Source organism: Canis aureus, chromosome 35 (assembly GCF_053574225.1).
Source record: "Canis aureus isolate CA01 chromosome 35, VMU_Caureus_v.1.0, whole genome shotgun sequence".
NCBI lineage: Eukaryota > Metazoa > Chordata > Mammalia > Carnivora > Canidae > Canis > Canis aureus.
In genome coordinates, this window is record NC_135645.1 from 22,950,991 (window position 1) to 23,023,079 (window position 72,089).

General features: G+C 38.6%; 1 long non-coding RNA gene and 1 pseudogene across 2 annotated transcripts; one reads left to right on the forward strand and one right to left on the reverse strand.

The window, feature by feature from the left end:
• Positions 1 to 3,929: 3,929 nt before the first annotated feature.
• On the reverse strand, positions 3,930 to 55,179 carry LOC144305201 (uncharacterized). Of its 2 annotated transcripts, none has more exons than XR_013372264.1 (3): positions 55,124 to 55,179; positions 23,916 to 24,067; positions 3,930 to 4,066 (listed from the first exon to the last, which is right to left on the reverse strand). It is a non-coding gene; the product is annotated as an uncharacterized LOC144305201 (long non-coding RNA). The 2 variants fall into 2 exon arrangements; XR_013372263.1 differs by lacking the exon at positions 55,124 to 55,179 and adding an exon at positions 25,839 to 26,001.
• LOC144305069 (glyceraldehyde-3-phosphate dehydrogenase pseudogene) lies at positions 36,852 to 37,974 on the forward strand (annotated as a pseudogene).
• Positions 55,180 to 72,089: the final 16,910 nt, after the last annotated feature.

Genomic DNA, 72,089 nt, shown 5'->3' on the forward strand with positions numbered 1-72,089 from the left:
CAATAGTTCATTTTTGCTTTTGTTTCCCTTACCTGTGGTAATGTGTCTAGTAAGAAGTTGCTATGGCCAAGGTCAAAGAGGTTTCTGCTTTCATTCTCCTCTAGGATTTTGATGGTTTGCCACCTCATATTAAGGTCTTTCATTCACTTTGAATTTATTTTTGTGTATGGTGTAAGAAAGCAGTCCAGTTTCATTCTTTTGCATGTTGCTTTCCAGTTTTCCCAATACCATTCATTGAATTACTGACTACCCTACCATCCAGCAATTGTACTACTATAGTACTCACCCAAAAGATACAAAAATAGTGATTCAAAGGTATGCATGCACACCAATGTTTATAGTAGCATTATCAGTAATAGCCAAACTATGGAGAGAATCCAAATGTCCATCGACATTTAGGCTATTTCCACATTTAGGCTAATGTGAATAGTGCTACAACTGGGAGTGTTAGTATTTTTGAAATGATGATTTCCATTATTTTGGATAAATACCCAAAATCAGTATTGCTGGATCAAATGGTAATACTGTTTTCCATAGTAGCTGTACCATTTTGCATTCCCACCAACAGTGTCAAGGGTTCCCATTTCTCTACACCCTTGGAGCCAAAACCTGTCTTTGTTTTTTTTGACAATAGCCAACCTGACAGATGTGAGGTGATAGCTCATCATGGTTTTGATTTGCATTAAGTTCCAATGGCTTTTTTATAAAAATAGGAAAAAATAAAAAATTCATGCATAATCACCAAAGACCACCAACAACCAAATCAATCTTTAAAAAGAAGAACAAAGCTGGAGATGCTATATTTCCTGATTTCAAAATATATTGTAACACTACAGCAACAATATGAAAAACAGTATGTTAGTGGCATAAAGACAGATATATAGACCTAGGGCACAGAATAGAGTCCAGAAATAAATCCAAGCATATAGCAACATCACAAGGGTACCAAGAATACACAATGGGGAAAGAAAAGTCTCTTCAACAGGTGGTGTTAAGAGAACTGGACATGATATCCACATGTGAAAGAATGAAATTGAAATCTGACATCATATACCAAAAAATCAACTCAAAATGAATTAAAGACTTAAACTTAAGATTTGAAACTATAACACCCCTAGAAGGAAATAGGGGAAATCTCCAGGATATTGGTCTTAGCCATGATTTCATGAATATGAAATCAAAAGCATAGACAACAAAAGAAAAATAAGCAAGTGAGACTATATCCAACTAAAAAGCTTCTGTGCAGCAAAGGAAGCCATCAACAGAGTGAAAAGGCAACTTACGGGATCGGAGAAAATATTTTCTAACCATATAATCTGATAAGGGGTTAATATCCAAAATATAAAAGAACCCAAGAGCAAAAACAAACAAAAACTCAGAAGTGGAAAAACCTGAATAGACATTTATCAAAAGGAGACAAGCTCTTCTTGCTCCACCTTTCATGTTACATTTAGAGGAGTTGTCTGTAGGGTGAAACATTAAGTGATATTTTAATGTCTGGAGAATCTCTTAGACTTTAAAGATTATCAGCTTTTTTGGGATAGGACTTTGTCTATCTTTCTCATGCCCAGGCTTACCACAGCACCTGACACACAGGGAGAAAATAATTATTTGATGAATTTACTGGATTCAAAAATAACACCCATCTGGCCTATGACCTCACTCAGCCAGAGGAAAAGCTTGCTGGGGTATAAGGATTCAGTACAGTACATCATAGGGAGGATGTTAGTAATTAACAAATCAGAATTACATACTTCTTACTCTAAAGACAAGAGAAATTATTTTCAAAAAACCTTAGAAAACAGAAAACAAATAATTAAACTAGCTATGCATCTGCCAGGAGAAGGTTAAGAGTTGAGGTCCTTGCTGCTGCCCATGGTTCCTGTACATGGTCAACAGATAGAATGTCATTACCAATGTTTTTCAGAATTGGTCCAAATAGAAATCAACAAAATCTCTGAAATCTAGAAAACTTGTGTGTTCTGCCTTCAGGAGTAAATCTAGTCTTTTTATGTTATTTCATTCTTAATTTTAAAGAATGCAATTTTTATCACTCTACGCTTAATGACACTGACAGCTAAAGCATGTAACAGTCCTGAGGAAGAAGAGGGACAGATTTCCCTCCAAAAGCCTCCTATTTTGAGGAAGATATCTTTTGTTGAGACACAAGCATACATGTTCGGCGTACTTTTCTTCAACCTAAAATTTAGAATATATGGGAATTCTCCCTCAATTATTCAAACAAAAATAAAACCAATTAATTCTCCCTTCATGTTTGGCTTTCCTCCCCACTGCCACTGCTACTTTGCAAAACCAGTCCTCATTACCTCAAGGATGATTCTGGCAAGAAGACTCCTGGTTACCTCATTCTTCCCTCCAGGCTTCTCCCTTAAACTATGTCTGCATAGATGAAAATTCCTTAAGGGTAAGCGATGTGTTTATTCATTTGTATTCCAAGCACCTTGTGCAACCTCTAACACACAGTGAGGCTCCTTTAATGTCTGATGATTAAACGAGTGAATAACTGAGTTTCCTAAATATTTCTTACTGTGGCATTCCTCTGCTCAGATCTCGTTAATGGCTGGCTACAGTTCACCTCATCAAAGTGTATTTGATTGTCGTCATTCACAGATTTCATATCTGTGAATTTGCCTACTCACTAAAATGTATTTGTAACTCCAAAGTCAATACTCAGGCACTTTACAGATCATTCATGGACATACACAGAACAACAAAATTTTGAGGAATCCATCACATTATGTTCCCAGCTGAGTTTGAACAAAGTGACACTCTACCTTCTTATTTCAGCTCTCAGACTGTGAACAAGTGTCCTTTTTGTGCTCTCTAGGATGCCATGTTTTTCACAATTTTATGCTATTTGTTGATGATTTTGTTGTTTAAAATGGGTCACAAGTATAGCACTAAAGGGCCATCTAGTGTTCCCAAGCACACGAACCCTTCACATGTACCATATGAAGAGGAGCTATGTGTTTGATGATCCCTGTTCAGGATGAGCTGTTGGCCATGTGTTCAATGTTAATGAATCAACAAGATATATTAAATATATCTATCTTTAAGCAGAAATATACAAAACACAAGCTTATGTATTTATTGATCAGCTGAAGAAAATGTGACCAGACACCTACAGAACCTTAACATATTTCCCCTATGAACAACACTATTGCTAATTCAGTGCCTGTGTCAGAGAACACATTTACCATCAATAACTAACTATACATTATCTCTAATTGCTTCTCAGAGACCTCAATTATCTGTGTGCACTCTGCCTGTTACCTCAGCCCCTCTTCCCTTCAGTGGACAGTATACACCCCCAGTCCCCTTGCCACCACCAGAATATGCTTCTGTGATCTATGGTTCCTCTGTGCCTTCTCTCATGTTGTTACACCACCTGGACCACCAAAGTCACCTTCAAAATGCATCTTCTCCATGAAGTCCCTACAGAGCTCAGTGCCATGAAGAGACTTGTCTTGAATCTTTAATGCAACTGCCTGTGTCTGTAATCACAACACTTAACATTTAAACACATGCAATCTAATCCCTATTTTATTAGTGTTATTTGGTAACACTAGTTTGATTATAATCACCTTGAAAGCAAGGCTTACTTCATACTTCCATCACTTCCATTTATTGATACTTCTTTATACATATATTTCTACCTAATAATGTAATAATGCCTAAGTGGTTTTAATCTGCCTTTTTTTCATATTATTAAAGAATGATAGAGCTCTAAAGAGCCTTAAAACTCCTCTAGGCCACCCCCCCCCCACCCAATCTATAGATAAACCAAGAATTAGCAAGTGATTTGTCCAAAACCATGTTATTTGTATGTCAGAAACAGAAGTAGGTGTCCTGATTGCTAACAGTGTGCATTTCCCACTGCTCCAGCCAGCTGTCATGGCATTCCTGCTATTGCCATTTTTTAATATAAACAAAACTTCCTAATACTTACATTTATGAAAATGAAAAACAGACATTAAATGAATGATGAACTCTATCTCGTTCCAGAAAATGATCATGATCATCTATACATAGACACATGAAGCAACTGGGGGAAAAAAAATAATAGCAGTTATCCAGCTTCATGAAAATGCATTGCTAACAAGATTTGATTTTTATATCAAATGATTATGTTTCAAAGGATTTCTGTTTTAGTCATTTGTATGCTGCTTATTTGTTGTATTTAAGTCTTATAGTCATGAAGCACCTGGATGGTTCAGTTGGTTGAGTGCTGGACTCTTGATTTGGGCTCAGCTCATGATCTCAGGGTTCTGGGATTGGATCCCACATTGGGCTCTGTGCTTGTCCCTCTTCCTCCCCCTCTTCCTCTCTCTCTCTCTCTCTCAAATAATCTTTTTTTTTTCAAATAAATGATCTTTTAAAAAATATTTAGTCTTATAGTCACATTTTAAAAAATAATTTATGTTCCAATATATATTTGTGATAGAAAATTGTGATAAAGTAATTAAATTTCCAAAAATAAGAAAATATGTTAGGATAAAATTAGGAAGGAAGAGTAGAATAGAAATGTAAGTTCACGGAGCAAACAAATTGACATCAGACAGAGGGAGGAACCAAGATGGTGAGTAGGAAGCTCCTAAATTTCCTTTCTCCCATGGACACACCAAGAGTACAACTGCAGAGGAAACAGTTCCTTCCGATAGAAATTCAGAAACTGGATAAGTGGTGGCCACAAATGGATTGAATGAGAAAATACCCACAAGGAAACAGGTGGCAAAAGCTGAGACATACTCTTGCCCTAACCCTACCCCCAGCACCATGCTGTACAACCGGAGGGAACCCCTAACTTCCAGCTTTTCCCTGAAAAATGAAGGGTTTGATTCACACAACAGGACTTGAGTCCACAAGACCCACAGAATCCACAGGACTATAACAAAGAACCAGTTCTTCATGGGTGCAAGCGCTCACATTGCCCATCCTCCAGGGCTCAGCGTGAAAGGGACAAGCAAAAATGCACATCTCCCAGTCTTTCCCTGGAAAGGATCTGACTGCATACTTTATAACCTGCTGCCTCAAGGTCAGACTTCTAATTAGCCATGCATCTGAGGGCTCAGATCCTCCACGGAGTGCCTGAGGCCCACTTGTCCTCCCTTCTCCCTCTAGCTCTTTCCAACAATAAAACCAGGTCACCTCTGGAAGGGGTTTGTACACATGTCTGGTGCCCCAGCTTTTTCAGCTGCCACCAGAGGAACAGGCCTCCAGATTGCCTGTTTCTGATAGTCAAAGAGTCTTGCATTCATGAGGCCCCAAAGACTATGGCAAACAAAGAAGCAATTCTTAACGGGCATGTGAGGACTCACTATAGGCCTTAGTGCAAAAGAAACAGGCAAAAGTGCCCATTTCCCCGTATTTTACGGGAAAGGGTTTGATGGCGTATTTCACAAGCCATGGCTTGAAGGTCCAGCTTTTAGTTAGCACACATCCAGGTACTGACGGCAATCCTCCCTGGAGCCTGAATGAGCTGGTGAACACTTTCTCCACATTCTCCCTCCTGTTCATTCCAAAAAAAAAACAAAGTCACTAGTATGTCCCTAGAAAAAAGCTTGTGCACACATCTAGCACTCCAGCTTTCCCAGCTGCCACTGCAGGGGCCAGCCCCCAAATCACCTACCTCTGATAGCCAACAAGCCACGTGTTGGTGAATCCCACGGGATAATAGAAAACAAAACAGCTTTTGAACAGGCATGTCTGAGCAGCTATACACTCAGGCTCAGTGCAGAGGGAGCCCATCTCCCAGCTTTCCAGCTGCTGTCCAATTTGGCACCTAATCAGCCTGCATCCAGGTGCTGACTACAACCCTAATGGGTCTTAGTGCCTTCTTCATCTGCTGGGAGCCACAAGAACAAAGAGGGCAGCTTGGACCATCAGGAAGTTTTGGGAGACAACAGGAGCTCAGTCTGGCTAATTGACAAGGTTCATCTTACACAAGACGGGTCTGTCAAGGCTGGAAAGGGGTAGCTGTTTTATCTAGTGTCCAGAAACCAACACAGAGACTCAAGGCCAATGAAGAAACATAAAATGTGGGGAGGGAATGTAAAAATGCAGAGCTTTTGCATGCATTAAAAGTTTTAGCAGCTTAAAATAGACCGTGATAACTAATACAATTTCAAATCTCATTATGTACAACACACTAGAAATTAGGTTTGCAACTCCTGAAACATATGAAAAATTGTAGGTGTCAACTTCAAAGTGTATAAGGAGGTTGTGGTACCTAAGTAAGCAGTACACAAGCAAAAAATATTTGACCCTCATTGCTCTAAGCTGCCTGCAATAGTAGCTTGGCTAAAGACTCCCAAATTATTTGTTGGGTGTGGCTAGTTTGATGCTACTTGATGCTTCTGCCCCAGCAGCACAACCTCCCACTTGCCTCCGCGGATTTGCCGTCTATAGAGCAGCTCACGTGAATTCCCCTAGACTTCAGTAGTAATAGCAGAGAAAAACAAAACCACCATAAAACTCAGCATGGTAATTCAGTAACCCAGAACCTAGAGAGACATGAGAAGGTCAGTGGGGAGAGTTGAGAGGAAGTGTGAAATCTGAGCATCTCATGTCCAGCAAGTAGGCCAGAGTGGTTACAATAATAAATCCCACCTTTAAAGACCATTTTACAAAAGCTGCCTCGTACCCAGCTGAGCAGGACTTGTGAGATCAGGCGTTAGGATGGAAGACTGAGCTCTGCCCTGAGGGAAGACCACAGGGTAATGAAGGGATTTAAAGTCTCCCAAGGCAGGTAGCACCCAACTTTGGTGCAAACTTAGGTCGTCCCTTCCCAGGCCTAGAAATGGACACTTGGCTATGTGAGGATTCCAGCCCGAATGCTATCTTTAAAATACAAAATTATGCATTTCCCCAACTTAAAACCTTTCCATGATTTCCTATAACTTTGAAACATTCAGACTCTAACTTAGCACCCAAGTGCTTTAGGGTCTGGCCCCTGCCTTTCTCTCTAAACTCATCTCTTAACCACCTTGGGAAGCACTCACTCTGCATTCACTCCAGCCTTCCCCCATGACCGGCAGATCTCAGCTGTGTCTGACTCTTGGCCCAACTCAATGACTATACAAACACTAGTGTGACTGCCTAGAAGGCTCTTCCTACTTCCTCACCTGTCCAACCTCTGTTCCTTCAAGACATACTCAAACACCATCTCCCAGGTCTCAAATTTTGATTTTTTCCCCCATCTTTGTGCCCTCAGAGCAACCTTAATCCAACATTTATCATATTGTACTATATTCATTCATTCATTCATTCACTTGCTAGCTTTCCTAATTTTCTAGCAGGCAAAGCTGGCACTCTAGAAGTAAATCATGAGTGAAAGAGGAAATAATTTATAAACTTTAAAAATTAGTTATAAACAGGAACAAGGAGATAGAAGATTCAGAATAAGAAATAACAAGAAGCAAGAAAACAGGATGATCTGGGTGGAAATTGAAGAGACAGAGGGTAGCAATGGGCTCTTCCAGTCTGTTTCTCATCACAACACACAGGCTTCCATCCCTGCTCAGGGGCTTTGGCCTGCTGTAATGGATTAGCAGGGCTCAAAAACCAGCCCTACCACTTATTAGCTATGTGACCCGGTGTAAATTATTACTCATCTCTAAGCCCCAGTTCCTCACCTATGAGATGGAAATAATTGTATCAACCTCCACATAGAGTTGTTATAAAGATTAAATCAGATAATGTTATAAGGATAAATCATGAGAGCCATGATAGACTTGACACCGTGCTGTGTACATAATGAACATATGATACATGTTAGCTGAGAATATCTTTCTAGCTGATGTTCAAGAATTCTTTTAAAAGGGCTTTTCCGCAGGCCATATAAAGCAAATGGCCTGGGCTAGGACACTGGACAATGTGATACGAAGTCATTGTTTGATCTAGGACACTTTAGTTCAGTGCTAAAAGCAGCAAACCAAACCCAAATCAGCAATGTTGCCATCATTTGAATCTATTCCTTTTTTTTTTTTTTACGGTTTTGTTTATTTATTCATGAGAGACACAGAAAGAGAGAGAGGCAGAGACATAGCAGAGGCAGAAGCAGGCTCCCCGCAAGGAGCCCCATGCAGGACTCGATCCCGGGATCCCAGGATCAAGCCCTGAGCTGAAGGCAGATGCTCAACTACGGAGCCACCCAGGCATCCCCATTTGAACCTATTCTTTAGCTCATAGATAATAGCAATTGTAAGTTGGGTTGGGGTCAAGAAGACTTTAATATGTAAACTATGTTAATGACATAGTTTTGATGTTTTGCCTTAGAAAGAAAGCAAAAAAAAAAAAAAAAGAAAAGAAAAGAAAAAAACCATATGAGGTTGTCATTTGAAAGATCTAAAGGAAGATCCAGCCCCATAGCAAAAGAAACTTCACTTGATAAAGCCTCAACTTCTCAAGCCTCCTGAAGTTGCCAAGTTCTGCTCTAATGAACAGTAGGATTGTTTGCCTATTGACCCAACCACTAGTTTAGATTAGGAGGTAAAATATTATCTAGAAGGATTAATTATTATATCACATTGTACCAGATGCCTCTATCATGCATCAGTTCTCTTGGTTGGTCACATATTAACAATCACTGTCTTGACATTCTAAACACACTGCCTGATTATTGGTTCCTGGCAGCAGTGGTTGAGAGCAGTTACTGGAATCTCTGCTTGCTGGGTGATTACATAACCTCTGCACCTAGCCGCACAGCTAGTCATAATATTCCATGATGTTTGGCCTGAAGTGTATCATATTCACCACATTGATCTCCTCATTATTTACTTGATGTGTTTCGGTTTCCCTTCCTTTGTGTCTTTGCTTACTCTCTTTCCTCCACCCAAAATCACTTTTCTTCCTGTCCAATTATTCAAATTCTAGAAGTATTTCAAGGTTCAAGTCAAATGCTCTTTTTGTTTGTCAACAACCCGAGCAAAAACTGGTTTGCTTCTGGGTTTTCACAGCACTTCATTTTCTCTACAGTGCTTTTGCTTGAATCTTGTATTTTCTTGACTAGTACAATGCTTCACACACAACTGGCACTAAAGATTTATTGAAGGCAGGAACTAATGACCTACTACAACTAAGGCTACTTATAGATCACTTGATAATATAAACAGACATGTCATCTTAATGAGAAGAAAACACTTTTCTCCTTATGAGGAAATCTTCATAACCAATAGCTAAGTCCATTTCCTGCTCATGTGCCTCCCAAGGGGCTTGGGAAGGATACTCTAGGCAGAATGTATTACTGAATTTCATCTTTGGCTTATTACTCTCATTTCTTGGCTATTGAAACACTGCCCTAAGTAGTAGTAACAAAATTCAGAATCAGGGAAACTGGAAAATGAGGGATTTAAGTTGTTGCTCTGGACTGAAAAAAAGAACAAAGATGTTCTCCGTCGTCCCCTTCTTGAGTGATTACTCATTCACAGAAGTGAGTCAAGGGCAGGCGAGAGATGATCTAGCACTAGGTCAGGGTAAAAATTGGGAGGATAATAAAGAATATTTATATGGACTCAGTATTAAATGATATTAAGGAATTGTTTTCGATTTAGTCAGATTGAGTAATGGCATAGCTTGTTATGGAGTAAAAAAAAAGCCTTATCAGAAATGCATGCCGCAAAATGACATGATTTCTGGGATCTGCTTTGAAATAACTCAAGAGCAAAAAGGAGGAATGGAAAGAAAATACTAAGATTGGCAAAAATACTAAGATTGCTCCACATTTCTGTGTGCTAAAACATTTCTACACTAAAACTTCTAAAAGAAAATTCTTTTAAGACAATAGTTATCTTATGTAGCTGATTTCCAAACAAGATATTGACCTGAAATGACAAATAAGAAGGGAAAAGGGAATTTCTATTATCTAGGTCACCAGTCTGTGCCATTTAATTCAGATTACTCCAAGTCACTGCTGTTATGTTCTCTGCTAAGTTGGAAAGCTGTACATGTACAGTATAACCTGGAGACAATATCTGGGGCTTTAACTTCAAACAAACTAAAATGATTTATGTTTTTTTTTACTTTTTTTTAAATTTATTTATTTATGATAGTCACAGAGAGAGAAAGAGAGGCAGAGACACAAGCAGAGGGAGAAGCAGGCTCCATGCACTGGGAGCCCGATGTGGGATTCGATCCCAGGTCTCCAGGATCACGCCCTGGGCCAAAGGCAGGCGCCAAACCGCTGCGCCACCCAGGGATCCCTATATTATGTTCTTAATAAAGATTTCAGCTTCATCCCAGACCAGTTCTTTGGTGTTTGTTGTTCTTATGGCTTTTTTTTTTTTAATTATGCTTTTTTACAAAAGAAGGGGAAAAGGAGATTAGAAGTAGTCTTTGGGTTAATAAATCTCCTGGCAAGATATCCTGGTAATAATCTAGGTAAGCACTTAATTATATAGCATATCTGGCCCTAATTTAAGTTTAGCTTTGAACCATAGTGTCTTTTACAGAAGTTAATTAATAACCCTGTCCTCTGCTCTTTTTTTTTTTCACCAGGCAAAGATCAACATCAGAACTTTTTTCCCAATAGTTTTAATCTAAATAGCCCCAAATTTCTCTTCACTGAGTGATTTATGGCACCAGAAGGATTTGTCATATGAAATGTTGCTTGTTGTCTTTTGCAAATACTGCCAAAGATTGGAATTCTTAGATACCTGAGAAACACTTTTTGTATCTATCTTTTTCTGAGATGAGCATATGTCTCTAGAAAAAAAAAAGCTGTATATTTTTGGTCCTAACTTCACCATGTATGAAATGGTAAATGGTAGAAGTAACTTTATTGATTTTCTTGATAGAACTGACTAGACAACTTCAGGAAAAGGAATATTCCAGTTACAATAAAAACATACAAAGACCAAAACAAAACAAAACAAAAAAAAGGCCTTAGCAAGCCGCTTTGTTATCTGCTACCTGCATAGAAAGAATTTTATATTCTGGTGGCCTTAAAGTACCTCAGCAGATCAAGGCTTTGAGAAATGGAATTGACTAAGATAAACTTTTTTTTAAGATTTTATTTATTCATGAGAGACACAGAAAGAGGCAGAGACATAGGCAGAGGGAGAAACAGGCTCCCTGTGGGGAGCCCGATGCGGGACTTGATCCCAGGACTCCAGGATCACACCCTGAGCCGAAGGCAGATAGATGCTCAACCTCTGAGCCACCCAGGTATCCCAATTAAACTTTAAAAAGCCAGCAAAAACTTTGAAACTGGCATCAGCCAGTTTCCAGAGGCCGTCCTCTGGATGGCCTCTCCAGCCATCCAGGCAGAAAATTCCAGAGGAATTTTCAAATTCCCCTGTACACCTCTGTACATTAGGCCATTATAGGCATCCAAATCCTTCAGAAAATATCATCTAATTCAGTATTTCCCAAACATTTATAGAACTAAGATATTATTAATTGTTACCTAAAAAAAAACACTTCATGGTCAAATGATGTTGGAGAATATCTGGGCCACACAAAGTTCAAATATCTCTTTACTTTGGGACTTTCTAGAGACTTCTCTAGGTATATATATACTATAATAATAGGTATTATAAATCTCCAAGAAAGGAAATGTCATAAAGCCAGTGTGACGTTTGGAAATCATCTTGCAGTACTAGTGCTCCGAAAATATGTTGATGACTGTGATCTGAAAATATACCCAGGCATACACATACACAGAGATACGAACATACTAGGAGATACGAATGAACCATTTTTTAATTGGTCTAAACAAGTATTATGTCTAGTTCCAGAATATAATAAAGGTAATCTCACTACCATTTGAATGGGAGTCTAACTGTTTTTTTTTTTTTTAAGATTTTATTTATTTATTCATGAGAGACACAGAGAGAGAGGCAGAGACAGAGGCAGAGGGAGAGACAGGCTCCTCGAGGGGACCCTGATGTGGGACTTGATTCCCGGGACTCTGGGATCACGCCCTGAGCCAAAGGCAGATGTTCATCCACTGAGCCACCCAGGCGTTCCTAACTGGTTTAATTAAATAGTGAGTTAATCTCCTGAAAATAGAATCTGCAAGTCAGAAATGCTAACAAGTAATTTCAAATATCACAATCCCTTTAAAGATCCTTAATTGGTGGTGAGAACTGCCTAGGAAAAAGGCATACTCAGCTAACACCTGTGGCCTTTGATGGGAAAATTTTGTCTCTTGATGCTGAGCTGCATAGTCACTGGTAACCAGTCCAGCTCTTCACAAGCATGAGCCTTTGTCTTCTATTGAAGACAAAACTAAGTATGTATAAGGACATTTACTGATGAATTTTCATGTTTTTCATTTCTTTTCCTTACAGTTTTACCTCTTCTCCACATAGCCTAATCCAGCTTCTACCTGGATCTCCCCTTTGTACTCTGGGTGCCAGCCTCAGCTCTACTTATATGATCACCGAAACAGAGTCTAAAAGAGAACTAGGTTAATGATGGTTGCCAAGCCAACTGTAGCAGCAACTAGGACAAGAATTGAGAGTCAAATCTAAGCCTGTGAAACCCAGACAAGCAAAAAGTTAGGTGCAATCCTACAGGATGGGGGAACAGAGCTAAGGTTGAAAAATGAAGGGTGAATTTCAATAGAGCAGAAACAAGGTCCAACCCTGACAACAATGTGGTACATTTGGAGGGATAGAGACTGGGAAGGAGGGCAAAAACAAGCAGAAGCCTCAAAGACCACCATCAGACAGGATTTATTATAACAAATGGAAGACTTTAATCATGGCAGACCAATGCAAACAGCTGGTTATCTGTAAGCGTTGTCAAAGCATTGTTATGCTATTGTCCATGTGCTATTCTTCTAAGCAGAATGTATCTACAAATAACCCCTTCTGAGGTTTTCTAGAATCATCCATGTTGAGAGAGAAAATACCTGGAGGCCATAATAAGAATGATATGAATTGAATCTTTGTCTTTCCAGAACAAACATCCTGATATGGGTGAACTGGAAATGATTAATGTTTCTCTTTCCTTGCCAAAAGACAGGCATTTGCTTAATTGAATAGAGACAGAAAAGTCTATTCTCCATATATGGAATGAAATCCAAGCTACCTTTTTATAGCCAGGAAAAATTAAATTCCCATCAGATTATGGAAGTAGGCCAATGTTGGAATAACAACACTATCCTAGTGGTTTTCCATGGAACTTGTTACATGCCAAATACAAAACCGGTTCAAGTGAATTCTCTGTACCAGAACTCCATGGATACCACAGATATATGAGGATGGAACAAAGAATAAATGTGGTAAAAAGAAAAAAAAAAGTAACAAAGAAGAAAAAAATGAAAAAATTTAATAGGAGATGTAGATCCAAGGAAGATTTTCCATTTATTTTTTGGTAGACTATTGAAATACTGGCTGAGTCTGACCATGCTATTATGAAGGCACAGGCTCTGTTCTCTTTCTGCTTTGGCTTTGTGATCACACTTTATTCTTAAACCCATGAAAATTTAACCCAACCTTCTTTGCACACAACCTTTGTTTACTTAGTATAGATTATGTTAAAAATCTGTATTAAAAGAATGTCATCAAATTAAAGTGTAGTTTGAATATTATTTATCCTTTTTACTTTTCCACTGCCTTCCTTAGTTATCCTTTTTATGTTTAATGTTTTAACATTCATTTTTGCACTTTGCAGATTCTATGTGGCCAACTCTATTTTGATGCGGTTAAAAAAACAAAATTCAACTGAGGACATTTTAAAGATCTTATTGGCTTATATTCAAAATAAAATTGGGCAGCATCCCATCTAGCAGATAGAAAAGAACTCTGAGAAGCTGCGCAAAATGAAGATTTTCATAGAACAGAGCAAGACAAGAAAGTTATACTTGCAAAAGGGGGATTGGTTGTGGTAAACTCACTTTCCTTTATGGGGTGGCAGGGGTCTATCAAGCAGATTACCTTACACATGCTCACTAGATGGTTTCTGACTAACTGGTTTAAGATTCCATTTCCGGGAGAAGCCAAGACTATAATGAAGTTTAGGGTTTGGTGACATGGAGCTTAGCATAAGTGACTCCATTTGGGGCCTGTTGTCTTGTTTTTAACAGTACATAGTGAGAGAGTTTTTAATTATATGTATCCTGTGCAGTCTAGATTTTTTGAATTTTTTTCTGTCTTCCACATTCAATGAAAACCCAAAAAATGTATAGGTCATTTTATCACTACATTTGTTAATGAAATACAACAAAATATTTTTTTATAAATCCCTTTTCCCCACTTTGCATGAGTTTCTAAGCCATAGTAATGTCAATGTTGTTTTAACTTTAAATCTTTATCTTAAGTATTTTATTTATTTATTCATGAGAGACACAGAGAGAGAGGGGCAGAGACATAGGCAGAGGGAGAAGCAGGCTCCATGCAGGGAGCCCGACATGGGTCTCGATCCCGGAACCCCGGGATCACACCCTGAGCCAAAGGCAGATGCTCAATCACTGAACCACCCAGGCATCCCTAACTTTAACTCTTAATTGAAAAAAGCCATAACATATTTTTCATGAATGTATATTCCTGTTTTTTTGTAAGCAATTAAAATAGTACAGAAAAAATATAAAAAGGAGGATGAATATCACCTGAGGTCTAGCACCCAGAGATTTCCAGTGTTAACATTTTGCTGAACATACATCCCAAAGCACCTCTGTGCCTATAGACATGTATGGAAATAAACATACAGTTTTATATGAAGGGGATCTTTCTGCTCTTTTTGTATGAAACAAAATGTTTTTACTCAACCACATCTTAGGCAATGCTCCATGTCAATAAATATAGAATTCCTGCAGGGCTAAGCATAATCTGGCCCTGCCTACCTCTCCAAGCTCATTTGAAGGGTTTTCCCCGTTTACTCATCCCAGTTCACTGGTCTCCTTGTTATCCCTCAAGCGCACAATGCCTCTTCCTACCTGAGGGCCTTTCTATTTTCTGTTCCCATATTCTTGCCATGGTCTTCTCCTGGTTCTTTCTTTGACAGGCCACCTCACGTTTGTTACTCGTGTCTGAGTTTTAATGGCCCCACTCAGAGAGCTCTTCCACAATAACTGTAAGTTGGGGCCACCCATTCACTCTGCATCTCATCACACAGAGTTATTTTCATTATAACTGTATCTCTGTCAGAAATTAACTGATTAGTCTATCAAATGACCAGGGCATTTTTTAATGACTGCCTTAAACAGCTATTAGGAGACCAACTAGCAATACTTCAAGAAAATCAAAACATCAGAACCTAAGACTTCAAGGACAATAAGCATTACTGTGGAATAACGTATAGATCATCAACTTGTGTTTCCTAACAGAAAAAAGCAATGGAACTTCCTCCAGAGCATAGCAAGAAGCCTCATAGTTGTTGCTTCTAAGTTAAAGACTAAAACCAGCCTGACGTAGCTTTTCTTATTATAATATTTATAAACTGTAAGAGAGTTGCTAAAAATCTAAATTTTAGGGCATCATAAACTTCCAATCAGTTAACTTTATGTTATCTGAAAGATTTAAAGCTCATCTTAAATGATGAGGTCCCTGAGATATAAAAATAGAAATAAACTGATTTATTTCAAAAGTCTATTGACCAGTAAATATTCTGGCAATGAAATCTGTAGCCAAACTTTCTACGCATAGTTATAAATCGAAATAATATTATCATTTGAGAAGAAATGTTCATCTCTTCTATGAAGAGTAATTTTTTTGTTGAAGAGTAATTTTTTTAGAAACAGTTGGGTATGGTGATTTGGTTCAGTTAAAATCATGAATACCTTGGAAATTAGATGAAAAAGAAACTAATGATTCTAAACCATTCAATAAAAAGCAATTCATTTACTTTAAAACAAAAATTAAGATCACTATTTTGAGAAGTTTTTTTTTTTATTGTTTCTCACTCATAAACCTCTGGAGCTCTAAGACTTTCACCTTGAAGTATTCATTACTACAGCTTGAAAAATGTGAACATTAGGTACTAATGCTTGAAAATAACTACTGTAAGAAATAATTAGATAAAATATTGCTGTTGGATTCACCATAAAGTGCTTATAGTTCATTTAACTGAAAAATGTACATTCCAGTTTAAAAGATACTTGAAAATTAAACGTTTCTTCCCTCCTGCTGAACTGTAATTTTTGTAGGCCAATTTTGATCTTTAGTTGGCCCTGTTAACTATTAAATATGGACTTGTTACCTCTGCCCAGAACTTGAACCCATTAAGGGAGTAAAGCATTGTCAATGTCATGACTTTATAGGAAGTTTACTTGTGCAAATACCTGCTGCAATTCAGGTATCACATTGAGCATTCTGAGATTACCCTGAAGCTAAATAGTGAGATTAATAATTTTAGAGATGGTTGTTTGTGATTTGAGGGAAAACTAATTTTTCTGCCTTTTTATTAAACACATTAAAAGGACTAAAGACTTCAGGAGTCTTCCCTTTGCTCCCCCAAATAACAATAATCAAAGTCTCTCATTCCACTGTACTACATGATATGCAATCTTCTACAGGCTCCTCTTTCCAAATATTTTTAAGCATCCCAATGATTGCATAATCGCACTCCGCAAATCTGTGTAGGCTGTTTTACACAGGATAAATTGATACACTCACACAAACTGAAAACTAATCTTCTGTCTGACAAACTTAAAATCAAATTTCAGTTTATCATCTCATAATTTAATTGCCTATGTTATTATATGCTAGATGTACTGAATGATATATTATAGAGACTCTGGATTCTATTATGTCCCTCCGAAGCATGCTGATTTGTTTTTCTATCAGGCAATTAAATTACTAAGTGCACAAATCACTGCAGCATCCAAGAAGTCCCACCGTGGAGCCAACAATGTGCTTTTCCCTCTCTATCCAATGACTGCTTAACCCCAAGGGAGAAGAGAAGCAGTTTTAGGAAGTGTGCAACAAAGTGGGGAGAGTAAAGCCCTTCCCAAAGGAATAGAGGAGAAGTATGGATACTAGAAAATAGAAAGGGACAGGGACTTCAAAGATAGGATAGAGCTAGAAAAATTATTCCATAAAGTTGTGTGTGAGATATTAGGCTACTTTAAAGCTGTGAATGCATGGCTCTAATTCCAAACAGCATTCCAAAGATTCTGTGAAATAAACTATAAGGTAGATCATAAACTAGATCCCAGACTGGCCACTGGTGATACTCAGGATGGATCTGAAAAGCATTATGCAGACTTCGAAAATTAACCTGACACAGAGTCACAGTCCACAGATGGTGAGTAGGACCTGAATCTAACAGGCTGATGGCCTGCTGAAGGGGGAAAAAAAAAATCCCATATGATTTAAATAAGATCTAGAGTCACAGGGATCCCTGGGTACTCAGCGGTTTAGCACCTGCCTTCGGCCCAGGGCGTAATCCTGGGGTCCTGGGAACTGGTCCTCCATTGGGCTCCCTGTATGGAGCCTGCTTCTCCCTCTGCCTGTGTCTCTGCCTCTCTCTCTCTCTAATAAATAAATAAAATAAATAAAATAGTTTTAAAAAATAAATAAAGCAGCTATTGCAACCACACTTCAAGAAGTAAAGGTAAGCACTCAGGAGACACAGAAAGATGGAAAATATTAGCATAGAAACAGAATATGTAAAAAAGACCCAAATGGAAATTTCAGCTCTAAAAAATATAATAACAATATTAAAAAAAAAACTCGCTTGATGAGCTCAAAAATAAAATGGAGATGATAGAGAAAATCTTAATAAACTTGAAGAGAGATCAATAGAAATTACCATAACCTGAACAAAAAGAGAAAAAATATTTTAAAAAATTAACAGAGCTTCATAGGCCTAGAGAACAAAATCAAGAGATCTAACATTCATGCCATCTAAATTCCAAGAGAAAAGGGAAAAGAATGAGATGTAAAGAAAAATTGAATAAATAATGACTGAAAACTTCCTAACTTTGGAAAAAGACATAAACTTAGATTCAAGCTCAGTGAATCCAAAAACAGGATAAACTAAATAAAATTTATGCTGAAACGTAAGATCATCAAACTTCTAAAAACTAAAAACAAAGTCTCTTGAAAGCAGTTAGAGGAAAAAAGTGCATTACATGGAGGAGGACAACAATTTAAGGATCCACAGATTTCTCATGAGAAACTATGAATGCCTAAAGGACATAATGTGTTGAAATAAAAGAACTGTCAACTCAGAATTCTACACCCAGTGAAAATATTCTTCAAAAATGAAGCTGAAAATAAGACATTATTGGATGACAAAAAACTAGAGGAATTTGTCAACAGTAGACTTACTAGGGAATAAGTGCTAACAGATCTGAAGAAAGAAGAAAAATGATCTCAAAGGGAAACTTGAACTATGGAAGTGAAAGAAAGTCAACAGAAATGGTAACTATCTAGATAAATATGAGACTACTTTTTTGCTATGTTCTTTAGATATTCATGATGGCTTAAAGCAAAAATGATAACATTGTCCCATGGGATCGCAATATATGTGAGTATAACACATATGAAAATTACAACAGTAAGGAATCTATTGGGTAGCAAGATTACTCCATTCCATGTGAGGGTGAAAAAAATATTATTCTAATAAACTGTGAAAAGTTAAGAATAAATATATTCTAATCTCTAGAGTAACCATTAAAATACACACACACACACACACACACACACACACACACACACACTTTTATAGTTGAAAACTCAATAGATTAAAAGGAACGCCAAAAAATATTCCGATATTACAACAGAAGACAGGAAAGTAAAAATAGAGGAACAAAAATCAGAGGAAAATAACAGAAAAAATAATAAAACCGTAGATCTGTTTTTAATTTTTTTTAAGATTTTATTTATTTATTTGAGAGAGCACAAGCAGAGGGAGGGGAAGAGGGAGAAGGACAAGGAAGGCTCAAAACTGAGCAGAGAGCCCGACACAGGGCTCAATCCCAGGACCCTGAGATCATGACCTTGGCCAAAGTCAATTGTTAACTGAGTCACCCAGGCACCCCGACCCCAACTGTTTTAAACATATATATAAACCCAAATATACCGTTACCTTAAAAGTAAATGCTTTAAATATATCAAGTTAAAAATAGAAATTTCAAAATGTACAAAAAAAACAAAACAAAACCACCCACACTATACACTATAATAAATCCACTTGAATATAATAACAGGTTAATTAGACATAAAAAAATAGAAAAGATGCAGCATACAGATACTAATTTTTTTTAAAGTAAGACTGGTTATTAATATCAGAATAAAGGAAGCTCAGAGCAAGGAAAAATTACCAAGGATAAAGAAAGACATTACCTAATGATTAAAGTATCTTCACCAAGAAGACATAAAATCCTAAATGTAAGTTATCTAATGATAGAGCCTTAAAATACAGGAGACAGAAATTGATAGATTAAGAGAGAAGTCTCCAATTGCAGTTGAAGATTTCAACACTTTCATTCAGTTGTCAATAGAACAAACAGATTGTTTTAAATCAGCAAATATATAGAAGAACAGAACAATACTATTAACTAATGGAGCTAATTAACATTTTTAAAATTTCACCAAATGATGAATACGTATTCTACTCAAATACAGATGAAACATAATTCCAAGATAGGCCATATGCTGGGTCAAAACAAACTTTGAAAAAGTTTTTGCTAACTAAACCATATAAAATATGTTCTCTGATCACAATGAGATTTAACTAGAATTCAATAGCAGGAAGATAACTAGAAAATTTCTGAATATCTGGTAACTAAACACCATAACCCTAAATTATCTAGGAACCAAAAAGGGAGTTACAAGGGAAATTGGAAAATATTTATGAACTGAATGAGAATGAAAATTCAATGTATTAAAATTTGTGAGATGCAGTCTAAGAAGTGTGAGGAGGAATATTTATAACATTCAAAACATATTAGAAAAGAAAGAATTTCTCAAATCAACAATTTTAAAAGTTCACCATAAACTAGGAAAAAAATAGCCAAACATACCCAAAGCAAGCAAAAGTGAGGAATAATAAAGAGCAGAAACTGATGAAATTGAAAATAGAAAAATAATACAGAAAATAAACCAATCCAAAATCGGTTCTTTGAAAACCATGATAAAATTAATAAACCTCTAACCAGACTGAAAAAGAAAAAGAGAAAAGACACATAGTAACAATACCACAGGCCAAATAAGGGCTATCACTGTATACTCTGCAGATACCAAAAGGATAATAATATTACAAACTCCATGCATGTAAGTTGGTCAAAATAGATGAAATAGACCAATTTCTTAAAAAAACACAAACTACCACAACTCATCTAGCCTGGAATACATAATTTGAATGATTCTATATCTCTTAAAGAAATTTAACTCATAGTTTATAAATCTCCAGGTGATTTCAACTGGTGAATTCTACCAAAGATTTGAAGAAGAAATAACATCAATTCTACAAGTATCTTCCAGAGAATGGACAGGAAGTAGCACTTCCCAACCGATTCTGCAAGACCAGCCTTATCCTGATACCAAAACCAGAAAAAGTCAGTATAAGAAAATTACAGATCAATATACCTAATATAAACATAATATAACATAAACACAAGAGTCCTTAACAAAATATTAGCAAATTAAATCTGGCAATATATACAAAAGAATATACCACTACCAAGTAGGGTTCATTCCAAAAATGTAATGTTGGAGGTGCTTGGGTGGCTCAGTGGGTTAAGCATCCAACTCTTAGTTTTGGCTTGGGTCATGATCTCATGATTCCTCAGATCAAGCCCCACTTTGGGCCCCACCCTCAGCAGGGAGTCTCCTTAAGGATTCTCTCCTTCTGCCCTTTCTCTCTGTCTCTCTCTGTCTCAAATAAATAAATAAATCTTTTTTAATGTAAGATGGATTTACTTCTTGAAAATCAGTGTAACCCATCAGACTAACCAGCTAAAATTCATTTGCGCGCCAGCACACACACACAGAAACACATAAGCCACATGATCAGGTGTAGAACTGAAGTGCTCACTACTCAGAGTGATCTGGAAATGTTAATGCTTGTATAAATGTCATATAATTAATTTCCAATGGAATATGTATTAAGTAAAAGTTTGTAAATATGTTAATGAGGCCAATTTTTCCAGCATTTATAATTATTTTTTTCACTTGTTAGGAGCTTTTGTTATGTATTTTCTGTTAATAGCACTTAAAACTGCAACTTCTAAACACAAAATAAATAAAAAGAAAATATTTATAGGAGGAAAAAAAAAAAAAAAACCCTCAAGGCAGGGGATGCGTGCATTTATCAGATCAAAACCAACCGGGTCAGCCTCCCTACGGCCCCAGCCGGGGGGCGGGCATCGGCGGCTTTGGTGACTCTAGATAATGTAGAAAAAGCATTTGACAAAAATCAAGTGTCTTTCATGATAAAAACTCCCAGCAAACTAGGAATAGAGGGGAACTTTCTTCACCTGACAGGAGGTACTAAGAAATCCCACAACATACTCAGTGATAAAAGACTGAATGTTTTTCCTCTAAGAATAGCGTACAAAGACTTCCACTCTTACCACTTCTGTTCAGTATGGTCTAGCCAGTGCAATGGGAAGAAAAGAAAGGAAAAGAAAAGAAAAGGGAAAAAGAGAGAAAGGGGAAGGGAGGGAGGGAGGGAGGGAGGGAGGAAAGAAGGATGAGAAACATTATAATCAAAAACAGAGAGAAAATTGTTTCTTTTTACAAATGAAAGGATTGTTTGCTAGAAAATTTGAAGAAATTGTTTTCAAGGTGGGATGGGGCTACTAAAAATTGTAAGTAAATTTAACAAGATTTCAGGAGACAAAGTCAACATTCAAATAATAAGAGTATTTCTAAATGGTAATAATAAACAATCGGACACTAAATTAAAAAAAAAAAAACTATACAACAGCTCCAACAAATAAAAGTGAAAAAACAGTATAAATTTTTAAAAATTGGGATCCCTGGGTGGCGCAGCGGTTTAGCGCCTCCCTTTGGCCCAGGGCGCGATCCTGGAGACCTGGGATTGAATCCCACGTCGGGCTCCCGGTGCATGGAGCCTGCTTCTCTCTCTGCCTGTGTCTCTGCCTCTCTCTCTCTTTGTGTGACTATCATAAATAAATTTAAAAATTTAAAAAAAAATTTAAAAATTTGTGTAGAATCTGAATGCAGAGCACTGATGAAAATATAAAAGGAGTGTTAGGTAAATGGAGATATATGACAAAGAGTACCCAACAATTAAAAAGAACAAAGCACTATGCCTTCAACAACATGGATGAATTTTTAAAACATGTTGAATGAAAGAAATCAGATGTAAAAAAGTACATTTTTTATTATTTCATTTACATGACACAAAATTAATCTATTTCTCAGAACAATGGTTGCCTACAGAAAGTAGCGGTTATCTGGAAGGAGGCATAGGGGACTTTCAGGAGTGATGAAAATGTTCTACGTATTCATTTGTCTGGTAATTATACAAATGGTTTCATTCATCAAAACTCATTCAGTTTTACACTTAAAATCTGTGAATTTTACCATAAGTAAATTATATCTTAAAAGATTATTTAGTAAACTATTCCTGCTTCTAGAAACTTTGCAGTCTAGACTCTAAGCTCCTTATTACAAACACATCTAGATCCTTTACATAGTTCATTACTGAACATCCCAAGAAGAATAACCTACCCTACCTGTCCTCCCTAAGAAATTACATACTCGGAAAACAATTTTCTAGGCTATTTTTTTTTTCATTGAAACCTTGTTTAATTACTTGTGCAATTAAACACAGGGTATTTTTTTTTTTAAGTTTGGGCTCTGGGATTAATTTAGGGTCCTTTTAACCTCACAAATATTCTGAAATAGCATCTCAATAAAATTTCAAACAAGTCTGGTAGGGAACTGTCCATGTAACAAGTCAGAAGAGGTGGGAAAATCGAATATTTGATTGATATTTGGACATAGCCTCTGATTTTTAGCATTTGAAAACAGATGGAATGGCACAGTTTATGAAGACAGCTGATACACGTCATCAGACAGTACTTTCCACCTCCACTGACCTCAAGGAAATTTTCAGAGTCCCAAGTCATAACTTACACATAAATGAAATATTTAATTCTTATGCACATGCTTTGTGATGGCAGGAATCTGTGAAAAATGAGTAAAATAATAAATTTCAAATTTGGTGTGACATAGTACAAAACAGAAACATCAGCTCCAAGATGGCAAGATGATTCATGATTTGAGCCAATTAATTCAGAGGAAACAGCATTTCAGAGTCATGGGTGACCACAGGTGTGTAAGAACTCCAGAAAATATGCAGAAATCTTGGCACAGACGGGTTTCATATGGCATGAAATAGGGAGTTGACAAAAATCTAGCTCTGGGGTAACCATGCGCCATAGGAATGATGTGCTAGATATCACCACCTTAATTAGGAGAATATTTCAAAATTCCAAAGGTAATCCTTTCTCCTGAACAATACCAGAAGATTGCCCTGGCTTAGGCTATCTTAAAGAGATTATATTGGGGGCACCTGGGGTTGCAGTTGGTTAAGCGACCGACTCTTGGTTTTGGCTCAGGTCATTATCTCAGGGTCCTGGGATCAATTCCCACATCAGGCTCCACGTTCAGCATAGAGTCTGCTTGAAATTTTTTCTCTCTCTCTCACTCTCTCTCTCTGCCCCTTCCACCAGTGCCTTCTCTCTCTAATATAAATAGTCTTTTAAAAAGGAGAGAAAAAAAATTTAATAAAAAAATTTTTTAAAAATTTTTAAAAAGAACAGAGAGATTATTTTCATTCTTTTGTAGGTTTCATGGCCTCTAACAGCCACCAAGTGATTTAGGCAAAATTTCTGGTGCCAGTTAATTAATACTTTCTGAACAGTTTAGCTTTGATAAAAAAAATAAACAACCAAAAAATATTTTCATTATGCATGTTAGTAATACCAGTAAAGGAAATTCTATTTCTATGCCAATATGCTCAATTACCTTTAAACGAGAGGTTGCTGGGTTGGTTGGTTGGATTGACTGCTTGTTCCAAAATATGCCAATACTTGTGAGGGCAGTGGGGATAACGTCCTTGGACTCCATTCTAGTTGAGGTTCAGTGACTGTGATTGTGGCCCCTGTGAATGTCTTGATCTAGGCATCAGCAGCCAATAGACATAATTAAGATTCTTAAAGAAAAGTTTATAATAGAATTTGCAATTATATTTTTGTAAAAGTAATTACAGCCTTTCTCAAATATTAAGCAAAGAATCCGCCTTCTCATAATTCTCCATGTTCTTCTTCCCATCATTCAGCTGTATTCATATAAGTAAAATAAAATTATGAAAGACATGGGGCAAAAAAAAAAAAAAAAGAAAGACATGGGGCACCTGAGTGGCTCAGTCAGTTAAACATCTGCCTTCAGCTCAGGTCATGACCCCGAGGTCCTGGGATCAAGCCCTGCATCAGGCTTAGCAGGGGAGTCTGCTTCTCCCTCTCCTCCTGCCTCTCCCCAATCCCTCCTCATTCTCGTTCTCTCTCTCTCTCTAAGTAAATAAAATCTTAAAAAGAAAAAAGATTATAATGGCCATGGCAAATCTAATCAATATGGCTTACTATAGTCTATTTAACCTACACAAATATTTTATTAGACAAGTTAATTTGCCAAATATAGCCTGTAATTTGCTTGTTGCCTAAAAATATAAAGTGATACCATACTAAATGTGTTTTTGGATCCCCCATATGTTGCATTTCTGTGATTTTTCCTCATCCCTGTTATCCTTCATCTAGACATGCCTTTTCCAATATAGGAGCCACTATCTACCTTAGGCTATCTAAATTTTAATTCAAATTAGCAAAATTAAATAAAATTTAAAATTCATTTCTTCAGTCACACCAGTCACATTTCAAGTGCTCTATAGTCTATAGTGACATGTGGCTAATTACTGGACTGAACAGGGCAGATACAGGACACTTTCATCGCTGCAGAAAGTTCTAATGCACAATGCTGGTCTAGACTTAAATTTTTTGCTGTTCCCTGGCTGGCAAGGAATCTCCCTCTCTGGGCCATACCTTCCCAAGCATTTCTTTAAGTTCTTCCTTACATTTCTCCTACCCTCCTAGCTTTCCTGAGCCTTCTCATGGTGCCCCCATAGAAAGCACTGTTTTCTAATTCCTTTCGTAAGGACCTTCCTTTCATATTAATTAACCTGATAAACTAATCTGCACTTGGGCTCTCTGTGGATGTACAGAGTTGGTGTGTACTTGCTCCAAAGTAACACATTTCTATTTTTAGCAGAAATCTCCTGGAGATATCATGCATTTTCATAAGGAGTTGACTTTAAAAGTGGTGGCTTTAAGCACCAGGGGAGCCTGGAAACTTTGGTGAACAGACCTCAAAAAGCAAGAACCGTCAGAACACCTTTCCTAGCACATATCCCATTGGCCTATCCTCCCACATTGGCTTTAGTCACTATGTTGTTTTGTCTCCTTAGAGCACTGGGCTGTCCCTGTTACCACAAAAGACGGAGCATCGTGCATCTGACAAGGAATAGGAATAGTAGGTCAAAAGAAATATGCTTGTTTTGCTTGTAACTATGAAAACTGTTAGAAGTCAGGGTGGGGTTTTGATATCATAATCCATTTACTCTGTCTATCCTGGGCTCTCTGCCAAGACATCACACAAACAACAATTAATAGCAAAATAAGAGATAGTCTAAGGTTCTTAGTAATAGTTTGGCAAATGTTCTCTTCCTCCCTAACTTAGGGCTCTGATAAAACTAACTGGTAAATGCAGCTTAAGCCAGGAGACATTAAAAAAAAAAAATGAGGAGGGGGGCAGGAAATGAAAAGACAAGACTTCTCACCCCCCAAGTAAGAAATGATCAGCTGTACAGACTCCAGTCTGCCCCGTGGGTCCACTCACCCTGTGGAAGAGAGACAATGGCTGCCCCAGGGGTACAGCTCTTCTGTGTCTGCTTACCACAAACTATGGAAAGTGGAGAGAAATCCCCACCTCCTCAGAAGGCCCCAACCCCTTCACATGTTCAAGAAAAAAGGTAAAAGAATAGCCAGACCTGCTCAGGAGAAAGTCCTGTGCCACACACCATGTCCCACATTCTAGATTCAGCTCATTGCTTTCTCATGATGTCACTTAACTCCATCTCCTATATATAGACATTTATTTATTTATTAATTTTTTTATGATAGTCACAGAGAGAGAGAGAGAGGCAGAGACACGGCAGAGGGAGAAGCAGGCTCCATGCACCGGGAGCCCGACGTGGGATTCGATCCCGGGTCTCCAGGATCAGCCCCGGGCCAAAGGCAGGCGCCAAACCGCTGCGCCACCCAGGGATCCCTATAGACATTTTTATACAACTAAACTGCATCTTATGCAAGAAAAATAATAAAATCATTGGTATCTCTTCAGTGTTTTATTTTGGAGAGGCTTCAGAGTTTTTTATTATTCATCAAAGAATTTGATTCACTTAGCTTTAATAGGGAAGTAGGGCTAAAACAGTTGCTAACAAAAAAGGAGTATCCTAGTCTCCCCCTGACCCCTCCTCCTTTTCTCTTTTTAGGTATTTCTTCTAGGGATTACCTGAATATGTCCAAATGCCATTTTTATACGACTGTCACTTCAAAAACATTTCATTATGAAAAAGGTCCAAAACATACAAAAGTTAGAGAGTAGCATGATAAGCCCACCCCATGTACCATCACTTACTAACTCCTTGAGTTATTCTCAACACAATTTCATTTCATCTGTGTACCTACCCATTTATTCACCTACCCACCTCAACTGCATTTGTAAGCCAATACAAGATTTATTATTTTAACCATATGTCAATATACATCATGCAATATATATATCACTAAAAACCATCTTTTAAAAAATATAATAATGCCATTGTTACACATCCAAATTTGACAATTAGTTCTAAATATGATCAAATATCCAGTTATTGATGATATTTTACCAACTTTCTCATAATTCTTCTTAATAGTTGGTTTGTTTAAATCAGGATACAAACAACAGGTGCCTTTTCTTTTTTCTGTGTCATTTAAAGTCTCCTTTCTTTTTCTTAAATCTATGGCAGTAGTTCCCAATTCCAGGCAATTTTGTCGGGAGACATTTTTTTTTGCAACCACAACTTGGAGGTAAGGATGCAGAGTTCCAATGGCATCTCGCGTGTAGAGACCAGTGATGCTGCTAAAAACCCTGACATGCACAGGACAGTCCCAAGACAAAGAATTATCTGGCCCAAATCTTGAAATGCATGAACTGAGCATGCATTTTATCTCTAATACTTTTAATGTAGTGTCTTGGCTTTTCAATATATAAAATCGTGTCCCTTGAAAGTAATGACAGCTTTTTTTGTCCCTGCCTAGAATCCATATTTCTTGTTTTATTTTCATGCTTATTTTATTAACTAGAATCTCCAAAATTGTGTTGATAATGAAAATAGTTTTGTCCTACTCTAGACATTAGTACCTTTAAGTTTTAAACAGCTAATATGGCTTTTAAAACTGATTTCTAACATGTTTTCTCTTTTCTCCCAAACTAGGGCATGAAATTCAGCTAATCAAAACTCTGAGTTCATGACACATTTCTCATTACTGGTCCATGAAATTCTTTTCTGTTTATTTTGCAAAGGCTGTATCTTCTACTCCTCCTTTATCAAGCATCTAACAACAACAAAAAAAAGCATCTAACAGTAGATATTAAACTAAATCAAATTCCTTTTGTATAGTATTAGTATGTTTTTCCTCCTGTAATCTATTACTGGATTACTTTTTGTTGTTCCACATTCCCAGATTAAATCCTACTTGATTTTTGTGTATTATTTGTGGAATATTCAGTTATAATTTAGTTGCATACATTTTGTTTCACTTTTTCATATTTATGCATAAATCAGTTGTTTTTTCTTTTTTTTTGTAGACTTTATCAGGTTTTATCTCAGAATAACACTCCTATTTTATTAAAGAAAGATAGAGGTCCAGGGAATTTTTTTTTTTAATAATTAGTTGGTGAATGACTTAGCCTCTACTATTGAATTTTCTTCTCTGGAAAACTTTTAAAAGAAGCAAAGTATTATTTAAATTGAGTGGTTTAGAGGCACGCTAGCCTTCAAGTACACATTAACCTTTTAATTACATATTATTGCCCCAAGAAAGTTTTGTTCCCTGATGAGCTCTATGATAGGCCATTTCAGGTAAAGTTACTCTTGAGTGAGATAGAGATTGTGAATAAAGTAACTCCACAGCCAAAACACCCCACATAGGGTGGTTCACTAGAACTTCTGTATCATTTTATCATCATTCAATAACTTAGGTCCATTAAATTAACAATACTCACTAATCCTAGGAGGAAATACCTATTTTTCTTTCAATCCAGAACATAATTCTAGTCACTCAATTCCTGAAGTAGTTGTTTATATTTTTAACATTTTATTTATGTATTTATTTAAGACACAGAGAGAGAGAGGCAGAGACATAGGCAGAGAGAGAAGCAGGCTTCCCACAGGGAGCCCGATGTGGGACCTGATCCCAGGACCCCAGGATCATGACCTGAGCCAAAGGCAAATGCTCAATCACTGAGCCACCCAGGTGGCCCTGAAGTAGTTGTTTAAAAGGGATTTACTTTGAGGCAAAGTTTCCTTCTGCCAAAGAAAATATCTTAATTCTTTAATCACCTTCACATTTAATGACAAGGACATAATACACAGAAGGAAACTTCCTCATCTCATCTTCAGGGTATTCCCCAAAAAACACCATCTATATTCATTTTGTGTTTCTATTTCTTTGTCAGATTCTAATATTAGTAATTCTATCATACACTAGCCCTTCTTTCTGTTCCCCATCAACAGAGTTTATATTGATATTGTGGTTCATTTGAAGTATCAAGGGATTTTGAGTCTGAAGGCTAGGTTCTAGTCTCTGCTCTTCTAATAAAAAACTAAGTCAAGTCACACTGTAATAATAATGTCTGCCTACCTATTTGACAAGTTGTCGCAAGAAACAAGTGATCTGAAGTATGTGAACATTCTTTGAAATGTATAAAGGGAAGATGCTGTTATTATTTCAGCAAGCAATAACTCAAAATAACAGCAGCTGCCATTACTGGGTGCTTACTAATGGGAGCCATTCCATTCTAAGAACTTTACATGCACCACCTCATTGAAGCCTCTTAATACTGAGGCAAGTACTCTCATTAGGTAAAGAACTAAAGAGTAAAAAAAAAAAACATTAATAATATTCTCAAGGACACAGAAGTTAGGGAATTTAAACCTAGGTATTCTGATTCCAAAATGTAACCCTTCGCTCTTCAAGACCAAAGACCCCAAAGAATAATGCTACTTAGTATCAATGAAATATTAAATTAATGACAAACAACTTAATTCTTAAATTCTCAGAGTCAGGCTATATAAAGTAGAAGGCTATCATCCTCCCATTTCCTTGTTTTGTTACTCTCTCCTACAGGATCTGGATAAATGATGTTTGTCTCTGCAAAGTTTCATTCTACTTTGTGACCAGAACACTGGCCTGTATGAACAGCATCAACAGACACCATGGCTCTCTGACCTTGGTTGGGTTCAATCAAGAGAAACGCTTATTTTTAATTTGTCCTGAGAAAAATTCAAGAAAACATACCTAAACTTATAGGATATCTAGAAGTTATGTAACTTACCTTTTTTAAAAAAAAAAAAAAGATTTTATTGATTCATGAAAGAGAGTGAGAGAGAGGCAGAGACACAGGCAGAGAGAGAAGCAGGCTCCCTGTGGGAGCTCGATGTGAAACTTGATCCCAGGACCCCGGGATCACGCTCTGAGCCAAAAGCAGACGCTCAACCCCTGAGCCACCCAGGAGTCCCTGTAACTTACCTTTCATACCCTTTCCATTTTTTGTTAATTTTTATTATTGTTCCTCTTTAAGCCTTATAACTTCAGAAATTTAACTATACATAATTAAGGAATTATGCTCCTTTTAAAGTACATATCAAAATCAGTCTGGTTATTTTTCATCACATCTTTGATTATTAAATAATTACCTATAAGTTCTGAACTCATATTTATAAATATATGGCTTAACTATAAATCCAATATTAAAGGATCGTGTCTTTCGTTGTCACAAGATGCAGAATAGGTCAAATAAAACAAGGAATAGTTAATCTTGTCCAGTTGAGCCAGATAGTCTCTTTGACCTCACATTTTTGGAAGGTCACAAACAGGCCAGAGTATATTCAGAGGAAAGGGACCCAAATGGTGAAAAACATTAAACATATTATATGAAGAGTGCTAAAAAATATATGTATATCATATAAGGAATGGTTTAAAAGAAAAAAAAAAAAAGAGTCCTGAGTTGCTTAACCTGAAAAAATAGAATTTTGAAGGAGTAGTAAAAGAGCAGACTTCAGCCTTGGAGGGTGGATATAATAGAAGGGAGTTATGCTTGTTCCATGAAGCCTTAGTATAATAAGAACCTTCTGGATAATAAGTGGAATTATCATTTTCAGCTCAATATAAGCATGCTTTGTATCCCACATTGAGCTCAGACCCAAACACACCACTGCAAGGTCAGACCTGCCTGCTGAACTAAAGGGGCACATCCAAGTTTATTTGCAAAAGGGACCAAGGAACCTCCAGGATATCATGTTGTAAGTGAGGAAGACAGTGAGCACAAAGCTACTGATCCAGGAACACAGCCTTCTTTAGGTGGGAAGACAGTGGACTCTAAGAAACGCATGGTGACATCTCCTGATCCAGCCCATGAGGAACTCAGGGCTACAGTAAGAGAGCGAAGTGGGTAGATAGATGGGCGAGTGCCATAGAAGCAACCAAAAGTACTATTTTCACTAACAATTCTGCAAGAGCCTAGGGCAAAGCAGCCCTGCTTTGGAGCCATACTAACCAAAAGTTATTTAAAGGGGAAAATATTTGTTTCTAGTGACTCACAACAGAGGAAGGGCACTGGAGCAACAGGACAAGGAACAAACAGAGGCCTCTTCATAGTAACTGAACATGACTCACTGGCCTTATTTGTGAGCCATATGAGACACCCCCTGAATACTCCTCAACACACTGGAAGTTAGGGGACATTCTGAATTAATGAAGTTCTCTCTTATCAAATGAGGCCTGAAAAGCAAAGCTCAGGTTACTTAAAGAAGAGCTCTTCTACTAACTTTTCTCTTTTATCAAAACATGGAATAAGCTGCCTAGAGAACATTCTATCAGGTATCAGACGGCCCATCCTCATCCCTAACCTAGCACCAACAAATACTGGGCTATTAATAAATATTTGCTGAATGCAAATTCAACAAGTCTTACTGAAAAATTTTCTCTTTCAAAAGTTTGAGGAAGCACAAAAGAGAACGCTTTATCTGTCATTCTGTTGTTTTTCACTCAATTCATATCTACAATGAAGAACTGCTTCATGAAGCAGGCATGACATGAACATGTTAAAAAGTTGTGAGCAGGGATCCCTGGGTGGTGCAGTGGTTGGCGCCTGCCTTTGGCCCAGGGCATGATCCTGGAGACCCGGGATCGAATCCCACATTGGGCTCCCGGTGCATGGAGCCTACTTCTCCCTCTGCCTGTGTCTCTGCCTCTCTCTCTCTCTCTCTCTCTCTCTCTCTCTGTGTGTGTGTGTGACTATCATAAATAAATAAAAATAATTAATTAATTAAAAAAGAAAAAGTTGTGAGCAATCCTTGGAAAACTGGGTGATTCCAGGGCTGGGCAGGGGAAATACAACAGCATAAAGCATCTTGTGGTTCTAGAAAATAAAAACATGCTCAGAAATAAAGGATGCAGGCATATGAAAAAGGCACAGGAGCCTGAAAGAGCACTCAATGGCCATAACTGGAAAAAGTTTATTGGCAAATTGAGTAACAGTAACATAGGCTAATAACCCCAATAATAAAATTAATATCCGTGAACCCACCTGAATATAAATATATGACTAAATAAATACATAAACAGGGGAGAAGACTCTTCCTTACAAAAGCATTTCAATGATCTATCAGCTCACACCTACTTGAATGGCTATTTTCAAAGAGACAAGAGACAAGCATGGGACAATGTGGAAAAAAAAGGAAACCCTTGAGTACTGTTGGGAATGAAAACTGGTTCAGCCACTATGGAAAGCAGTGTGGAGGCTCCTCAAAAAATTAAAAATAGAAATACCATTCAATCCAGCAGTCTCACTTTTGGGGCTATCTCCAAAAGAAATGAAAACAATTTCCGGAAGAGATATCTGCACCTCCATGTTCCCTGCAGCACTGAACACAAGAGGTAAGAGGTGGAAACAGCCTAAGTGTCTACTAATGAATGAATGGAGAAAGAAAATATGAGATATAGACAGAGATGATAGGAATACAGATGTGGATATGTTCCAGTCATTTTTTAAAAAGGAAATTCTGCTTCTTGTGACAATATGGATGGACCCTGAAGGCACTGTGCTAAATGAAATAGGTCAGACATGGAAAGACAGAGAGGGAATGTCTTCATTTACATGTGGAATCTAAAAAAGCCAAACCCCTAGAAATAGAGTAGATAGGTGGTTCCTAAGGACTAGGAGGGGAGGGGGGGGAAGGGGAAATGTCAGTCAAAGGGTACACACTTCCGGCCTATAAAGCAAATAAATTCTAGGGATCTAAAGTACAGCACGGTGAATACAATTAACCATGCTGTCTTATATACTTGAAAATTAAGAGGGTGAATTTTGAACGTTATCACCACACACTTAAAAAAAAAAAAAAAAAGGTAATCAGGTGAGGGGACAGAAGTGTTAACTAACTTTATTGTGATAATTATTTTACAATATGTATGGATATAAAATCATGTTTTGCACCTTAAACTTACATATGCTATTGTCAATAACATTTCAATATAACTGGGAAAAAAATGGCACACCTTTGTCTCCTTAAGTTTGATGTAAATCAGCCTATTTTGGGGGATTCCTGGGTGGCTCAACAGTTTAGCACCTGCCTTCAGCCCAGGGCATGATCCGGGATCAAGTCCAACATCAGGCTCCCTGGATGGAGGCTGCTTCTCCCTCTGCCTGTGTCTTTGCCTCTCTCTCTGTGTGTCTCTCATGAATAAATAAATAAAATCTTTAAAATAAATAAATCAGCCTATTTTTTAAAAAGAGAAGGATTTCACATAATGATAGAAAATAACCATTAGAACACCGTAATAATAATTGCTGCAAGCAAGACACCCTAAAAGGATGCTAAAATTAGTGAGAATTTCAGCAAAAACAAGATATTTGCATATTCTCAAAGTATCTCCCACAAAATACTGAGTAATAAGGGAAAAATGTTAACTCTGTAGTGCACATCCCAGAAGATATTATCCTAAGTGATCAAAGTTAACATTGTTGGTAACACTAATCAATATCATACACGTCTTGATATGAAGTAATGAAAAGGACATATCATTTCTGTGGTATTCTTTGCAATAAATCACTACTTCAATCTAATCGTTAATAAACATCAGACAAACCCAAGTTGAAGGGAGTTCTACAAAAATAAGTGACCAATAATTTCCAAAAGTGCCAGGGTCATCAAAGATAAGGAAAGACTAAGGAACTGTCACAGATTGGAAGATACTACAGAAATGTTATAATGAAATGCAATGTGTAATCCTTGATTGGATCCTGAAATAGATAAAAGTACGTAAGTGGAAAAATTGGTGAAATCCAAATAAATTCTGTAATTCAATTAAGAGTAATTTAATTCTAAGGTTAATTTCTTAGTTTTGATCATTGTTTTATGGTTATGTAAGATGTGAAAGAGAATCTGGGTGAAGAGTATATGAAAAGTCAATGGACTATTTCTGCAACTCTTCTATAAGTCCAAAATGATCTCAAAATAGAGAAGTTTTAAAAAAAAATAGGATGAGCACATCCTGGAATCCCTAGGACAGGAAGACTGGAATGCTGGATAAAATTAGCACACACTCACCACTGGGACAAGTTTCCAAAAGTTCAGAGAAGAGACAGACATGATCTCAGATGTGGAGATCCCGAAGGGAAAGTGATTCAAGAGAAAAAGTGGACCCCCATAAGGACAACAACATATGAGAAACTTCTGAATCATCTTCCTGCCTCTTCCTTCCCTACACTACCAATCAGCCACCTAATCCTATCAGCGCTGCATCCTAAATGTTGCTCTGTTAGAGCTCTTCCTCTTTAACTGGTACTCTCCTCTTCCTCTTGACTAACGATTTCCCCTTCACAAATTGTCCCAAGTCTAACATATCCTAAGTTGATTCACCAGAATTGTTTTTGTAAAAGAGAAATCTAGGGAGGCCTGGGTGGCACAGTCATTTAAGCCTCCTAAGCATCCAGCTCTTGATTTCAGCTCAGATCATGATCCTTGGGTCTTGGGATAGAGCCAACCTTGGGCTCCTTGCTCAGTGAGGGGTCTCTTTCCCCTCTCCCTCTCTCCCCTGCTCGTGCTCTCTCTTTCTCTTTCTAAAATAAATAAATAAATCTTTTTAAAAAATTTTTTAAATAAAGGAGGAATCTATTTCCCTTCTCTTGTCCAAGAGTGTTCAATTTTATTCAAATTCCTTAGCATAACATACAAGGTCCTTCACCATTTAGCTACTGTTTAGCTTCAGTGTCATCTCTGTTCGCTCCCCCAAGAAGCACTCTACACTCCAGCTGCAAAACTATCTGGGAGCCTGGAACATATCCACTGGAATTTCTGTTCATATTATTCATTCATGAATAAATACCATGTTACCCAGCTTCCCTGTCCTGCAAACTCTTACTCATTCTTGCTCAAATATCATTTGTTTGACAGACTTTTCTGATTCTTTATAACCTCCTTTCCCATTTCACATGCTATGCAACCAGGATTAACCCTGTCCCTCTGCCATGCTCCCCTAGAACATTATAAATACTGTAAATATGTGTACACCTCACTGCATATGGCTTGTAATACACAAGTTTGATTCTCTTAGTAGAGGGTGTAAGTCCTGTGATGGGAAGGCCCAAGTCTAATTCACCTAGGAATCTCCAGCCCCACCTCAGGGGCTTAAGGATCAGTCAATACCATTATGGGTTGAACTGAATTAAAATATAATCAAATCTGATTCCCAAGGGATGCAAAAGGAACAGCAGTTAAAAAATCTGTAGGTTACTCATGTTCCTGTAAAACTCAAATTTTAAAATGGACTTCAAAAAACTGGGGAGGAAACAAAAAGCTCATGGTTATAGATGGACATAAAAGAGTAGTATAGAGCTACAAGTATTCTAGTAAAAATGCTATAGCCAGAATAGTCTGGGCTTGAAAACAAAAACACTATTGACAACAGAAAGGGCCCCATTAGCTACATCAACTTCAAGGAGAGTAAGGAAAAGCTAACTGATTGTGAAAGATGGAAATATTGCCAAAGATGAAAAGTAGAAAATTACTCAACTTTTCTTGCTTATATCTTTTTCTATCAAGGAAAATGATGTTCACATTACAAAGAGGAGAAAAATCTTGTTAAAGGAAATGATTTTTTTTAATGGTCCAGTGAATTAAACATCTGCCTTCAGCTCAGGTCAAAATCCTGGGGTCCTGGGATTAAGCCCTGATTCGGACTCCCTGTTCAGCCTGCTTCTCCCTCTCCCTCTGCTGCTCCCCCTGTTTATACCCTCTTTCTTTCTCTCTCCCTCCGTCTCTCTCTCTCTCTCAAATAAATAAATAAAATCTTTTTTAAAAGATTGATTTGAAAGAAATGATTATTCAATCTCAATTCAATTATATCCCAGTCTATAAATAACTTGTTGATATGAACTAGTGACATAAAATCACTGTCAGAAATCTTTAGAAAATTATGAGTTGGAGCAGTGAAAAAAAATTGCAACTTGGAGTAAGACAGAAAAACCAATGCATTCCAAGAACCAAGAGTCTCTCAACTTAATATTAAACTCCAATTAAATGATATAATAGTCACTGGACAGATGGTTCATCAGATATGGTAAAGTTGTATTGTCCAATATGGTAACCACTAGTCACATCTCACTATTTAAATTCTTTAAAATTAAAAAAATTAAAATCAGTTCCTGACTCACACTAACCATATTTTAAGTGTTCCACAGCTATCTATGGCACGGTGCTACCCTAATGGACAGCATAGATCACAGAATATTTCCATTCTTGTAGAACAATGAACAGTGCTGTAAAAGAAATTAAGCAGTAGGAACCAGCATAATTTACAGAGAACGTAGGATTGTTATACTGTTGGAAGCAGAGAGTCCCTAGCTATAGACTATCTTGAGTTCAGCAAATCATCCAACCAAATTTCTTATGAAACCCTAGGTGATAAAATATTTTTTTAAATATGGACAAGGTATAATACAATTGAGCAAACAATTGCCCCCAAAAAGCATTGACTAACAAACCTATAATTTGGGGAAGAATGATTTTCCAGTTTTCTCTAAAACCTTGTCATTGGTCCTCTCTTGTTCAATGTCTTTATCAATAATTTGCTGGCCAGGAACATTAATCCAGTTTTCAAATAATTAAATGATACTGAAATTATTTCATAACTTTCTAGAAGACAATTTGCTAAAACATATCAAAACCTTTGACAATTTTACTTGCTCTTTGACTCACAGTTTCATTTCCTCAGGAAATAGTCATGGATATTTATGAAGATTTAGCAACATGTGCACTAATTATAGCAAAATATCTGGAAATACCTAAATGTCAAATAACAGAAAACTAGTTAATTTGACTAAATGTCAAATTAATAATAGAAAACTAATTAAATAGACCACAGTATATTTGCTTTGATTCAACTATATTCCCAGTGCCCCCTACAATGCTATGCACTTTGTGGGTATCTTTAAAAATATATCATATAGGCTCTCTGCTCTTCCCCGTTGGACAGACAACCGCATCTTCTGGTGCAGTGCCAGCCGCGTCCCCAAGACGCGATGGTGAAGGTCGGAGTGAAGGGATTTGGCCATATTGGGCGCCTGGTCACCAGGGCTGCTTTTAACTCTGGCAAAGTGGATATTGTCACCATCAATGACCCCTTCATTGATCTCAACTACATAGTGTACATGTTCCAGTATGATTCTACCCACGGCAAATTCCACGGCACAGTCAAGGCTGAGAACGGGAAACTTGTCATCAACAGGAAATCCATCTCCATCTTCCAGGAGCAAGATCCCGCCAACATCAAATGGGGTGATTGATGCTGGTGTAGAGTATGTTGTGGAGTCCACTGGGGTCTTCACCACCATGGAGAAGGCTGGGGCTCACTTGAAGGATGGGGCCAAGAGGGTCATTATCTCTGCTCCTTCTGCTGATGCCCCCATGTTTGTGATGGGTGTGAACCACGAGAGGTATGACAACTCCCTCAAGATTGTCATCAATGCCTCCTGCACCACCAACTGCTTGGCTCCTCTAGCCAAAGTCATCCATGACCACTTTGGCATCGTGGAGGGCCTCATAACCACCATCCATGCCTTCACTGCCATCCAGAAGACCCTGGACAGCCCCTCTGGGAAGCTGTGGCCAGACAGCCAAGGAATATCATCCCTGCTTCCACTGGCGCTGCCAAGGCTGTGGGCAAGGTCATCCCTGAGCTGAACGGGAAGCTCACTGGCATGGCCTTCCGTGTCCCCACTCCCAATGTGTCAGTTGTGGATCTGACCTGCCGCCTGGAGAAAGCTGCCAAATATGACGACATCAAGAAGGTAGTGAAGCAGGCATTGGAGGGCCCCCTCAAGGGCATCCTGGGCTATACTGAGGACCAGGTTGTCTCCTGTGACTTCAACAGTGACACCCACTCTTCCACCTTCGACGTTGGGGCTGGCATTGCCCTCAATGACCACTTCGTCAAGCTCATTTCCTGGTATGACAATGAATTCGGCTACAGCAACCAGGTGGTGGGCCTCATGGTCCACATGGCCTCCAAGGAGTAAGAGCCTCCTGGACCACCAGCCCCAGCAAGAACAAGAGGAAGAGAGAAGCCCTCAGCTGCTGAGGAGTCCCTGCCCCAACTTAATCCCCCAACACACTGAGAATCTCCTGACCTCCAATTTACATCCTAGAACCTGAGGAAGGGGAGGGACTTGGGGAGCCTACCTTGTCATGTACCATCAATAAAGTATACTGTACCCAGCCAAAAATAAATTAAAATAAAATAAAATAAAATAAAATAAAATAAAATAAAATAAAATAATAAATAAAATAATAAAAAAATAAAATAAAATAAAATAATAAAATAAAATAAAATAAAATAAAATAAAATAGGGGGGAGGAGCAAGATGGCGGAAGAGTAGGGTCTCCAAATCACCTGTCTCCACCAAACTACCTAGAAAACCTTCAAATTATCCTGAAAATCTATGAATTCGGCCTGAGATTTAAAGAGAGACCAGCTGGAATGCTACAGTGAGAAGAGTTCGCGCATCTATCAAGGCAGGAAGACGGGGAAAAAGAAATAAAGGAACAAAGGCCTCCAAGGGGGAGGGGCCCCGCGAGGAGCCGGGCTGAGGCCGGGGCGAGGGTCCCCAGGACAGGAGAGCCCCGTCCCGGAGGAGCAGGAGCTGCACCGACCTTCCCGGGGGAAAGGGGCTCCAGGGAGGTGGAGCAGGACCCGGAGGGCGGGGAGGCCCGCGGGCTCCCGGGGACAGTAACAGCAACTGCGCGCCCAGGAGAGTGCGCCGAGCTCCCTAAGGGCTGCAGCGCGCACCGCGGGACCCGGCGGGACCCGGAGCAGCTGGAGGGGCTCGGGCGGCGGCTCCGCGGAGGGGGCTGCGCGGCCCCGGGAGCAGCTCGGAGGGGCTCGGGCAGAGGAAGAGGCTCCGTGCGGAGGGGGCTGCGCGGTTCCAGGAGCAGCTCAGGGGGGCTCGGGCGGCGGCTCCGCGGAGGGGGCTGCGCGGCTCGGGAGCACGAATCCAACAGCGCAGACCGGGAGGAAAGGGCGCCGGGACACAGCCCAGGATCCGGCCTCCCCCCGGGACAGGCAGAGGCCGGGAGGGCCCAGGACAGCGAGGACGCTCCTGCCCCAGCTGAGCAGATCAGCGGCCCCGCCCGGAGCCTCCAGGCCCTGCAGACTGAGTTCCTGCCGGAGCTGAATCCAGGTTTCCAGAGCTGCCCCGCCACTGGGGCTGTTCCTCCTGCGGCCTCACGGGGTAAACAACCCCCACTGAGCCCTGCACCAGGCAGGGGCACAGCAGCTCCCCCAACTGCTAACACCTGAGAATCAGCACAACAGGCCCCTCCCCCAGAACACCAGCTAGACGGACAACTTCCAGGAGAAGCCAAGGGACTTAAAGAACACAGAATCAGAAGATACTCCCCGGTGGTTCTTTTTTTGTTTGTTTGTTTTTGTTTTTGTTTTGTTTTGCTTTTTGATTTGTTTCCTTCCCCCACCCCCTTTTTTTCTCCTCTTTTTCTTTCTCTTTTTCTTCTTTTTTTTTTTCTTTTTTTTTCTTTTTCTTCCCTTTTTTTTTCTCTTTCTCTTTTCTTTCCTTCTTTCTCTCCTCTCTTTTTCTCTTTTTCCCAATACAACTTGCTTTTGGCCACTCTGCACTGAGCAAAATGACTAGAAGGAAAACCTCACCTCAAAAGAAAGAATCAGAAACAGTCCTCTCTCCCACAGAGTTACAAAATCTGGATTACAATTCAATGTCAGAAAGCCAATTCAGAAGCACTATTATACAGCTACTGGTGGCTCTAGAAAAAAGTATAAAGGACTCAAGAGACTTCATGACTGCAGAATTTAGAGCTAATCAGGCAGAAATTAAAAATCAATTGAATGAGATGCAATCCAAACTAGAAGTCCTAACGACGAGGGTTAACGAGGTGGAAGAACGAGTGAGTGACCTAGAAGACAAGTTGATAGCAAAGAGGGAAACTGAGGAAAAAAGAGACAAACAATTAAAAGACCATGAAGATAGATTAAGGGAAATAAACGACAGCCTGAGGAAGAAAAACCTACGTTTAATTGGGGTTCCCGAGGGCGCCGAAAGGGACAGAGGGCCAGAATATGTATTTGAACAAATTCTAGCTGAAAACTTTCCTAATCTGGGAAGGGAAACAGGCATTCAGATCCAGGAAATAGAGAGATCTCCCCCTAAAATCAATAAAAACCGTTCAACACCTCGACATTTAATTGTGAAGCTTGCAAATTCCAAAGATAAAGAGAAGATCCTTAAAGCAGCAAGAGACAAGAAATCCCTGACTTTTATGGGGAGGAGTATTAGGGTAACAGCAGACCTCTCCACAGAGACCTGGCAGGCCAGAAAGGGCTGGCAGGATATATTCAGGGTCCTAAATGAGAAGAACATGCAACCAAGAATACTTTATCCAGCAAGGCTCTCATTCAAAATGGAAGGAGAGATAAAGAGCTTCCAAGACAGGCAGCAACTAAAAGAATATGTGACCTCCAAACCAGCTCTGCAAGAAATTTTAAGGGGGCCTCTTAAAATTCCCCTTTAAGAAGAAGTTCAGTGGAACAGTCCACAAAAACAAAGACTGAATAGATATCATGATGACACTAAACTCATATCTCTCAATAGTAACTCTGAATGTGAACGGGCTTAATGACCCCATCAAAAGGCGCAGGGTTTCAGACTGGATAAAAAAGCAGGACCCATCTATTTGCTGTCTACAAGAGACTCATTTTAGACAGAAGGACACCTACAGCCTGAAAATAAAAGGTTGGAGAACCATTTACCATTCGAATGGTCCTCAAAAGAAAGCAGGGGTAGCCATCCTTATATCAGATAAACTAAAATTTACCCCAAAGACTGTAGTGAGAGATGAAGAGGGACACTATATCATACTTAAAGGATCTATTCAACAAGAGGACTTAACAATCCTCAATATATATGCTCCGAATGTGGGAGCTGCCAAATATATAAATCAATTATTAACCAAAGTGAAGAAATACTTAGATAATAATACACTTATACTTGGTGACTTCAATCTAGCTCTTTCTATACTCGATAGGTCTTCTAAGCAAAACATCTCCAAAGAAACGAGAGCTTTAAATGATACACTGGACCAGATGGATTTCACAGATATCTACAGAACTTTACATCCAAACTCAACTGAATACACATTCTTCTCAAGCGCACATGGAACTTTCTCCAGAATAGACCACATATTGGGTCACAAATCGGGTCTGAACCGATACCAAAAGATTGGGATTGTCCCCTGCATATTCTCGGACCATAATGCCTTGAAATTAGAACTAAATCACAACAAGAAGTTTGGAAGGACCTCAAACACATGGAGGTTAAGGACCATCCTGCTAAAAGATAAAAGGGTCAACCAGGAAATTAAGGAAGAATTAAAAAGATTCATGGAAACTAATGAGAATGAAGATACAACCGTTCAAAATCTTTGGGATGCAGCAAAAGCAGTCCTAAGGGGGAAATACATCGCAATACAAGCATCCATTCAAAAACTGGAAAGAACTCAAATACAAAAGCTAACCTTACACATAAAGGAGCTAGAGAAAAAACAGCAAATAGATCCTACACCCAAGAGAAGAAGGGAGCTAATAAAGATTCGAGCAGAACTCAACGAAATCGAGACCAGAAGAACTGTGGAACAGATCAACAAAACCAGGAGTTGGTTCTTTGAAAGAATTAATAAGATAGATAAACCATTAGCCAGCCTTATTAAAAAGAAGAGAGAGAAGACTCAAATTAATAAAATCATGAATGAGAAAGGAGAGATCACTACCAACACCAAGGAAATACAAACGATTTTAAAAACACATTATGAACAGCTATACGCCAATAAATTAGGCAATCTAGAAGAAATGGACGCATTCCTGGAAAGCCACAAACTACCAAAACTGGAACAGGAAGAAATAGAAAACCTGAACAGGCCAATAACCAGGGAGGAAATTGAAGCAGTCATCAAAAACCTCCCAAGACACAAGAGTCCAGGGCCAGATGGCTTCCCAGGAGAATTTTATCAAACGTTTAAAGAAGAAATCATACCTATTCTCCTAAAGCTGTTTGGAAAGATAGAAAGAGATGGAGTACTTCCAAATTCGTTCTATGAGGCCAGCATCACCTTAATTCCAAAGCCAGACAAAGACCCCGCCAAAAAGGAGAATTACAGACCAATATCCCTGATGAACATGGATGCAAAAATTCTCAACAAGATACTGGCCAATAGGATCCAACAGTACATTAAGAAAATTATTCACCATGACCAAGTAGGATTTATCCCTGGGACACAAGGCTGGTTCAACACCCGTAAAACAATCAATGTGATTCATCATATCAGCAAGAGAAAAACCAAGAACCATATGATCCTCTCATTGGATGCAGAGAAAGCATTTGACAAAATACAGCATCCATTCCTGATCAAAACTCTTCAGAGTGTAGGGATAGAGGGAACATTCCTCGACATCTTAAAAGCCATCTATGAAAAGCCCACAGCAAATATCATTCTCAATGGGGAAGCACTGGGAGCCTTTCCCCTAAGATCAGGAACAAGACAGGGATGTCCACTCTCACCACTGCTGTTCAACATAGTACTGGAAGTCCTAGCCTCAGCAATCAGACAACAAAAAGACATTAAAGGCATTCAAATTGGCAAAGAAGAAGTCAAACTCTCCCTCTTCGCCGATGACATGATACTCTACATAGAAAACCCAAAAGTCTCCACCCCAAGATTGCTAGAACTCATACAGCAATTCGGTAGCGTGGCAGGATACAAAATCAATGCCCAGAAGTCAGTGGCATTTCTATACACTAACAATGAGACTGAAGAAAGAGAAATTAAGGAGTCAATCCCATTTACAATTGCACCCAAAAGCATAAGATACCTAGGAATAAACCTCACCAAAGATGTAAAGGATCTATACCCTCAAAACTATAGAACACTTCTGAAAGAAATTGAGGAAGACACAAAGAGATGGAAAAATATTCCATGCTCATGGATTGGCAGAATTAATATTGTGAAAATGTCAGTGTTACCCAGGGCAATATACACGTTTAATGCAATCCCTATCAAAATACCATGGACTTTCTTCAGAGAGTTAGAACAAATTATTTTAAGATTTGTGTGGAATCAGAAAAGACCCCGAATAGCCAGGGGAATTTTAAAAAAGAAAACCATATCTGGGGGCATCACAATGCCAGATTTCAGGTTGTACTACAAAGCTGTGGTCATCAAGACAGTGTGGTACTGGCACAAAAACAGACACATAGATCAGTGGAACAGAATAGAGAATCCAGAAGTGGACCCTGAACTTTATGGGCAACTAATATTCGATAAAGGAGGAAAGACTATCCATTGGAAGAAAGACAGTCTCTTCAATAAATGGTGCTGGGAAAATTGGACATCCACATGCAGAAGAATGAAACTAGACCACTCTCTTTCACCAGACACAAAGATAAACTCAAAATGGATGAAAGATCTAAATGTGAGACAAGATTCCATCAAAATCCTAGAGAAGAACACAGGCAACACCCTTTTTGAACTCGGCCATAGTAACTTCTTGCAAGATACATCCACGAAGGCAAAAGAAACAAAAGCAAAAATGAACTATTGGGACTTCATCAAGATAAGAAGCTTTTGCACAGCAAAGGATACAGTCAACAAAACTCAAAGACAACCTACAGAATGGGAGAAGATATTTGCAAATGACATATCAGATAAAGGGCTAGTTTCCAAGATCTATAAAGAACTTATTAAACTCAACACCAAAGAAACAAACAATCCAATCATGAAATGGGCAAAAGACATGAACAGAAACCTCACAGAGGAAGACATAGACATGGCCAACATGCATATGAGAAAATGCTCTGCATCACTTGCCATCAGGGAAATACAAATCAAAACTACAATGAGATACCACCTCACACCAGTGAGAATGGGGAAAATTAACAAGGCAGGAAACAACAAATGTTGGAGAGGATGCGGAGAAAAGGGAACCCTCTTACACTGTTGGTGGGAATGTGAACTGGTGCAGCCACTCTGGAAAACTGTGTGGAGGTTCCTCAAACAGTTAAAAATATACCTGCCCTACGACCCAGCAATTGCACTGTTGGGGATTTACCCCAAAGATACAAATGCAATGAAACGCCGGGACACCTGCACCCCGATGTTTCTAGCAGCAATGGCCACGATAGCCAAACTGTGGAAGGAGCCTCGGTGTCCAACGAAAGATGAATGGATAAAGATGATGTGGTTTATGTATACAATGGAATATTACTCAGCTATTAGAAATGACAAATACCCACCATTTGCTTCAACGTGGATGGAACTGGAGGGTATTATGCTGAGTGAAGTAAGTCAGTTGGAGAAGGACAAACATTATATGTTCTCATTCATTTGGGGAATATAAATAATAGTGAAAGGGAAAATAAGGGAAGGGAGAAGAAATGTGTGGGAAATATCAGAAAGGGAGACAGAACGTAAAGACTGCTAACTCTGGGAAACAAACTAGGGGTGGTAGAAGGGGAGGAGGGCGGGGGGTGGGAGTGAATGGGTGACGGGCACTGGGTGTTATTCTGTATGTTAGTAAATTGAACACCAATAAAAAATAAATTAAAAAAAAAAAATAAAAAATAAAATAAAATAAAATAAAATAAGTCATAAAAGTTGAATGATAAGAAAAAAAATTATAAAACAAACTACATGGTATGATCGTATATATCACACATATACAATTTGGTAATAAATGCATATATACTATACGTGTGCTTGTAGGATATATATTTTGCATAAAAAGACTAGATAGATATACTAAAATGTTAATGATATTTCTCTCTGATAATAAGGTAAGGAACACCTTTGCTCCCTTATTTTAGCTCATCTGTACTTTTAAAAGTTCTGTTATGAATAGATGATTCTTTATCATAAGAACAATGTTTTGAACAAGGAACAATGGATTATATGTTTTATTAAGAAAACAATATTCAAAAGGAGGAAAACACATTCAACAATCTAGAAAAGTGAATCACAAATAACAAGAGGAAGCTTAATGGGTATATAGAGAACATCTAGCTTTTAAATTCTCAAAGTCCTCTGGAAAAGTACAGTTTGGAGAAGACTATCCTAAGAATAAGTTTGGTAAAATAAACACAAAGTTTTTAAATGAATTAAGTGACACAATATCCAAAAGAGTGAATGCAAACAAATTATATCAACAAGGTGTCTTGTCCAGAAGAGGGAGAGTGATGGTCCCTCTGCACTCTGAGGTTGATACTCAGAGTACCTGCTCACTGTTCTCCTTGTTTTATACAGTGACATTGTCCAGAAGTGGGTAACCAGGGGTTAAAAATCCTACACCATGAGAAAAATTGGCAGAACTGATGCTTTTTGGCCTAAAATAGAAAAACCTTAGGAATTCTCAGATAGCTTTATTTATGTACAAAAGAGGAAAGCGACAGCATCTCACTGATATAAAGAAGTTATAGGAGGTCAGATTTCCACTTAGCATAAGGAAAAAGAGCAAGTAAAACCTACATCAGACTCACAAAAACCTGCGCACAAATGTTTAGAGCTTCTTTATTCATCATTGCCAAAATTTGGAACCAACCAGGATGTACTTCAATAGGTGAATGGATAAATGAACCGTGGTATATCCAGACAACAGAATGTTATTCAGCATTAAAAAGAAATGAGCTATTGAGCCATGAAAAAACATACAGGAACGTGAAATGCATATTACTAAGTGAAAGTAGCCAATCTGAAAAGGCTACATAATATGTGATTCCAAATACATGATCTTCTGAAAAAGGTGAACCAATGGAGACAGTAAAAAGATCAGAGGTTGCCAGGGGTTAATGCAGAGGGAGGGAAGGGAAATGTAATTATTATGTCTGATACACTAATGACAGAAATACACATTATACATCTGCCCAAACTCAATGATGTTGGATGTACAACATCAAGAGTAAACTCTGATTTAAACTATGGACTTTGATTGATAAAAATGTGTCAACCTCGGCTGGCTCATCAACTTTAACAAGTGTCATACTCTAGTGAGCATTGTTGATGGTAGGGAAGACTGTATGTCTGTGTATGTTTGGGGAAGGCTGTTTAATTTTGTTATGACCCCAAGCTGTTCTTTAGAACAGTTTTTTTTTTAATGAAAAAAGTTAATAACCAAAAATATTTCTCTGAGAGGTAGTGACCTGCCTGTCACAGTAAGTAGAGGCTGAAAGAACAGCTGTCGGGAACACTGCAGAAGGAAGTTTTCGATTACAAAGAAGATTCGACACGTCCTCCCAACTCTGAAGTTGCTATCATTCATTCATTCAGTATTCAGTTCATTCATATTCCTTGAATAGTGCTATGGACTAAATATTTGTGTCGCCCCAAAATTCATATGTTGAAGCCTAAATGCTCAATATAATGATATTCAGAAGTGGGTTCTTTGTGAGGTCATTAGTTCATGAGGATGGAGCTTTTGTGGATGGGATTAATGCCTTTAAAAGGGGATGAAGGGATCCCTGGGTGGCGCAGCGGTTTGGCTCCTGCCTTTGGCCCAGGGCGCGATCCTAGAGACCCGGGATCGAATCCCACATCGGGCTCCCGGTGCATGGAGCCTGCTTCTCCCTCTATGTCTCTGCCTCTCTCTCTCTCTCTCTCTGTGACTATCATAAATAAATAAAAAAAAAAAATTAAAAGGGGATGAAGAAAGCAGGGCTCTCTATCCACTACATGAGAAAGCCAGGGAGAGGGCCCTCACCAGAACTCAACCATGCTGGCACCCTGATCTCAGAGTTCTCAGCCTTCAAAACTATAAGAGGTAAGTGGTGTTAAGTCACCAAATCTGTGGCATTCTTGTTAGAGCAGCCTGAACTGACAAAAACACTTTCTACGGTTATTTTTAGACCTGGAGTATTTATACTTCTGGGAATATGTGGTGCTGGGCCAATAGGTGCTCGAAGTCACGATGTAAACTTAGCGCATCTTTCAAGGGCATTGATTTTATTTGAGGTTTTTAATTTAAAAAAGTACATCATTCTTTAGAACAAAAAATACAGATGAATTCCAAAGATAAGCTAGCAAAGAAACATCACGTGTGCCATGGGGTACTTCTAAGTTTACCCACAGACCTCACCAATGCGCAACAAATACAAATTCACACTGCTCTAAGAATACTTCAGTGGAAAAGTGAGGGAAAAACTGACTCACTATGTGCTAAGAACTATATGCTCTGCAGGAAGGATACAGGTATAAATAAAACCCAGCTGTACCTTTGAAGAGCTGACAATTTTCAGAGACCACAGGCTCCTCTTCCTCACAGCAGAAAAATACAGATCTCTGACAGATGGTGAACATGACTAACTCTCTGTACCAGGACCAGCACCGGTTTCATTCCGAGGTGTAGAAATCTGCCATCCAACAATACCATTCAAATCTTGACAATATGATTTCATAAATACCCTAAACCGGTTGCAGTAACCTGGGTCTGCTTTCTGGTGCGGAATTGCATGGCTGACCTTAACTGATATCTCTCAAGGGAAGATGATTTAAGTTAAAGTTTATTGTATCCATAAAAGATCCATGTTTTATGAGTGCCATGGAAACAAACAGATTCTAATTTCCCTTCTATGTTCCCCTTTTTGAAGCACATTCATGATCACACAGTGTGTAGGGAAAGATAAAAACAACCTATTTCCCTTATCGAAGAACTTGATATACTTTGCGTATCAATATGAACAGCAAAACCAATGAAAGAGAGAGGCAGGATGGAGCGAGTGCATGAATAAAAGAAATGTTATATACGTAAAAAAAATCATTAAATATATCTTGAAAACCATGGAATGTCATAAAAACTAAAGCATATCAATTCTTACATTCACATTACCAATAAACTGAGACTAGTCATATTGCTATATACTCTGCATGCCAGCCCAGTTCATTCAAACATGAAGACAGACTCACTCACCAACTGGAAAAATCAGCATCCCTGAGGTGTCCGTTGTCACGCTGCCCATCATAGGTATGTACACGCTGCCTCAAAACACTTCATCCAGTCAGCAAAGTAATTGCTCTTCCCTCTGCACCCCTAACCATTAAGTTACTCAAAGAAATGGTTTCCAAATGATAACAAAATTGAGAGCAAGAAATTAACATCCTCGGATAAAGGCATACCCTCTTGAACCGTTGATGGGAATGCAAACTAGAGCAGCCACTCTGGAGAAGAGCAGGGAGGTTCCTCAAAAAACTAAAAATAAAACTATCCTACGATCTAGCAATTGCTCTACCAGGTATTTACCCAAAGGATACAAAAGTCCTAATTCAAAGGGGTACATGCACCCTGATATTTACAGCAGCATTATAATATATATAATATATTAGCCAATATATATAATATAATAGCCAAACTATGGAGAGAGCCCAAATGTCCATCAACTGATGAATGGTAAAAGAAGATGTGTAAGATTATTACTCAACCATCAAAAAGAATGAAATTTTGCCATTTGCAATGATATAAATGAAGCTGGAATGCATTATGTATATCTCATATGTGGAAACAAAATAGATGAACATATGGGAAGGGGGGGAGGAAAAAAAGGAGAGGACAGAGGGATACAAGCCATAAGATTCTTAAAGATTTCACTTATTTATTCATGAGTGACACAGAGAGAGAGACAGAGACATAGGCAGAGGGAGAAGCAGGATCCATGCAGGGAGCCCGATGTGGAGCTCGATCCCTGGACCATGCCCTGAGCCAAAGGCAGGCATTCAACCACTGAGCCACCCAGATATCCCACCATAAGAGACTCTTAACAATAAAGAACAAACTGAGGGTTGATGGATGGAGGTGGGTGGAGCATGGGCTAGATGTGTGATGGTTATTAAAGAGGGCACTTGTGATGAGCACTGGGTCTTATATGTAAGTGATGAATCACTGAATTCTACTCCTGAACCCATATTGCATTGTATGTTAACTAAATTTTTTTTAAAAGAAACTAGCATCCATATAGAGGTTTGTGTTGTCAATGGCTCCAATCGTCTGTTTCCAAACTCATGTATTCATTATTTTATTTATCCAACAAACATGTATTGTTCTACTATGGGCCAAGCGATGTGCTATGTGAGTCTTCCCCCAGGTACCGCCACCACCATCCATTCATTCTACCTGAAAACGGCTTCCCATATTGCCCTTTAGACAGCCGTCTTGAGCACCACACTTACAGGAAGAAACCAAGGAAGCTTACTGTTTGACTTGCAAATCCAAGAGTTCCAGTAGTGGGACCTAGTCTGAAACCCCAGGGCTGAGAGTCTGGCTTGGTGGGTGAGGGTAGCTCAGGGATAACTCATCAGAAGCCCTTCTTCTAGAAGGCTCTGTTCATTCATACCAGAGGATATAAGTATATCTATTGCTTATGTCCATTTACAAAATTCTCCTAAAAGCCATCTTGATAGTGAAAGAGAACTTGGCATATCAAAAACCTAGTCACCACATTTATAAGTTTCTATTGAAAGATAAATACATAAAATCTAGAGAATGTATCTGGGATCTTCTTCCTGGGACTATTCGAAGCTTATATATTCATTTCATTCATTATGGGGAGATGCATCTGTTTTCTCTCAAGGCCAGAGAAGCAGTTTATCCACAGGAAATCCTGTGGAAATCAGGATTCCTGTCTAATGAATAGAGCCAGATGATAAGAAAACTCCTATCACAGGAATTTTACTTCTAGTCATAGTACAGAAATATGATTGTGTCTATATTTTACTGTTGGTGGGTTTCACTGTTTTTTGGTTTTGTTTTGGTTTTTAGTAAGGGAAATGTTCAATTTAGGAAAAGTGAGGCTAGAAGTGAGATTTGTCTAGTTCTTACAGAATGAGGAAACAAAGAATCCGAATCCTTGGAAAATTCGGGATTAATTACAAGGACTTCTCAAAGAGAAAGATCTCCTAGCAAGACATGAATGCTCCCCTCTTTACAAAGGAATAGGAAAGAGTTCAAGTCATAGAGATGCAAACAGGTATAAGAGGCCACCCCTATCACCCATCAGCCCACGCCCTGCATGTGTCTTTGTCTCTTTGCCTTTTCAGGGTCTCACCAACTGGCTTAAAAAGGCAGGATTTGCCTGTTACAATGGTTAAGATCAGGCCAGTCAGCAAACAGATACATAACAGATCACCTGAATCTCTAGTAAACTAGCGGATGAAGTGTCAGGAGTAACTGGTTCTCAAAAGGCAGGCAAAGAGTTTTTCACCCAATTCCTCATAAATTCAACAAATATTTATTAGGATCTTCTATGGGCACTGTCCTTTCTGGCTATGCAGTGGTAAACAAAGTTCTTTTCCCTTGTGAAGTTTGAATTCAAGAGGGAAGCTCAGGTAGGAGAAGGAAAAAGAAAGAAGCAACAAAAAGCTTCTGACATGGTGGCCCTTTAAAAAGTGTCCTCCAATCCAGCAGATTTCATCCCATCAGCCATTGGTTTCCAGTTCCCAGGAGGTCCATCTAATTGGTGGAAGGCTTACATTGGGTTTTTGAGACAAAAGGCTATTTCCCAGCAGCATTGCCTAACCAAAATTCAGGTTATCATTTGGGAGCACTTTAATGGGACACCACTGTTGATTCCTGGGCTTGCTAGGTGGTTTGTCTGCACATCTCCATTAACCAGGCTCCAATGAGTAAAGGCAGTAGAAATTGCATAAGCTTTAGAGCCACACCTGTTGAGGCGTTTGGAAATTGGGTAACCTTGAACAGGTTACTTAATCTGAACTTTGTCATATGTAAAATGTGGAAAATACCCTTCTCATTATAAGACAATAAAATGAGATAATGTACAGAACTTCTGTGATAGTGTCTGGCACATGGCAGATACTTTTGAAATACAGCCATTATTAAATTCTATTTTATTATTATTCTTATTATGGCATGTCAGTTCCTCCTCAACAACCTGCCATATTACTTGTGAAGCAATGCCAAGAGATGCATTTGGGGCTGGGTAATCACTAGAGAAGTGAGAAGAAGTTATGGAAACTACTCTACGGGGGCCATTGGAACCCCCAGGGATGGGTATATCCAGATATAACCACAGGAAGATCTGAGTAGTTTTTAATGGCCTGCCAATGATTGCAAAAATACTCCAAGTTCCTTCCCAAAGAGTCTGAGAAACAAGTCCTAAAAGCCCTCCTCTACCTCTATGGGCACTGAATTTATAAAATACTGTATGCTTCCTCAAAGTGGTGTGAGATTCTTGGGGTGGGGCAGACTGTGACAAAGGGGAGAAAAGCCCTTTCTCTACAGTGCTGCTCTCTGGCCTCAAAGCTATGCTCAAGTCTTAGTGAGTTTTCAATTGTACAGTTTCCCCCCTCTGAGACCCAAACAGGGGTCTGACTGGAAACATATCAGAGTAACTAACAGCCACCATTTTGGATTTGGTGATATGACTGGGCTAATCTAAAAAGTACCAATACCATCCCAGTTGCCCCTGAAGAATTCCCTGACTTGGCCAATACCCAGGAATGCTGCGGACAGATAGCAGTCCACACCACAGCAGGCATCCAGTGTAGGGTGAGGTGTGATCAAGTGTAATGGAAAGTAAGCAAAAAGAGAAGGGTAAACAAGTGTGTTGAGGCTTTGGTACTTGGCACACTGAGGACCGAAGATGCCACTGACACTCAAAGAGGAAAGTTACCTTTCCAAATACAAAGCAAAAGGCAGGAAGAAAATACTTTCAATTCTGCTAAGGATAAAACAATCAAAGGAAAAAAGAAGCAAGGAGGCAGCAAAATGGCAAGTAGATGAGACTCACTTAGACCAAAGGATTGCGAAGGACGTTCACAGTGAAATGGTTGTGAGGAAGCTCGGCTTCCAGGGAGGCAGGAAGAATCAATCAGCAGATTCTCACCCCTGGTGAGGCTACTCAGCAACATGGAGGTAACAAGAGAGTGGACATCCTAGATTTTATTTTAAAAATGCAAATTGCCTGAATCTCAGCAAAACCATCACTCATGCCTTTGTAGAATGGACAGGTGAGAATGTGGTAGAGAAATCTAAAAGCCTTGTTCGAACAAGTACAAGATTTGGGAATGAAGGAAACCCTATTTTCCTCAAGACGAAGCTTTCAGTCTCAGTGAGAGCCACATCTGCTTAGGTCTTTACTACCAGGTTAGGGCAGGGGGCAAACAGATTGATCTCCACACCCTGTCAGAGGAAACCCAGAGAGAGATAACGGTTAGCGCCTAGACCCCGGCTTGAGTAGGTCAAGTCAGAAAAACAGCCTGATTTTTCCCCCACCCTTCTGGGCTGGATGGAGAATACAGCAGCTGGTTGAGTCTAAGACAAAAGAAAGGCTGTGATTTGTGGGAACCAGTAGCAGCTCATGGGATGTTCCAAGATGGACCTCCTGTAGGGATTCAGACATGTCCAACTATGTTTAAGAAACTGAGAGATAAGGGCACCTGGGTGGCTCAGTTGATTAAGCGTCTGCCTTTGGCTCAGGTCAGATCTCAGGGTCCTGGGATCAAGGCCCACATCAGGCTCCCTGCTCAGTGAGGAGTCTGCTTCTCCCTCTCCTTTTGCCTGCTGCTCACTCCCCCTCACCCCTGCCACTCATGCACTTTCTCTCTTTCAAATAAATAAATAAAATCTTAAGGAAAAAAAGGAAACTGAGAAATGGGCTGATAGAAGCCCATTTCTAATATGGCTGAGAATCTGCTAAGGAAAGAACTCATGTTGCAAAAGGGTCATGCATAATGAGCTTGACTAATCAGAGATAGTTTTATGAATGAATGGATGGGGGAGTAGAAATCCAAAATGGTGGCTGTTAGTTATTCTGATATGTTTCCAGTCAGACCCCTGTTTGGGTCTCAGAGGGGGGAAACTGTACAATTGAAAACTCACTAAGACTTGAGCATAGCTTTGAGGCCAGAGAGCAGCACTGTAGAGAAAGGGCTTTTCTTCCCTTTGTCACAGTCTGCCCCACCCCATAGCAGCAGCTTCCCAAAGTTTCCAATCCATTCCCGCTGGAGGACATAAAAGTATCCAGTAGTATGCCCTTTAAAGGTTAAGTCATGGGGCACCTGGATGGCTCAGTCTGTTAAGCATCTGCCTTTGGCTCAGGTCATGATCCCAGGGTCCTGGGATGAGCCCCCCGAGGAGCCCTGCTTCTCCCTCTGTCCCTCCCTCTCCCCGTGCTTGCATTCTCACGTTCTCTCTCAAATAAATAAAATATTTTAAAAAAATAAACAGTAAGTGGTTTGTGAGCAGATGTGATACAATCCTTGTTAGAAATAAATACTCTGGAATAAGTTATAAGGAACTGAGTTTCAGTAAGAACAAAGGTTCAGTAACACCAGTGTAAATGGTGTTATTTCTGTTATGAGACAATATTATGTTCTCTTTAATCATGTGGGCTCAAACTCAGGTTCCCTGCTAACTGGCTGTGTGATCTTGTGTGAATGATCCACTAACAAGCCTGGGTCTCAATTTTCACATCTGTGAAATAAGGATAATAGCAGGACATAAAGAGGTGTGGAGGTTAAACAAGAAAAGAGTTTGGAGGAGTTCCCAACACATAAAAGGTATTCAACAAAGGTTAGGTTTGTTTCTTGTCATTTTCTGAGTAATATGTGTACCCACTGACTGGTGATATCTAAGAAAATACGTGAAAGAATCTCTTCACTAATAAGAGAAAAGATCTCTATTCACTAACACTGAATATACTTCCATGATCAAACTTGAGGGAGCTTCTGGGACTTCCACTGGGGTTCACTGATGTGGATACATATACTTCCTGTTCGAAAAATCACTTTAGAAAGCTTACGGGGAGATATGTGATCTCTAAAATATTATTTAAACTATATCTAAATAAATAAGAATTGGGACATAAAATGGAACCGAGATAGAGCTCGAAAACATGTATATTGCTCACTGAGCAAGACATAGACACTTGCTAGCAGATACATAGGGAGGTTAAAGAGTCTCAGAGGGAGACTCCTATTCTGACGTGCTTCAATCTGGCAGGAATGGTGGGACAGGGAAAATTGACATTAATATTAGCGTCTTTATGGCCTAAGCGCACAACTGTGATGGAGCCAAGCATAGAGCTGCTGCCCCACTCCACGGTGCGCCTACAGAGGACTATCAGAAGATAAGACAAGAGTAAAAAGGTAAAGAAATCAGCTTCGATTCTGTTTCCCTGCCTCAATCACATTCTCTGAAACTCCTGGGACCAACTTAAATATGGAAGCATGAGGGAGTAAAGTACGGTGTTTATCAAAGGAGTCAAACACCTTCCTACATCATAAATATCCTGTATCGTTTAGGAGTGGCTCCTCAATTGTTATTAGAAATCATTCTGCAAAATGAATGTATTAAAGAATCATAATCAGAATACTGTGTGTAGGTTGCCACACAAGCAATATGTCCATAGTGATCAAAGCCAGTTGGAAACTGTTGGATTGGTAAAGCTGGGTGGCAATGTGGCATACACACAGAAAAAAATTTCCCTTTAGGGGCGCCTGGGTGGCCCAGTCAATTAAGACTTGGATTCTTGGTTTCAGTGCATGTCAGGATCTCAGGGTCCCAGGATCCAACCCCTATCCTGCTCCATGCTCAGCACGGAATCGGCCTGTCCTCACTCCCCCTCTACTCCTCTTCCCAACCCATGCACTCTCTCTCATGAATCAATAAATGAATGAATGAATCAATCAATCAATCAAGATATCCCTTTAAACGTGAAATGGACGATAAAGAAAAATGTATTTAAAAATCTTAAGCTTAATTTGCCTCCTTCGGGAGTATAATTCAGGCTCAAGGATGGGAGAGATGGGACGTGATGCGTAGTGAGGAAATACAAATTTTCACTGTGTTTTAATGTAGAATGAGTTTCAGGCACATTGTCCAATGGATCTGAATGCAAAATTCAAATCAAATGTTGTCACAGAGTGTTTGGGAAGAATTGTAACTTAAGCACTTTAATAACCCCGTTAGACCTTGTCTCGGTCTGTCTGTTCAGCCAGACTTCCACTCTTTTTCTCCTCCGCAAAGTGCGTGAGGGCACACAGACAGAACCCATCACCCCTACTATTACCAGCAACCAGATCCTACTCTGAGTCTCTTTGTCTCCTGCAGGAGCTCCATTCTCTTAGATTCAGAGTCCTGAAGCCTGAATCAACTTTGACTTATCCTTCTGACTTTTCTTCGACCTCTTGGGCATCCAGTTTGTAGCCACATCCTGTACTTTCTGTCCCAGCCATGTTTCTTACAGGAATCACTATTTTCCCTCATAACCTTCACCTGGATTACTATAACGTCCATCTGAGTATCGCAGTCTTCCATTCCACCCTCCCCATGACTCATGCCATACATCACAACCACAGTGATCTAGAACCCTAGCCTTTTAAAGAGGCAGGTCATTTCCTTTCCATCTTTCCTATAGCAGAAAGTGGAGCAGCTATTCATCGAGTTACAAATGCAAAAACCTTGACTCGCTTAGTAGGACCCTGAAAGACGTACAAACAGTACATGTCCTTTAACACACTACTCTTAGTCTTCATCAGTCCGGTGTTTCTCACATCCATGCAACTCTTTGGATAACCTCATGAAACCCCAACAAGGAGCCAAAACAAGATGAGTCATGATGTAGTGACTCAGACAAGAACAAGATGTCTCTGAATGAAAGAAAACAGTGTGCTTCAACTACAGGAAATCAGAAGCAGGAATCACCATGAGAGCCAAAAGGCAATATTGAAGGAGCACATCTGCCAACTACCCCAAACTTTCCTCAGGTTGCTACTAAATTAAACTAGTGGCTGTCCTGTGAGTGAAGACACCAGCGCCTTCACTGGGGAAAATTCCAGTCTTTTAAGACTTCACTTGGGGAAGACTCCAGTGTCTAAAGTATACTGTCTTCCCCAATCCCTTAAATAAGTTTCCTTTTGAGATACACTATATTTTTTAGCTCTTGGGATGTCACTATGGCACATACTGTTAGCTTCCAACCCAATATCTGGAGTTTCTTCTTGCTTATTAACAGAACCCACATGTTAGAGGGTATACTAAGTGTCCAAATAAAACTACTATTACCCAATTTTCCCTTCAGATAATGGTAGCCATGTGGCATAGCACTGGTCAGTAAAATGTAAGCTGAAGTCATGGACTGAAGCTTCTAGAAAGGTCCTTAAAAGATTCAGCTAACATACATCTTTGTGCTTATTTCCATTTTTCCTTTCTCCTGCCTGGAATGTGGATGCAAGATCTGGAAAAGTAGCTACAGCTATCACCTTGCAACCATGAAAGAAAGGCAAGAGAATTACTAGGCCTTGGCCCAAACAGCCCCAACCTGTTGAACCAACCCAGCAACCATCTACCTCTGGGTTTCTTGTTACAGGGAAAATAAATCACTGTTTAGTTAATTACTAACATTCATGTGCACTAGTAAATGCACTTAATCAAACAAGCAAACCAAAAAACAACAACAACAAAAAGTCCTGATATATTAGCCTAAATGGGAAATACCCTAATACACTGTCCATGATCTATAGTGTATTTTTCCTTTCGTGTATATGATATGTGTATCTGTGTGGTGTGTTCCCACATCCATTAGTATACATTAACTCTCAGATGATGTCATAGGCTGAATGTTGTCCTCTCAATATTTGTATATGGAAGCCCCTAACTCCCAGTGTGATGTTATTTGGAGATGGGGTCTTTGGGATGTAATTAGGGTTAAGTAAGGTCATGAGGGTGGGCTCTTGTGATGGGACTAATGCCCTTTTAACAAAAGGTACCAGAAAGCTTCCTCTCTCCCTCTACACACACACACACACACACACACACACACACACACACACACAGAAGGAGAGAAGAGATCATATGAGTATATGACGACCTGCAAGCTAAGAGAAACCTCAGAATGACACTTATCTGCTCCCTAATCTTAGGCTTATAACCTCCAGAACTATAAGAAATAAACTTATGCTGTTTGAGCCACCCAGTCTGTGGTTGTTTGAAAGCCTGAATTGAGACGTGATTGTTGCATCCTAAGGAGGATCAGCTACCATATCTGTGGCCTCTCTCCAAACAGCAACTATTTCAGCCTAAGTGTAATTAATTTATCCTTCTGAGTTCTTTGATGCCAATGTTTGTGTATCAGTAAGATCAATAGCATATTATAACAAATACAAAACACACTACTCCTTAAAATCTTTACATTAATTATACTGAACACCTCTAGTACAGCCCATCCCCTTATGGGATACAGACCCCAGAGCAATGTAGTTCCCATTTTCTCTGATTAATTTTCTTGAGGAAACCTACTCATGCCACTTTTGCCCTTTAATTTCTCAAAGATTAGGGTTGGATTAGTCAGCTAAACAGGCAGTGCTCAAATGTGTTCCATGAGTAAAACAGGAGGGACATAGACTGTGAAAGCCCCACATTTTAGTTTTTGTTGATCACACAGACTTTTTTCCATATAGTCTAAGTATATTTTTACATGAACTACCAATTTTAAAATCAAAAACTTTTGGTGTGATAACGAGCCATAATACTTGGAACTCTCCTACCTTAAAATTACTGTCAGCATTTAAATTTGGCAAACTCTTGATGACAACTCAAAAAACTCCAAGGCCTGAAAGAAATGTTGGAAGCTTTCTCATAATGGTTGATGGTTGGTCTGAAGTCTGCCTGGGACTTAGAAGTTCTCTCACATATAGACATTAATATCCTAATCATACATGTGAATAAGATGAAACTCTGGTCTAGAAATATATGGGGAAATTGTCTACCTTAGTAATCATAAAATTAATACAAATTAAAATAACAGTAAAATTCCAATTTGCCAAAAACTTAACGAAAAAGGTAAATAATAATCAGTGTGCAGAGGGACAAGCAAAAGACCCATTTTCATAGAGTGCTAAAGGAAGTGTAAACTGTTTCAACTCCTTGAAATTCTTGGTGCAAATAGTTCCACAAATGTCTTTATACTTTTAACCTGTAATCTTCCTTGTAAGATTCTTTTATAAAAAAGACTAGGGTCTTTTCTTTCTAAAAGAAACAAAAATAAACAAAAGGAACAACCTAAACGTCCACCTACAAAGAAGCAGTTTAGTAAACCATGGGATGGTGTGCAGGGATTTAAAAAAATTATGCGAAGTATACAACATTGAAAATAATAATAGTGTTTAAAGATAAATAAAATTATATATATGTTTCCTATCCTTAAGTGTGGGCTGCCTTCTCAAGAATATAATATGGGAAGAAGAGGAAAAGACTAACTTTAAGGTAGAGAAACCTGGCAAACACTACCTCATCCTGGTGATGATGGTCAGCAGCATATTTATAGGGCATACCCTGGATATGATTTGTTTTGTTTTGTTTAATTAAAGATTTTACTTATTTATTCATAAGAGACACAGAGAGAGAGAGAGGCAGAGACACAGGCAGAAGGAGAAGTGGCTCCATTCAGGGAGCTTGATGTGGGACTCAATCCCAGGACCCCAGGATCACACCCTGAGCCGCAGGCAGACTCAACCGCTGAGCCACCCAGGCGCCCTAGATATGATGATGATATAGGAACAAGTTAGGGGCAGACAGGGCGAGGCAGGGAAAGATAAGGGAAAGGCCCAGAGTCAGACTTCCAGGAATCTGTGGGAACACAAAAACCCCAAGGACGCTGAGAGGCCCAAGAGTCAGGCTCCTACCCATCCCAAGGAAACAGAGATAAGACAGTAAAAACAGAAAAAAATAAACCTGGCTCCCTAGCTCCAAAATGTTATGGAGTCTCCCCCCTTAATGGCTACTAGGCTCACAGAAACCCCAGTGTAGAGAAATATTATGGAGGAGATATTAGGGAGAGAGAAGGGAACACCTTGTTTATGCTCATGATATTTGCAAAGGAATCTTGTTGGTTACAAGTCCACCATGTTTGTTCTTTTTTCTTTATTCGTTTTTTTTGGGGAATCGAACCCCAGTCTCCCGCACACCATGTTTGTTCTAGAGACATGATATTTACAAATCCACCCCAATATTGACAAGAAATTTGCTAAGTTCCCTGGTCAGTTTCCTATAAAAGACAGACAATAAAAGCCCTGGGTGGCAGCCCTGTGGGGACCCCTCTCACTTCTGAGAGCTTGCTCTGTATCTCTGCTTACTAAACCTCTATGGTTTTGCTCACTCTCTTGTCTGCAAGATTCATTCTTTGACTCTACAAGACAAGAACCAAGGCCTCCCATATCAATGTGATGAAAATAGCACTTTACCTCTGTGATCTCCCTCCCCAAGATCTTTAGTGCCAATCTACTCATTAAAAAAAAAGTCAAGGAAATTCCAATAGGATATTCTTCAAAATACCTAACTAGTACTCCTCACAACTGCCAAGATCATCAAAAACAAAGTCTGAGAAACTATTGCAGCCAAGAAGAAACTAAGGAAATTTAACATTTAAATGGAATGTGGTGCCCTCCATGGGATCCTGAACAGAAAAAGGACATTTAAAAAAGTAAATAAATAAGGAGGGAGCATGGGTAGCTCAGTCAGTTAAGCATCTGACTCTTGGTTTCAGTTCAGGTCATGATCTCAAGGTGGTGAGTTCTAGCCCCATGTCAGGGCCCATGCTCAGTATGGAATTTGCTTCAGATTCTTTCTTCCTCTGCCCCTTCCCCAACTCACACTCACAGGTGCACTCTGTCTCTCCAATAAATAAATGAATCTTTTTTAAAAAGAAAAGTACTTTCTCTGTCTCTCATGAATAAATAAATAAAATCTTTAAAAGAAAAGTAAAAAATTAGGAAATATGAGTAAACTATGGACATTATAATAATATAATAATATATTAACATTGGTTCATTAATTATAACAAATACATCATACTAATCAGGGAAAATGGAATATGAGAATGGGAATGGAATGGGAACTCTCTGCTACCTTCCATAATTTCTAATGTAAATCTAAAACAGTTCTAGAAAATAAAGTTTATCTTTAAATATTCTGTATATGATGTGATTACAACTTTATTTTTAAAAGAATAAGAAAAAGGAAAACAATTCTGTTCATTACTAAATATACAAATAAAGCTACCAACATATAACAGTGGTTGGGTTTGGTTAGTAGGATCTAGGTGGCTATTTTCATTTCCCCAGTAATTTGTATATATTTTAAAAATTATCTTTCATGAAAATTTGTTACTTTCATAATGCAAAAACATAAGCCTAGAGACAGTAAACAAAATAGCTGATGCTACAGAGTTAGAAGTTAGTAGGATATAGGGTTAGGTATGAGTCCAGGATGTTCAACTCTAGGATAGGAGTTTTCTCCATTATCTTGGACAAATTTACTTACCCTGAATCTCAGCTTCACCCACGATGAAATAGGAATATTAGTATCACCTATTTTGTAGAGACACTGTGAAGATTAAATGCAATATTTATAAGTCACTTAGAGTAAGCCTGGGTAAGGGGAAAATTCTCAATAAAAGCTGCTGTTATGGGGATCCCTGGGTGGCTCAGAGGTTTACCCCTACCTTTGGGCCAGGGTGTGATCCTGGAGTTCTGGGATCGAGTCCTGCATCAGGCTCCCTGCATGGAGTTTGCTTCTCCCTCTTCCTATCTGTGTGTGTGTGTGTGTGTGTGTGTGTCTCATGAATAAATAAATACAATCTTTTGGAAAAAAAAAAGCTGCTTTTATTATTGATCATCACCATGATGATGATGCTATGGATAGCATAAGTGCCCCTAAACTTACTATACCTAGCAATGGAAATGATATTCTGGTACATTTAGTGGTGATCATATTTTGTGGGGTTTTTTTTTTTTTTTGTGCTTTGTAATAAGGAAAAACTGGCATTACCAAGAAGTATACTTTCTCCCCCTCAAAGCTATAATGTAGATGTATAGAGAGAGAGTCTGTCTTTTAGAAAAGACAAAATAGCAAACCAAGGAATAAAAAACACTAAGGATAGTACTACATGGAACCTAAGTGGCCTATGATAAAAAATTATTTATTTACCAAAAGGCTTGAAGGGAGTAATTGTATCCTAAGGGGACTCAGCAAAAATTATTTGGTTTTCTTTTTTTTTTTCTTTTTTTTTTTTTTTTATTTATGATAGTCATACAAAGAGAGAGAGAGGCAGAGACACAGGCAGAGGGAGAAGCAGGCTCCATGCACCAGGAGCCTGATGTGGGATTCGATCCCGGGTCTCCAGGATCGCGCCCTGGGCCAAAGGCAGGCGCCAAACCGCTGCGCCACTCAGGGATCCCCAAATTATTTGGTTTTCATACTAGAAATTTTAAGTGACAAATGGCTAAAAGTCTGGATTTTTGGAGTCAGGCCTTGATTTGAGGTACAACTTCAACACTGATAGATTTCTAAGGGCTCAAGCAAGTTCTTACCTCTCTGATAATAATACCATAGGAGGTTTTTTTGGGCAGTTAGTTGAAAAGATGTACATAAAGGACTTAATGTGCACAAGAAACCCCCAAATGCCACGAATATTATGCATTAGATTTTGAAGAGCTTGTTAAATTAATAATATTTACAGAGCTTCCTGCCACCCCAACTTCCTCTACCTGCTATTCCAACTTTAACTTAGATTGATGAAAGACAGCAATTGTTTGGTCAAGTTCCCCAAGAGTCACCTCATCGAAATAACCTAGCAAATGTAATCTCATTCAAGAACAGATTCTCAATAACAAAATGACTCAGGGCAATTCAAATTAAATTAACTGCTCCTGTTGGACTGAGTCAGCTGCAAGGCTAAAGCAATAAATTCTTAATTATTATTATAAACAGAGCATGGTGGAATCAGATTGTGTGAACAAATTTACTCTACTGCTGATTTAGATGTGTCTCAAAGTTACAGGAAATTGAAAAGCAGGATCTCTTGTTGAGATAACAAAAGACAACCAAAACAATGCCACTTGAAATGTGTTAAAGTTTAAGAAGGTGAGTTAACTGAATTGAAAAATGGATTAAATTCAAAATAATTTAGATGGACAAAAAAAGATCAGCTTTTAAAGACAATACCTCAACCATATTTTCCATGTTTCCTTTGTAGACGAAGACCAGTGACCTACGTCTGCAGTTCAGTGGTACAAAGGGAGCTCTCTAGGATTTCCAGCAATGTTTACTTGAGGGGTTTTCAAAGGCAATGTTACATCAGATCTAGAAGCACTAATTAGAGGATTGAACAATTATTGAACTCTCTCCCTGTCTTTAAGATGTTATGGTTTTTAATCTCATGGAGCAGAAAAGCATGCAGAATAAAGCAATGTATCATAAATCACTGTCATCTGTCATTTGCAGTAGCACAATGGCTGTATCCAAAACAAGAGGTCCTGGTAGTTAGAAACAAAAATGACTTTGCATGTACTCCTCCCCTCTCTAGGGCTCCAAGAGAGATGAGAGTTCTCTTTCGTAAACAGGTTCTCACACTCCCAATTATAACCCAGTGAACTGCTTGTATAATAGCAACCCTAACACTGAAGTTAGCTTAACTTTGTTTTTACTGCTAAAGGGTATGTTTGTTTTTTCATCCCAACCCAGGACAACACATGCTTGCTTCGAGTTTTACCTTCTGAGTGCAGATTATTCACTTTTCTTAAATGTGTAGATTCAAAGAAGGGAAACGAACTTATTATCTAGAATACTTTCAGTTTAAACTTTTGAATATCTTAATTTGGAAGGTTATTTACAACTGGACTGTTTGTTGGGTAACAACTTACCAAAAGATGGTTAAAACTCTAGGCTCAAGAGGAAAATTTGAATTTTCAAGTCTTTGGTGTCTTCTTTGTAGGTAACTTGAGTTAAGATTTTAAACCTAAATTTATATATAGGAATGAGACCTAGCATGTCTATGTGGAAAAGAAATGGCTATGATTAGTTAAGTTTTGAAACAGATCTTAATGGTGGTGTCTGGAGCACAGGAACACAAGGAAAATATTGCCCTTCATCCATGTGCTCTTTATGGCTATATCCGGCCTGCTTTCTAAAGTAAGGTATAAAAGATTAGAATAAATATACATCCTTTTCTATTGTCACTTCCAATCCAAATTACAAACAGAAGCGTCAATCACCTTAATGGAAGGAAATATATTCAACAGATGCTTCATGAATAACACTAACATTGGACTCTGCTTTACAAACACAATTGATTCTCTGGGCAATCTTACCTCAAGTCACATGAGAAAGGAATAGCTGTATAATTTGTGGGGTTTAGTCAGAATGAAAGTGAGGGACTAGCCCCCTTGTTCAAGAACTTCATCATGATGACAGCAGGACATCCGCAAAGCATTAGACCCTACTGAGCACAGGGCCCTATGTGATTGCTCGGTTCACATGCCCACCAAGCCAGCCCTGGGTCACATCTAGCCTGTGAAAATTATCTGTATTATGCTATTAATTATCTAAATAATGTGGCTCTGTGCTTACTCTATAGGAAAGCTAAGGTGCTGTGCTTAATCTTTGAAAGCCCTTAGCCAGGGGACATAGATACTGTGTCATGTCCAATATCAAATAAGCCAGACATTTAAAGACAACAAAGTTAAGAGAAGGATCTACATTACGATGTAGAAGACAGATGCACCACACCCTACAATCTCTTTCTGCATGCATTTATTTTTTGCCAAGGACTCTTACGTGTCAATTCACTTTGCCAAGTCTCTCTACATCCTCACTGTGAATTTGTATCTAGATGCAAAAAAAAAAAAAAAATGCCTTTATATAGTATCTATGTGCAAATAGTCTTATCAACCCAAAAGCTGTAGGAAAATTCCTCACATTGATGATCCTGATCACTCTCTCTTCAGGGAAAGAATATCCAATCTTCTTAGATTCAAACAAGAAGAAGGAAAGGTCTTAGCTGTTTTTTCTTGCATGGGGTTTTTTTGTTTGTTTTTGTTTTTTGTTTTTTTATGGTTAATAAGACCATAGGGAACTATGTAGTGATAAGATAATCCTGGCGAATGTCTCAGCAAGTTCTTTGGCTAGGAGAATTACTACTGGAAAGCAATTTCATACAAAGACCAAAGAAATGCACAATGTTGAATTAAAATGAAATAAACAGGGGAAGATGGAGAATAGTGTTTCCAAGTGTAAAATCAATGAGAAGGCTGGAGGAAACACTAAGCATCCATAGTTTGAGGATATAGCTTGATGAAGTTGTGGATACATAAACCAGGAGAAGTTGTTTTTGCCATAAGCCTATGAGAAATCTCAGGATCAAGAAGAGAACCTTAAAACGGAAATGGTTCTTGGGCATTTAAAAAAAAGGTAAATCATAAAAAGAAAAACACAAATCAATTACATTGAGATGACTGGCATAAACCCAAGTATCTGACAGTGTATTCTGATCCAAGACCGTGGGGAAACAGGCACTTTCATACAATCCCAGTGGAAGGATCAAGTAATACAATGCCAATGGAGGGCAATTTGACAATAGTTATCAAAATTACAAATTTACAAAGGTTATACACACTTTGACCTAGCAATCTCATTTCTAGGCATTTATTCTCTGATACATTTGAATATATTAGAAATGACACATGCACAATGCGACTTAGTACAACAAAGTTATAATAGCAAAAGATATAGCTAACATTATGAGACTAGATAAATAAATTAAACTATATCAATAAAATGGAATGCTAACCAGCTGTACAAAAAGGATAAAGGTACATTCTATCTACAGGAAAGATAGGTTTCTAGGTGCAGAAAGTGTCAATGTGTTTCTATTTTATTAATAAGAAGGGGGACAAGATATTTGCATCTGGCTGCGTTTGCAGGAAACATTTTTGGAAGACTCCAAAAAAATGAATAAAAATCATTACCTATAGGGAAAGGTGGGGAGTGGGAACCAAGCAAATGGAAGACAGACATGGAAGTGAGAAGCTTTACTGTATATGTCTGCAGCATTTTTATTTTAAGGCATATGAATATATTACATATGTTAAAAATTAGAAATTTCAATAAACAAATGCATGACCAAAAAGAAAAAGATTAAAATACCATAAAGATGGTGAGATCTAACCTTTTGTGCACAAAATAAACTGAAGTCAAGAAATAAAATAATAACCCCATACCCAAAGACACTTAGTGGCAGAGGCTGCATTGGAAACTTGAAGAATCAAACAACTCTGCTGAAATGAGACACAGTAACACTTTCATATCTGGGTCATCATGGTAGTAGAGTAGCCAGGGACAGGGACGCTGAAATCTATGAATTTGATATTCCTGAGCTGTCAATATTTCTTGTCTCTGAAGCTCTTGACACTGGAGTGAAATTATGTCTTTATAAAATGTTTGACTTTTAATTGTCAAGTTATGTGTCACCAGTATTTTTAACACAAAATAAAGTTGCTAAGGACATAGAGTATATCAGACCAAAAAAAAAAATTCTCACGGATGAATAAGAAAGCAAGAAGCTAAACACTGGGGAACTGGGGTACCAAAATCATTTTAGAAGCAATAAAGGCCCTGTGCCAAGACCAGGAGAAAGTTCACCCATCATCAAACATGCTGCTGGGATGTGGGAAAGGGCCTGTCACAGCAGGGCTTGCATATGATGGTAATTCTCATAGACAGCCCACACTTGGTCCTCTCCTCTCCTCTCCTCTCCCAACCCTTTCCCCTACCATTGTTCATTCCCTGCCATTATTCATGCAATAGGCTCTCTCTTCTGCTAAATCAAGAGGTCAAGGATGATATCTTCTTTGCTTTCATGTGCCCCACTGTGCCCTGTGCCCAGCATAGTACATTGAGCATACTAGGCTTCTAGTTTCTGAACATTAAAAACAGAAGGAACTTTAGAAAATATCTAGTCCAATTTTTTGAAACTTGTTTAAAAGTATCAAATCCCTTTCAAATGAAAAACTATACAGAATCCCCATAAAATGGATTTTTTCTTAAATTTTTTTTAACAGAGATACTTTGAAGAGGAAGCAAGAGAGGCAAGAGCAGACAAAAGTTGACCTACGATAATCAACCCCTGCAGGCACTCAGGGAACACAATTTGGAAACTGCTGAGCAAGTGCAATCCTTAATTTTCTAAATGGAGACATTCCTTAAAGATTTTCTTACACTGGGCCACCTGGGTGGCTCAGTGGTTGAGCATCTGCCTTTGGTTCAGGTCATGATGTGGAATCAAGTCCCACATCAGGCTCCCTGCCTGCTTCTCCCGCTGCCTATGTCTCTGCCTCCCTCTGTGTCTCTCGTGAATAAACAAATAAATCTTATTTAAAAAAAAAAAAAAAAAAAAAAGATTTTTTACACTGAATTAACATATCCAAGGCAGAGCTGGATAGTAAAGTAAAGGTCACCATATTCCCGTTGCCTATGAGAATATCAGTTCTACCTAGCAAAATAGGAGAAGAACTTTGTCAGGAAATGAAACAATATCCATTTGGTCTGATCCTATTTACTCCATAGCATTTCTTAAATAAGTTATGTACTTTCCTCCAGCAGAAAAAAAAAAAAATGAGCTGGGACAGGAAGAGACTGAGGTAGTGGGAACCTGGTCTAGCTCAGCAAGGGTCAGTCATGGATAACTCCTGTTTACTAGATTTGTGACAAAGCAAAGCAGTTATCAGACAGCCTAAGGGCTTTTCTAAAAAACTTGTTTAAGACTGACGGGGATCCACAGACAACATAGAAAATCCTTTAGTGTACTGTGTACTACTAATCCACCTGGCAATGTTTGTAAGGGGGCAGACTAATAATAAAGACATGAGATACTTCAAAGGTGCTATGAAGAAAATGAAAAAGATGATGTTTCAGCCTAGATGGGGGTACTTACATTACAATAATAAATAATCCCAAGTACCTCAGTGTTCTAAGACAACAAGTTTGAGTTCTTTTCCCTATGCATGTCCCTATAACACCATATACCAGTGGGGCTCTGTTCCATGTTGTCTGCACAAGTGGAGAGCACCAAGGCTAATGAGACTACACCATGACATCACTTTCATCTATCCTAATGGCCAAAATGTATCCCAGAGTCTTTCAAGGGTGACAGGCAAGTATCATCTTCCATGTGTCCTACACATGGAAGAGCCATGGATGAGCATACAAGATGGTTAGGGGTGGGGGAGAGATGCAGGGAGCACAAAGATTGATTAGGGTGGTCTAGCAAAGGCTTTCTAAGTAGATAACTTGTGCTGAGACCTGAATAATAAAAATGAAACCACCAAGTAAATAGCAGCAGGAAAGGCATTCAGGCCAAGGAAGTGGCGAATGTAAATATCCTTAGGTCATGGTGAGTGCACAAGGAAATGAATGAAGACCAGCACCATGTGGGCACTGTGAGGGGAGAATGCTAGGCAATGTACTCAATAAAGCCAAAGGATTAAAAGCCTAAAGAATCATGATAAGGGATTTAGGTTTCATCCAACTTAAGTTCACTCATCTCTCCTCTTTTTAACAAAAGCAAAAAGCCATCCTTCTATTACACCAAAAATAAAAATTTCACATTTTGCTTTTTCTGTTTCTCATACCAAGCTGAGCCTTTACCTTTTTTATATTCACCTCAGGTTCACCTTTCTCTAAATGCTCAAAATACCACAAACATCATGATAGGTTTTATAGTGTTTCCTGGAAATTTTTACCTCAGTTCTGCATTTTCTCAGGCCTCACTTCAGATTCTTGATCAGCACCCAGATCTGTGTTCTTAGCTGCTGAAAGAACATACATTCTCTGAAAAGGCAAGAAACAAGGAAGTTACCATTTTAAGGGGGGGAGCTTTATTTTCTTATCAGAGAAATAACTCAGTCTCTATTAGAGCCTGATATTTTTTTATTTATTTGTTTGAGAGAGAGAGAGAGAAAGAGAGAGAGAGGGAGGGAAGGAGGGAGAAAGAGGGAGGGAGAGAGAAAGCATGAGCAGCAGGGAAGAGCAGGAGAGAGGGAGAAGCAGACTCCCCACTGAGCAGGGATCCTGACACAGAGCTTGATCCCAGGGCCTCAAGATCATGACCTGAGCCAAAAGCAGACACTTGCCCAACTAAGCCCCTTGGGGACCCCTAGACCTTGGTATTTTTAGAACCAAACCAAATACAGAAAATTTTTGACTCTCTAAAGAAATTATCTGGATAGAATGGCTTAGAAGATGGTGTCAGGATACGGGGACCCTAGCACCTCATCCCATGAATACAACTAGAAAACTATCAAATCACCCTCAATATTGACCTGAAGGCTGATAGAACAAACTCTACAAGTAAAGGAAGAGAAAAGAACACATTGAAAAAGGTAGAAAAGGCAAAGACACAGCTAGGGACGGAAATGGATGATGGCTGCCACAGTGTGGAGGGATCAGTGGTCACAGAGAAGGGTAAGAGACAGACTAGCCCACATGGGGGAAATGAATCCCTGTAGCAATTGGCCTGAAAAGCAAGAGGGGCCAAATTTCATGAGTTCTTGCAACTAGTGGGGCTTAAAGCCTGGAGTTCTAAAGGTCAGCATGCTTGGCTCTGGGAGAGCCAGGAGGTCATTGGGACTGCTCCTGGAGACAACTCAAGCAAACAACCCAGGAACATGCAGCATGGAAACAGCATCTGAAGAGTCCCTGGGGCACCTAGTGGAGGTTATTTGTTTCTCTCAAAGTGGTCCCAGAGAGACAGCATTCACAGAAAGACCCCTCAGGAACAAAGGAGCTGGCCCACATCACTCCTATATGCCCCTCAGCATAAGCACAAGACCTCTTGTGGGAACTAGCACAACACGGACAGTCACAACCTAACTTGCTTACACCAAGCCCTGCTCCCACACTCTGGTGGAACTGCCCTCCTCAGTCTCATTTGTCTCAGTCTGAGCATGATAGGCCTTCTCCCCTAGAAGACCAGGCCAAACCTCCGCTCATACCATGTCTCACACTGCAGGAGTTTTGCAGAGCTTCAGTTCCAGTGACAATAGCGACAGGTCTTATTTCACAAACAGGCCAGGGCACACCTAGTTAAAAGGCACCACATTCAGGTCAGGGACCAAACACCGCCCATATCAGGCAAAGAGAATCTCTGCAGAGGAATGGCCTCAAAGATAAAGTGGATAGAACAAAATAGAGCACACACAGCACACATTGGAGACTCTATGAAGCAGCAGGCCCTGGGGAACATGGGACATGACCTGGAAGAACACTGATGGATCTCTTCTTCCTAAGGCTACTACCCTCAAGAACATTCTCTAGAATAGATCACCTATTAGCCCACAAAACAAGCTTCAAAGAATTTGAGAAGATCAAAGTCATATCATGCATCTTTTCTGACCATAATGCTATGAAATTAGAAATCAACTACAATAAGAAAGCTGGGAAGACTGCAAATACATGGAAGTTAAATAGCATGCTACTAAACAATGAATGGGTCAACCAGGAAATAAAAGAAGAGATAAAAAGTACATGAAAGCAAATGAAAATGAAAAAGACAGTCCAAAACTTTTGGGATACAGCAAAACCAATCATAAGAGGGAAGTTCCTAGCAATACAGGTTTTTCTTACTCAAGAAGCAAGAAAAATCTCAAACAAACAACCTGACCCTACACCTAAAGGAACTAGAAAAACAACAAATGAAGCCTAAAGCCAGCAGAAGGAAAGAGATAGTAAAGATTAGAGCAGAAATAAATGATATAGAAATTTAAGAACAGTAGAACAGATCAATGAAACCAGGAACTCGTTCTTTGGGGGGGGGGGGGGAAATCAATAAAATTGATAAATTTTATCAAAAAAAAAAGAGAGGGAAAGGACTCAGATAAATAAAATTACAAGCGAGAGAGGAGAAATAACCAAAACCATAGAAATACAAACAATTATAAGAGAACATTATGAAAAACCATATGCCAGAAAATTGAGCAGCCTAGAAGAAATCGGTAAATTCCTAGAAATATACAAACTACCAAAACTGAAATGAAAAGAAATTACTCCCAACAAGAAAAGTCCAGGATCAGGAGAATTCTGGTCCTTCACAGGAGAATTCTACCAAACATTTAAAGAGTTAATACCTATTCTTCTCAAAACCTTTCTAAAAATAGAAGAGGAAAGAAAGCTTTCAAATTCATTCCACAAGGCCAGCATCACCCTGATATCAAAACCAAATAAAGATGCCACCAAAAAAAGAGAGCTACAGGTCATTATCTCTGATGAATATAGCTGCAAAAATCCTCAACAAAATAATAGCAAATCTAATCCCATAATACAATAAAAAATCATTTATCATAATTAAGTGGGATTCTTCCTGGGTTGGCAAGGATAGTTCAATATTCACAAATCAATTAACAAATCAATAAGGAAAGGATAAGAACCATATGATCATTTCAATAGATGTAGAAAATGCCTTTGACAAAGTACAACATCCATTTATGATAAAAGACCCTCAACAAAGTAGGTTTAGAGGAAATATACCTCACCATAATAAAGGTCTTATATGAAAACCCACAGCTAACATCATCCCTAATGGAGAAAAAATGACCGCTTTTCCCCTAAGGTCAGGAATAAGACAAGGATGTCCACTATCACCACTCTTATTCCAGATAGTACTGGAAGTCCAAGTCAGCGCAATCAGACAACAAAAAGAAACAAAAGTCATTCAAATTGGCAAGCAAGAAATCAAACTTTCACTATTTGCAGATTACATAACACTACATATAGGAAACCTGAAAGATTTCACTAAAAAACTGTTAGAATCGGTAATGAATTCAGTAAAGCCATAGGATACAAAATCAATGTACAGAAATCTGTTACATGTCTATACACCAATAAGGAAGAAGCAGAAAAAGAAATCAAGGAATTGATCCCTCTTACAATTGCATAAAAATCCATAAGATACCTAGGAATAAACCTAACCAAAGAGGTGAGAGACCTGTACTCTCAACACTACAGAACACTGATGAGAGAAATTGAAGAGGACACAAAGAAATAGAAAGACATGCTCATGGATTGGAAAAATGAATACTGTTAAAATATCTGTATTACCTAAAAAAATCTACACATTTAATACAACCTCTATCAAAATACCACCAGCATTTTAAAGAGATAGAACAAACAATCCTAAAATTTGTATGGAACCACAAAAAAACCTCAAATAGCCAAAGCAATCTTGAAAAAGAAAAGCAAAGCTAGAGGAAGCACAATTCCAGACCTCAAGTTATATTATAAAGCTGTAGTCATCAAGACAGTATGGTACTGGCAGGAAAACAGACACATAGATCAATAGAACAGAATAGAAAACCCAGAAATGAATCCATAACTATATGGGTCAATTAATTTTGACAAGGCAGGGAAGAACATCCAATGGGAAAAAGATAGTCTCTTCAAAAAAAAAAATGGTGTTGGGAAAACTGGACAGCAAACATGCAGAATAATGAAATTGGACCAATTCCTTACACTATACACAGAAATAGATTCAAAATGGATAAAAGACCTAAATGTGAAACCTGAGCTATAAAATCCTAGAAGATAACATGGGAAGTAACCTCTTTGACATCTGATTAGCAATTTTTTTCTAGGTATGTCTAAACATGTCTAGATGTTTCCCAAGGGAAACAAAAGTAAAAAGTATTGGGATTGCATCAAAATAAAAAGCTGCAGAGCAAAGGAAGCAATCAACAAAACTAAAAGGAAATCTACTGAATAGAAGAAGATTCTTGTAAATGACATATCCTAAATATATAAAGAACTTATCAAACTCAACACCCAAAAAACAAATAATTTAGTTTAAAAAATGGACAGAAGAAATGAACAGACATTTCTCCAAAGAAGACATCCAGATGGCCAAACAGACACATGAAAAGATATTAAACATCACTTATCATTAGAGAAATGTAAATCAAAACTACAATGAGATATTACCTCACACCTGTCAGAATGGCTAAAATCAACAACATAAGAAATGAGTGTGGGTGAAGATGTGGAGAAAAAAGAACCCTCTTGCACTATTGCTGGGAATACAAACTGGTGTAACCACTGTGGAAAAGAATATGGAGGTTCCTCAAAAAATTAAAAATAGTTACCCTATGATCCAGCAATATTACTGGGTATTTACCCAAAATATACAAAAACACTAATTCAAAGGGATATAAGTACCCCAATGTTTATAGTAGCATTATTTACAATAGCCAAATTATGGAAGCAGCCTAAATGACCACCAATTGATGAATGCTTAAAGATATGCTCCCTCCACACACATATACATACCGGAATATTATTCAGCTCTAAAAAAGAATGAAACCTTGCCATGTGCAATAACATGGAGTTAAAGAGTATAATGCTCAGCAAAATAAGACACTCA